General features: G+C 32.9%; 5 protein-coding genes, 2 long non-coding RNA genes and 2 pseudogenes across 11 annotated transcripts in view; 7 read left to right on the forward strand and 2 right to left on the reverse strand.

Moving 5' to 3' along the window:
- Positions 1–153, forward strand: part of LOC108872166 — a 4,051-nt gene extending 3,898 nt beyond the window's left edge. The window contains exon 2 of the long non-coding RNA XR_004450138.1: positions 1–153. This exon is cut by the window's left edge and continues 1,627 nt beyond it. This is a non-coding gene — a long non-coding RNA (uncharacterized LOC108872166).
- Positions 154–3,988: 3,835 nt separating this feature from the next.
- On the reverse strand, positions 3,989–11,641 carry LOC103833063 (uncharacterized protein At1g28695). Of its 3 annotated transcripts, none has more exons than XM_009109163.3 (3): positions 5,691–11,641; positions 5,214–5,582; positions 3,989–5,094 (listed from the first exon to the last, which is right to left on the reverse strand). In XM_009109163.3, exons 1-3 carry the CDS (start codon positions 5,835–5,837, stop codon positions 4,594–4,596), a joined length of 1,017 nt encoding a protein of 338 aa, XP_009107411.1. In that variant the 5' UTR covers positions 5,838–11,641; the 3' UTR covers positions 3,989–4,593. The 3 variants fall into 3 exon arrangements, with proteins under 3 accessions (XP_009107411.1, XP_009107410.1, XP_009107409.1); XM_009109162.3 differs by having other exon boundaries at positions 5,214–5,603; XM_009109161.3 differs by having other exon boundaries at positions 5,214–5,612.
- A 2,630-nt stretch (positions 11,642–14,271) lies between these two features.
- LOC103833065 (protein OSB1, mitochondrial) lies at positions 14,272–16,324 on the forward strand. 2 transcript variants are annotated; one of them, XM_009109164.3, is made up of 4 exons: positions 14,272–14,847; positions 14,922–15,066; positions 15,208–15,295; positions 15,475–16,324. In XM_009109164.3, the coding sequence occupies exons 1-4, from the start codon at positions 14,510–14,512 to the stop codon at positions 16,188–16,190; spliced, it is 1,287 nt and encodes a 428-aa protein (XP_009107412.1). In that variant the 5' UTR covers positions 14,272–14,509; the 3' UTR covers positions 16,191–16,324. The 2 variants fall into 2 exon arrangements, with proteins under 2 accessions (XP_009107412.1, XP_009107413.1); XM_009109165.3 differs by having other exon boundaries at positions 15,490–16,324.
- A 238-nt stretch (positions 16,325–16,562) lies between these two features.
- On the forward strand, positions 16,563–23,362 carry LOC103833254 (annotated as a pseudogene).
- LOC117127229 lies at positions 23,313–33,317 on the reverse strand (annotated as a pseudogene).
- A 1,311-nt stretch (positions 33,318–34,628) lies between these two features.
- Positions 34,629–37,551, forward strand: LOC103833066 (lysine histidine transporter-like 8). Of its 2 annotated transcripts, none has more exons than XM_009109166.3 (6): positions 34,629–34,857; positions 34,894–35,292; positions 35,868–36,001; positions 36,090–36,517; positions 36,610–36,741; positions 36,899–37,551. In XM_009109166.3, the coding sequence occupies exons 2-6, from the start codon at positions 34,916–34,918 to the stop codon at positions 37,382–37,384; spliced, it is 1,557 nt and encodes a 518-aa protein (XP_009107414.1). In that variant the 5' UTR covers positions 34,629–34,857; positions 34,894–34,915; the 3' UTR covers positions 37,385–37,551. The 2 variants fall into 2 exon arrangements, with proteins under 2 accessions (XP_009107414.1, XP_033132753.1); XM_033276862.1 differs by having other exon boundaries at positions 34,638–34,856; positions 34,891–35,292.
- Positions 37,552–44,280: 6,729 nt separating this feature from the next.
- On the forward strand, positions 44,281–47,089 carry LOC103833067 (transmembrane protein 147). The gene is made up of 6 exons (XM_009109167.3): positions 44,281–45,589; positions 45,730–45,799; positions 45,891–45,950; positions 46,193–46,307; positions 46,462–46,577; positions 46,665–47,089. The coding sequence occupies exons 1-6, from the start codon at positions 45,513–45,515 to the stop codon at positions 46,911–46,913; spliced, it is 687 nt and encodes a 228-aa protein (XP_009107415.1). The 5' UTR covers positions 44,281–45,512; the 3' UTR covers positions 46,914–47,089.
- Positions 47,090–48,938: 1,849 nt separating this feature from the next.
- Positions 48,939–50,698, forward strand: LOC103833069. Its single transcript, XR_626113.3, has 4 exons — positions 48,939–49,624; positions 49,800–49,942; positions 50,312–50,470; positions 50,555–50,698. It is a non-coding gene; the product is annotated as an uncharacterized LOC103833069 (long non-coding RNA).
- An 880-nt stretch (positions 50,699–51,578) lies between these two features.
- LOC103833070 lies at positions 51,579–52,960 on the forward strand. Its single transcript, XM_009109168.3, has one exon. The coding sequence runs from the start codon at positions 52,262–52,264 to the stop codon at positions 52,778–52,780; it is 519 nt and encodes a 172-aa protein (XP_009107416.1). The 5' UTR covers positions 51,579–52,261; the 3' UTR covers positions 52,781–52,960.
- Positions 52,961–60,169: the final 7,209 nt, after the last annotated feature.

Here is a 60,169-nt window from a genome sequence, read left to right on the forward strand (position 1 = left end):
GTAAACATGAAAATTTTCCATGTGAATAACACAAATATCAAAGTCATACAACATAATCACAAAACAAACACATCCTCTTTAACATATTTCAAAACAAACTAATACACTACTATCACTAATCAATTATCATATGGATCAAAAAAAAATTTAAATTCATTAGAAACTAAAACATACGAACCCGGCGCTGAACCCGGCGCGTAGCGCCGGAATGCCACTAGTTAAACATAAAGATAGAAGGATTTTTAATCCTCGTCACCAAATTTGTTCCAAATATGCTCGATTAAATCATTTTCAGATGGTCATATATTCTCCTATCTCGAACATCATTCCGACTGAGAAAAATATTGTTGAGAATTGTAGGAATCTTGGTTTCCACCTGTGAACTTCTCATGACGCCACCTTCTTCAAATTCAGATATATCATAACGAATGTATCCTTCCCGTTCATCTTTGACTATCATGTTGTGTAGTATGATACACGCTCTCATAATCTTCCCTATATTTTCTTTGTCCAACGTAAGAGCCGGGTTTCTCACAATCGCAAATCGCGCTTGTAATACTCCAAAAGCCCGCTCCACATCTTTTCGGGTTGCTTCTTGATGTTTAGCAAATAACTCTTGTTTTGGTGATTGAGGGAGTGAGATGGATTGGATAAAGGTTGACCATTTTGGATATATACCGTCTGTAAGGTAGTACGCCAACTTATACATGTGTCCGTTGACCATGTACTTTACCCGCGGAGCTCGACCTTCTAAAATGCCATCAAAAAGAGGAGATCGATCGAGGACATTAATATCGTTTAAGGTACCTGGAGGTCCAAAAAATGCGTGCCAGATCCAAAGATCTTGGGAAGCTACAGCCTCTAAGACAATTGTCGGTTTTCCTGATCCACGGGCGTACTGTTCTTTCCAAGCGGTCGGGTAATTTTTTCACTCCCAATGCATACAGTCAATGCTCCCGATCATCCCAGGAAACCCTCATTTCTCTCCAATGTCGAGTAGTCGTTGAAGATCATCCGGTGTGGGTCGTCGTAGATACTCGTCTCCGAATAACTGTATAATTGCGTCAGTGAAATTATGTAAACACAAAAGTGCTGAGGTCTCAGCAAGTCGGAGATATTCGTCAACCGTGTCAGCCCCAGTACCATAAGCAAGCAGTCGAATAGCCGCCGTAGAATCTTAGCTCTAGACACTTTTTCTTTGACTTCTAAAACCCCCTGAAGCTTTCCCAGCTCCTCCTCTCTACCACTTTTCTTCTTCTTGATACCAGCTTTGGCAGCCTTAACTCCGGGAGGTCGACCTTCTGGTTCTCCGACTTCCTCTTCTTCTCTATCAACATCAACCACTTGTTTACGCTTTTCCTTTCCACCCTCCTTCGGCCCATAGACAGAGCACCATTTTTGGTCATGCCTCAGCTCCCTCCAGCATTGATCCATGGTGAACTTGGACTCGGTAGTTTTGAAGAAAATTTCCAACGCAGCCTTCATCACATCATCGTCATTTTGGCCACTTCTCTGCTCCCTCAAAGCCGCATCATAACATCCTGTAAACTTGGATACATCAGTGTTGATCCTCCCCCACCTCTGCTTGCAGGAACATAGCTCTCTCGGTACGGTCCCAACCAGCTGCGGACTTGCATTGTAGTAATCTACAATCCGCCTCCAGAAAGAACCAGCTTTCTGCTAATTGCTGATGATAGGATCCTTACTGGTGTTAAGCCAAGCACCAATAACGATCTTATCCTCCATCGGAGACCACTTCCTCCTCGGACCAGACTCACCACCAGACTCGACAACAGGCTCGACTACAGGAGGGACAACAGGCTGGACAACAGACTCCCTAGGACCTTGGCTACCGAACCATAAAGGTTCGGGTGAATCAAGGTCCACCGGAGTCTGAGTTTGACTAAACAGTAGATTCATATAAGATGTATTATTTTCCATTTCAAATGATCGGTCTGTGTCACTCTAATAGCAACACAGAGACTTAAGTAGACGAGTTTAAATATTGAGCTAAACTAGTTGCATTTAAGGCCAATAAAAACGAGCAGTTAGTAAGGTATAAAGCTAACTAAAGGCGTAAAACATTAAAAACAATCAACTCAAAGTAACACCCATTTGCAAAGTACTAAAACATTTAAAACAATCATATCAGAGGCGGTAGGAAGGTAGAAACCAAACAAATTGCATTTATGCGCAAGCACAATCAATACTAACAGTAATATTTTAAAGCAAACAACTTGCATTCATTACTAAATCAAATCAATACTAAAGCATTTCAATACAAAGCATTTCATACAGAAGAGAGTAGGAATCGTACCTTAATTATACAGATACTCTTGAGCTTTACTAGTTGATCTGGTTTACTTCTTGGAAGCTCTTCCTGCATAAACATTAAATCAAACAGTCAAAAGTTTTTAAAAAATGTCATGAACAAGTATAAGCATAGCCGGAGAAGATCCAGACTAAGAAACGAGCAAATAGCACGAGAGAGATACTTACCACTCAGGTACATAGCAGCCAAACCTATGAATACTATTGCGGACACCATTACACAAACTGCCAATGCAAACACATTTGTATTCTCTGATTTCTTCTTTAGCTCACAGACCGTCTTCTGTAGCTTAAGCAGCTTCTGGTCACACTCAAAAGCTTGATCCTTGAGCTGGCTGACATGTCTCTGAACCTCACTCAGCTCATCCGTTAAAGCCACATCCTACCATTTCCATATGTGGCAGCCCCCATCATCGACATTGGGGCACGAGAAGTATCTTCGGTATGGATCCTTAGGTGTGTAAGAGCATTCGACAACAGGCTGAGCACCACAGTAGCAAGCCATAGGGATTCCATCATCAGCCTCTGGTTGAGGTGGGAACTGATCCGGCTCTGCATTGCAGTAGGGACTCTCAGCTTCATCCGCGTACATCTTAGCTTCAGCTTCAAGAAGGGAGCTCATGTCTATAGAGTTTGATGATGAAGAAGGCTGAGAATAGCTGTAATCTTGTCCCATTTGGTTAACCTGAGACAAATGATTAACGAACAGAGTTAAATACAACAATAACTTAAAACGATTACAAGTATTGGTTTCAATTACAACAACATAGTTAGAGCAACGAATTCAAAAAAGCAAACAACATTTGGAATTTAAAATATTACGAACCCAATGAAAGCGAACACATATCAAACCTAAAAGGTTGACAAACCCTTGAGAAAAAAAAAAAGAGAAAATCCTCTTCCGTTTAAAACACCTTTCATTTCGAAACCGTTTAAGAAATAAGATACAAATCCGCTTCAGATTGAAACCGAAATCTTGCCAAAACCCTTTCTACAAACCCCCATACTGGATCTAAACCCCAAATCGATTTAACCCAAAAAAAATTTTAAACCCTAATTTCAATCGAAACCAAAATCGATTCAAACCCATCCCCGAAACCCTAAAATGAGACGAAACTAGATGAAAACTAAGCTAAATCGAACAAAAATACAGGTTTAGGCTTCGATTTACCTTCGTGAAGACTATCGATTTCAATCGCCAAATATCGCCTCTCCTCGAGCTCTCCTTTTTTTTTCGGTCTCGGTCGAGAATGACCATTTTTCTTTTACCAAACCCAAAAACAAACCGATCCCATCCCACTCAGGAGTTGACACGTTGCTAAGGATCAATCTCTTAAAAGTCTTGGCGACGGACCAATCCTTACGTAAATTAACCTAAATAATATTATTATATTCGGTTTTACCTAAGTTTTCGTGCTAAAGATTCGTCGTGTACTCCCGTTGTGCATGGTCTTAGAACGCCGCGTCATCTCTTTTTCACATTAACTAAAGTCAAGATGGTCTTCCTCTTTTCTAGACATTAATATCATGTTACAATGTTTTATATTTATGATAAATTTTGTCCTGAGTTGGAATCCATTGTCGATAAACAAATCAAACGTTTTTTCTTCTCACTTCTCTACACTTCATAGATTTTTAACTAGAAATGTTTATTCACAAGCTCTTAATTTGTCTTTTTTTTTTTTGTCAAAGCTCTTAATTTATCTTTTTTTTTTTAAGTGCAACTTCCTTGTCAAATGTAGTCAAGGTAGTCTACCACCCTATATCCAATAACAGCCATGCAGATTTCCTTGTCAAACATGCTTGAACAAGGAACTGTGTTTTCTCCTATGTCAACATGTCTGTGCCCTACTTGATTGATATCAGCAACTCGCCATTGGCGAATTCGTACTTACATTTATCTTTGTATTTCGTGATAAAAAAAGTGCAACTTCAGTGGCGATAAGAATTTATTCACCATATTTGTGGGTTATATATGGAAAAGCTTTAGCCGTTAGGTGTTTAAAACGAACCAGCGAATATGATAAGGTAAATTCTTCAGAACCAAGTTTTCTAAATCTTAAATATGGTTGATGCTTTGTAAACATGGCACTTCTGAAAATAACACTGGTATATAAAAAAAAAAGTGAATAAGGGTATCTAAACTATATCACCAATATCCATGAACTTGCGATCTTGAGAGGCTTATGAGTATAATAAAACTCTAAATTAATTATGTTAGTATGTAAGATATATGGCAATCTCATTAGCATTACAAGAGGATCATGGCTTGGGGACATAGTCGTTGTCTTTCCATGAACCCCCACATTTATGATGAGGGCTCCACTTGTTGATGACATGGGAGGTCTTGTAGCTTTTCCAGTCGCTGAGAACAAGAGTGAGATCAAAGATCTTTGCGGGAATGTGGCGGCAGCAGTTGGCATGTACAGTGGTGACGACGCCCATGTCAGTGCTGTCTTGGCAGAAGCCGCTGAATTCAGTGGTGTTGAGGAAGTTAACGTTGAGACCGAGCTGATTGAAGAAACCCGTGTCGAGGAGCTTCTGGAGGACGTCTTGTTCCTTCATGCCCGGCGAATTGAGCCTCATATCGTACCATTTATTGAAGAGGGAGAAAGTCTTGTTGTTGGACCGGACGTGGAAGAATCCTGTGTTGATGGCGTGTCCAGCTTCCACGTTGTTTTGGTCAACGCTTATCTGCATATCCAAGCTCCCGTTGTTGCTTAGCCGGGAGAAGGGGGTCCTTAGCCACAACACGTCCGTGTCCTGACTAATGAAAAATAAAATCATTCAAAATATATAGTTCCAAAACCCTAGCAAAGAGTATTGGCACCTCTCATAGAATTTTGATTTTGAGCAGGGCCGAAAACGTCTAGAAACTTAACCGTGAAAAGAATATGGTAGCCGCGGCTGAGGACATCGAGGAGAAAGTGAGTCCTTCGCCACATCATCTCAATGAAATCAGCTGACATGTACACTTTCTCCCCCTCCAAGTCAACACCTTTAATATCCATCTTGTAGCAATGGAGCCTCTTGAAGCGGCAGCGATCATAGGCCGTATGATCTGTTGCCACCAGCACCAAATGGTCTAGAAGCGGCAAAGTCCCTTCTCCTTCCCAGAAACTCTCCAGGAACAGATCTAGCATCGTCCTCCCTTCTCCAACCTCCTCCACGTACGCTCTGTTCACAAGCGCTATTATCACCGTATTGTTGTTTCCTGCAGCCGCACTCTCCAATACTGCCTCAAGCTCGTCCTGTGGAAACTCTATAGTTTTCTGTGACCACTTCAATACCAGTATAATGATTTTCATCATCTCCTATAGTTACCCTAGACTTCAATATATTGTAATTAATAAACGTACCACTTGCTGAGGAGTGTTGGTATTGTGTAAGAGATCGGAGATATGATCGGAAATTGAATGTGTGGAGAAGCTGAAATATAGGACACCGGCAAAAAAGAGAGCAACGGCCACGGCAAGGTTGCGGGAGGAGTCATTGCAGAGAGGCATGCTTTTGGTTAACGGGTTATTAGGATTACGAAACTCACGTATATGTGACCTTTTTCTCTACTAAAGCCCCTTTTTTTAAGCGACTGTGATATATACCAATTTTTATTTTTGTTAATGGATATACACCAATCTTTGGTGATCCCAATTTATGAATATAGAATATACTTGATACAGATAATTGAGAAGTCACTCTACTAAGTTTCTGCTGACGTGTCACTCATACAGATAATTTGAGAAAAATTCTTATAATTTTATTGGTCAATAATTTTTAATTTTTATTTATTTTAATCAAATCTAAAAAAGGCAATCCATAACCAATTAATGTTAGTTTTCAAACTATTTATATATATTCTTATGCATAATCATTTATAGTATTTAATGGTAGCAATTATGAAAATTCTATTTAATACCCCATCATTTCTTTTTTTGCACTAATAGTCTATTTATAAATTATACTCTCTCCGTTTCAGAATAATACATGTTTTAGGATTTTCACTCTTATTAATAAAACATAATAAAACGTAGTTATTAATGCATAGTTTTTTGTAATTTTATGTTTCTTATATTTCTAAACCAGTCAAAACTTCAAGAAATGCAATTAATATTCTTGAAATTCACAATTTTTCATCATTAGTTGGCAAAAAAATACATTGAAAATACATCTTTTTGAAACAATTTTTTTCTAGAATATGTAACTTTTTGAAACGGAGGGAGTATGAATTATGTTGTTAAAAGTAGTTAATAAAAATAATATACTAGCTTTATTTTCTACTATAAACAGTTGTAAAAAGCTTTATTTTTCTATATAAGTCATAATACATATATTAAACATATAATCCTAATAAAAGATATTATAATAGCTATTAATGTATCAACTAGCGAGTTTATAAATTATTTGCATTAGTTTAAAATCATCTGTGATGGTTAATATATATTTCTTTAAGAAAAATTAAAGTCATTTTTATTGATTCATTTCTAATGGTTTATAAAATATACATAATAGTTTATAATTATATAAATATTCAAGAATCATTTTTAAGGTGTCAAATCATCAATAATGATTATTATATCATTAATAAGAGTCTACAAATAAATATATAAAGATCTATCAAAAATGTTATAAAGATTTATAAAACCATATATAAGGAAGAATTTCTCATCATTTATATGAATTTAGAAAATCTTTATGAAGGTTAACTTGTTTGTAAATTATTTAAAATTATTAAAATGATTTAATAATCTTATAAAATACTTTTATAAATATTTTATAAAATTAAAAACCATCGATAAGGTTAACAGGTTTGTAAAATATTTAAAATTTAAAAATGATAAGAATTTAATAAAATATTTTTCTAAATACTTATTGATGGTTTTTAATTTTAAATTAATATATATAGGACTATTTTATAAAATTCTTAAATCATATTTTAAGTTTATAGATTATTTCTTCATAGGTAACAAATTATTTTGTTGAGTCATAAAACCACTTATTAGGATTTATGAAACTATTTATACGGATTTTTAAATTTCTAAGAAATAATTTATAAAATATAAAATTTAGAAATATTTTATTAATTATTTATAATTGTATAGTTTTCTTTCTAAGAGGCTATAAAAATGTTGTCAAATCAGAATTAATCGCAAAATATAATTTTCTTCACATCTTCATCATTTTCAAAACCTTTTCCAAAGCAAAATAACCATAAACATTACACCAGTGTTAAAATAATCAAAAGAATATTATGAATAAAAGTATATTCATAAGTTTATGAAACTTTTATATTCTTACGTTTTTATTAAATTAATAGAATTCACATATATATATAGTTATGTTTCTTCTTAATAAGTTTTGTGTTTTATACTCTATTTTACGTATCTCGGGAGGATATTGCAGACATCCTTTAGACAGCTAATGGAGCAGGTAACCTCTTCGTGCAACAACAAAACATTCCAGAGCACCAATAGAAGGTTATAAAGGATTTCTATGACACAACTGGTGGCATAGATAAACGCGTTAAGCAGAAGTATCGACATCCTAACCGACCGTCGATCGACGTTGACGTCCCAACATAGGTCGACAGACGTCCATAATTTGGCAGAAGAGCCTTTGATTTCTTTGGAACTCTATTGATATCTATTTACTATTCTAATGAAGTTTTCTTACGTTATTGCTGTTATGAATTTTTTGGCCATGTCTGAGTAGTTCCATTGTAAGATTTTAGGGTTTAAATAGGTTATGAGAGATTAGCCCCAACTATAGATTGCTGAGTTGTGATAATCATCTTTAGGATTGTTCATTAATGTCTGTTTCTAGATTACCTACCTAGAACTTTCCCTAGGATTGTTAGATATAAGTGATAGCTTCAATCTCATCCTGAAACCATTCTAATTGAACTATGATCCTTGCTAGAGTAAGACGAGAGCTGATCTAGTGAGTTTAGTGAGCACATTCAACCTGTGCATTAACGCTTGACCAATAGTATCGATCGATATTCAAATAGAATAATCGATCGACGTTGCGAATAGTGTATCGATCGATATTCATATAGAATCATCAATCGACACTGGTCAATAGACGAACCTAGAAAACGAAAGCCTGGTTCGTTTATAAGTGTTGAGCTCTATTTTATCATGCATGCAACTCATTAGGCATCTGTAGGATTATAATTCCAAGTTTCCTGAATAAAAATCTTAAATCTAGCTATTTCCTTTTTAAGCACCAAAACGTCAACCAATCAATCGAGCAATTACTTGCTCAACAAACTACAATTTTACATTTAAATCATTAAACCACCTTACTTAACAAATCCAATTAGATTTATTAGGTTCTCTAGCTCCTTGTGAATTCGATCCATAAGTACTACAATTAAACCTCTTATTTGAGAAAGTAAATTCACTCCTTAGGGTAATTTGAGTGATATCAAAATGGCAGGTCAGAATCTAGTATTCTCTTAATATTGATCATATTACTTTGACTATGCTTTTAATTGTCATATTTTACACCTTTATATTTGCATATATTGTTGTTTTTTTTGTCCAAATGTTAAATTTTATATTAAAGTTTTAGAATTTTGACAGCAGTTACATTGAGCACTAGTAGCAGATAAAAAAACAAAAATCTAAACACCAAGGAGAAAGAACAAGCAATAATGGTGAGACAAGGGACTTAAACAATTAACACAAGCACACAAAACACTAGCAGAAGGAAAGCTAGGCCGAGACTGAAGCATTGCCAAATAGATTCGGAGTATTTGCATATATTGTTTTTTTTTTTTTTGGTATAAGGTCTTTACATTTCATTTGTATTCTTATGTAGAAGGCAGTGAAGAAGGATATGAGTATACGAGTAGATGCAATATTTATGGTAGTACATACCAATATTGTTATTTAAATATATTTATTATATCATCATTATACTAATGTGTTTGTTATCTAATGCATATGGATGAAAACTACATTGAAGGCCAAACAATTGAGAAGGAAACTGATCGTGAAGTGAGGCCAAACAATTGAGAAGGAGACTGATCGTGAAGTGAGTACTCATACCGTCAAATAAATTGGAGAAAATATTGATCATAATGTTGTGACCTTTCTTTATAATTGTCCAATTATTCAGCATTATATTTACCAATATTGTTATTTTATATGATATATATATATATATCAATCGAAATTAATGTAGATCAATATCAACGACATTGAGCACCAAACAAGTGAGAAGGCAGTGATTCATATGTGAGTAGACGAGCCGGTGCAATTTTTATGGAGGAAAAACCAGTTAAGATTTGTCCTAATATTCAGCTTCATTTAGTTGACAATACGAGCAAAAATAATCGGTCCATATGCTTTTAAATTTATAGAGAAACATATCACGTAATGTGTGATATCTTACAAGAAGATGGCGATATTCCAAAATTCTTGCAGCTTTACATATAATGTACTGTGAATTAAATTTCAAATTGTAGCAATGTTTTTTATTATATTTTCCTGTATTTTCTATCTTTTTAATGCATAGTCGTTCTAATTTAATTGATCCTAAAAATTTACTTGCTTTTACAAAATCTTCATCCGTCTTAATATTATGTGTATAAAATGTTACTCAATTCTACTTATCACAAGGCTATATAAACTTGCTGTCAAGGGTAATTAGGGTTTGTCTTAACTAAACCAATAGTAATTACCAAATTTTAAATTCTCGTTTTGCGTTCGTATATGGTGTGGTTTATGATCTATAATGGTATTAGTATACATATGTGGTATTATATTATTAAGTTTTTTTTTTGGTAAACATGTTAAGCTTGTATTACTATTTTCAAATTTATGACACAAACTAGTAGCAGAAACAACAACAAAAATGAACTACATATAACAACAACGAAAAAAACAATAAGGAAAACACGATTTAGGCTTAGAAAGCAAGAGTTAGAGGAAAGATCACTGGGGAAGCACTTAAAAAGATTGGCTGGAGAGCACAACACACAGGATCAGGAGTTTCAAGTGAAAGAACTAGTAAACATATGAGAACGAGCCGGTATATAATGGCTTGCCCAAGCACTCGCCTCCAAAAAATAGCCTCACTACAAAGCCCTACCACCTGCAGATGCAAAGACACCATCGGAACAAGGAGGTCACACTAGTAGCAGAAACAACAACAAAAATGAACTACATATAACAACAACGAAAAAAACAATAAGGAAAACATGATTTAGGCTTAGAAAGCAAGAGTTAGAGGAAAGATCACTGGGGAAGCACTTAAAAGGATTGGCTGGAGAGCTCAACACGCAGGATCAGAAGTTTCAAGTGAAAGAACTAGTAAACATATGAGAACGAGCCGGTATATAATGGCTTGCCCACGCACTCGCCTCCAAATAGGTCACAGTAGACGACAATGGGACTGCACTGAAGCGGCGAACCGACGAACCAGAGCCTGTCGAAGCTCCAGCCACCAAACACCGCAAACAGCCACCTCTACTCACCCACCTGAAGTTCAGAGGCACCACACTACTCCAATACCTAAGACCCCCACTGGATCCACCAATACCCAGACTTCAGCCTGAAACCGCTCTTATTTGGAAAGACTAATGGATGATAACCCGCCACATCTACCAGACTCTGCACGGGGAAAAGGACGCTAACACCAAAGGGCAAGGAACGGCGATACTACACCCTATCTGCAGAGGCGCTAGCAACACTCGCTGCCACCGGGATTGCAGACCAAGGACGACTACAACAACCTAGGCCAACAATAACCCGCGCGAGCGACTGATCCCGAGAACCGGAGCCTGACCCTTCACCGCATAAAGAAGCTCCAGCCACTCGCATCATCAGAACGCCACCTCTGATTTCGCGAAGAAAGAGAGCCCAGTCTTACGTCGAGATCCAGGCAGCAAAGCCTTCTAGCCACAAGGAGCTGCTGCAGCAATCTTCAAGGAGAAACTGCCGGCAGAGAATCATCACCACCACCAGAGCACCCAATTGAGATCCAAAATCGACTCCATGACCAGCCACCTCTCACTGGTGATGAGAGACAGAAGGATCTGGAGAGAGATCGCAAAGACGAGCACCCCCAACCGAGAACGAGGGTTCTTCTCATCGACCACAGCTAACTAACGCTGAAGGAAGCGTCGGAGACCCAGAGCACCACCACCGGAGCATCATCGCCCACCCTTGCTAGCAGATCTGGCCAGATCTAATGCAATGTCTCGAAGTCACTCTCGGAAGAGCCACCAAACCTCACTCTCGCAGCCGCGCCTCACCACCGCTCCAGAAACCTCACAACCGGACAGCAACGCCGGAGAGGAGAGGGAGACCACAACAGAGATCGGCGGAGCTAGAGAGAGGAAGAATGAGGCGAGACAGGGGAGAAGAGGGAAACAGAGAGAGGAGGAGAGACAGCCGGCAGCGGCGGCGGTAGAGAAACCACCGGAGGCCACCACCGGCTAAGAACGACAGTAAATTAGGGCTTTGAAACTTCTGGTAGAGAGAAGGGAGAGGGAAGGGAGAGAGAGCTGTGAAACTAATCATAAGTTAAACTGTAGAGGGTTAAACTTTTATAGTGACTGGCCCCATCCCGAAGGGCACCGCACAGAAATCCTTTAGGCGTGCCCGAGAAACCTTAGTAGGCCTTAGGCCCAGGCCATCTGGGAGCACATGATTTTTGTAAGGCACAGTACCACCCTACTATCCTCGAGTATCGAATCTGCGACCTCGAGTAGTCATGTGTGAGAAAAACATCCTTGTACTGCCATTAGGCCACCAAGGATACCTCATTATATTATTAAGTTTTCAGTGATTGTTAAAGTAAAAAGTAGAATAAATTTGAAAACGTATAATGTTCTGTTTGTAATTTGGTATTGATTATAGAAGACATGTTCGGTTTTTTTGTATAGATTTCATTTAAGGAGTTAGCTCAGTGTAAGATATATTATGGCTCTAAGTAGTAACCATTAAATGAATACAAAGAATACAAAGGAAATGAATGAAAGGGAAGAAATAAAAGAAAAATACATTTCCCTCCTAATTTGATAAGAAATGTGGAAGCACCCTACCCTATTGGCTAAGGTTTAAAGGCTTCTACACCTAGGTCTGGGGTTCGAATCCCAGACTATGCAACTTCTTGCAGATTATAGGATGCAAAGCTTTCGGAGGTTCCAGAGTACTGTAAGCAGAGCCGTTCGTTGTGGTCACCTGTTGCGGTGAGAGCCTGTCCATCGAGGATGTCGTACATGCAGAACTGTCCGTGTTTTCAAGTGTTTTGGAGAGAGCTTCATCGTGGAATCATTATTCGTGGAGCTGTTCATCAATATCGCATATGTTGCAGGTAGTTGATCATCATATGTAATAGATTTTGAGATTATATGATGATGTAATGTGTTACCCAGCGTTAAAAAAAAATTGATAAGAAATAATTGTTACGAGTCCGACTGGTGACCATTCTGAAAGTAAGAGAAATGAATAGGAAAGAAACGAATAGGAATAAAATTCTAGGAATGAAAAAGAATTATTGTTTCATCTCATATTTAACAAGGAATAAGGGTATGAATGGTGACCAAGGAATGACGAGGAACAATGCATTTCCTAACGTTCCTAAAAAAATCACAATTCACAAGGAATAATTTTTTCCTCTTATTTCCTCTTATTCATTTTTCTGTAGAGAAATAAAGAACAAAATCATTCCTTCTACAATTTGAGAAGGAACATCCGTTCTTTTCATTCCTGCTATTTTATTCATTTATATTTTTTTTCTATTCATTCTATTGTTTCCATAATGGTCATCAGTCAGACTTTTTGTTCTTTATTTATCTTAAAAAAGAAATGGTAAGGAATGAGAAGAAAAAAAATATATTTTTTATGATTTTTTTAGGAATGTTAGGAAATTCATTATTTCTCGTCGTTCTTTGGTTACCATTGATACCCGTAGTCTTTTATTTTTTAAATGGTAAAATATGTTAAGAAATCATAGATAATAAATATTTATTGTAAATGGTGTAAATTATAAGGAATGGTAAAGAATTTATTATTTTCACTCATTTTCGTGGTCACCATTCAGAGCTTATATATTTTTTGGTAGATTGAGTTATATTGTGATATCACTTTCACGTAGTTTTTTTTTTAACCAAACTTTCACATAGTTTCTATAATCAAAACCCTATATATGTGATATTGAGTTTAATATATTTGCAATAATATTAACCACTTTAAATGAGATATTCAGTTTCTATAGAATATTATAATTCATGCTCACAGATACAAATTTTTTAATCATCAAGTAAAAGTAGTTTCTTATTAAATTTGATATTGTTTCTTAACCACCACTAAAAGTTTGATTTTCTACTTACTGAAATTCTCTCACACAAATTTAAGAAGGAAAATCATCTAATAAATATTGAATACTGAAATAACTCGAAAAAAATATTTTGTTCCATTTAAGCATCGTTCAACACGAATATTCGTTTAACATATTCGAAATTTAAAAATCTTTTAATTGTATCGTCTCATGAAAATTTTACTCCCTGAACGTTTACAATAAATTAAATTAATATCTCTTCCTAACTCAAGTAAGCCCTTACACAATTAGCTGTGCGGTATAGTCTTTTGGCTCTTTATTATTCAAATTTTTTTTTATGTTATTATAATATAGTCTTTTGGTTCTTTACTCTTCAGTTTTGTTGTTTCTATTATATTCTTACGATACTATTTTTTTTAGTGTCTCACGCAGATAAATGTTAACAATTTTGAAAGTCAATTGACAAGGCAATGAACCACACGAATTACTTAGAATATAATATTGTCTGAAAAGATTGACGGGAAAAATTTATTGATTGGATAACAAGAGGTAAAACTAAATTTAGCACATTTGAAAAAAAAAAAAAATTGGATAAATACATTTTTTCATTAAAATGAATGATCGATAAGTACTTTATCGAGGACAAAACAGTTGATCATGTTGTTTTTGTGGGAAATAGATCATTTACACTACAGTAACAATACATTGTTAACCCATTATTAGTATAAACCAAAATGGGGCTGCTAAACTATTAATGGGCCTCTAGAAACTATTAATGGGCCAGCAATATTTATCACAGTTAAAACCCAAAATCCATTGACCCCCGACGATCAAACCGCACCGCCCCGCCCCGCCGTGTCGTCTTCGTCGTAGTTTCCCCCAGTAGATGAACACCTTCTTCAAACTCGGAAGCTTGATCAGAATCACTGCTTCCCATCTTTCTTCAAATCAACACCTTCGCGACGCCGGATCCTTCGCTTCTTCTGCTATTCCCAAACCTCGTTTCTTCTCCAATGGCACCGACGGCGAAAGCGCGCTTTTTCACCACGCGCGCATGTTCAGGAAACCACTATCCACAAGCTTCAAATTCAACCTTTCCAACTCCGTGAGCCTTGTGGGTTTCGTCGATCAACCTATTAGTGTCATCGATACGGAGCCTGATAGGTTCGGTGTTTCTACTTGGCTTAGAGTGAAAGACCCGCGTGATCCGAACCGGAGCTTTAGGTCAGGTTTGTTCGATTCTGCTCAATTAACGAAGATTCGTTTGAGGATTGATAGAGAGTTTGATTCAATGACAGGATACCTCTTAGTATCTGGGACGTGATGGCACGGAAGTGCGTTGCGCATTTGAAGCCAAATGATTTCGTTTTTGTCTCAGGCCGCCTTGTTTCTTACGACAAGAGCTCCGGTAATGAAAACAGCGGCTTTGGTGTGAATTACCAGGTTTGTGTCTGTTTCTTCTTGACCATAATGTCGTGATGAATGGTTTATATTAGTTGTGTAGCCAAAGCTATGTTTGGATTATATGTTATAAGCAACTTCATGTTCCGTGAGTCTTAGTATTGACGCTAAGTTATTTTGCAGGTTAAAGTGTCAGAGGTGAGTCACGTGATGGCTCCACCAAGTCACCTCTTAGATTCTGGGATACCCAAAAAGCCAAAATCGGAAACAGGTCTTTATATCTCCTAAGTATCATCCTCTCATCTACATTGGTAGTTAGTATGAAGCTTATTGAATCCACATTGATTAAAAGGATCTTGTAATTAGCTGAATGTACATTGAAACATATTTTTATTTTGAATGTTAGTTTCGTACATTTTACAAGGAAAGATGATAACTTTCTGTGTTTAGTTGTGTCTCTTGAAGTGGCGAGAGAAGATGCTACAGAAGAGTCCAAGAATGGTGATAGTGACTTGTGGGAAGCCTTCTTTGCGAATCCAGACGATTGGTGGGACAGGAGGAGAAGTAAGAAGAACCCGAGGCTGCCGGATTTTAAGCATAAAGATACAGATCAAGCTCTCTGGCTTAGCTCAGATACACCGGTTTGGGTTACTAGTCACCTCGAATTGTTAGATCAGAGAAGAGGAGATGATACAGAAGAATCTGAGCATGATGAGATTCACCTGTGGAAAGCCTTGTTTGCGAACCCTGACGAGTGGTGGGACAAGAGGAGAAACAAGAAGAGCCCAAAGCTGCCTGACTTCGTCCATAAAGATACAGATGAAGCTCTCTGGCTTAACTCAGATACACCGGTTTGGGTTACTAGACAACTTGAATTGTTCGACCAGAGTAAACCAGACGGTATAGAAGAATCCAACCATGATAAGGTTTACTTGTGGCAAGTCTTCTTTGCGAATCCACACGAGTGGTGGGACAAAAGGAAAAGTAAGACGAACCCGAGACAGCCTGACTTCAAGCATAAAGATACAGGTGAAGCTCTCTGGCTTGACTCAGATGTACCGGTTTGGGTCACTAGACAACTTGAATTGCACGACCAAAGTAATTCAAACAAGAGCTGCTACGATCAGAAACAAACAGGTCGTGGCCGTCTTGGCGACTGGGTTTAGGATTAGATGTTTCCTTAAATTTATTACAAAATGTGTTTCATCACTCTTATTTTGATCATCTTAAGACCGTTATGTATAAAAGAGAGTTGGATGAATTTTATTGTCTAAAAGAAAGTTCCATAGTTCCTGCAACATTTTCGCAATTTTACAATTTAAAACGACCAGTGTCTGTATACAATTCGTGTAAATGAAAATATATAATACATTTAATGAGCCACCATGTGTGCAGCTATTCTTACAGTTCAGTGGTGAGAAATGTCAGCGGTCAGTGGTTGGCCATCACAGTTCGAATAGCATGCACTGAAATTCGAAGAACATAACTGATCACATACATGCATACATATGTTTGTGACATAAATAGAGGTATTCCAAAATACCTCTTTTATTTTAAATAACTAGTATAATGTCTGTCTGCTGATTCTTCTAGAAGAACCTCAGTGATGAATAGAATATACCCTCTGTCACAGTAGGATTTTTAGGTTTATCACGGGAAGAGAAAAAAGAGGATCTTCAAACTGGAAGACTTCACTATCCAAACCGATCAATGACTCTGCATTGCCCCATGATATTCTAGAGGAGGCTATCCCAGAAAGAAAGAACTGTTAGCTTTGCATCATCGCATAGTTCTGTTACGACCGTATCTGGTCTCTCATTTATGTCAAGTTACCTGAGTTAGTGGGTTGATCGAGCCGCTGTCTAGGCCGGATTAATAGTCAGGATGTGGGTCCGCTCTGATACCATGTCAAGTTACATAAGTTTCTAACTTAAAATCAATTGGCCGTCTAAATCATTTATATATTATTTAAGTCACTTACCTATTTGCAATGTGAAATATTTTCTCCAACAATTTAACTCTTCAAATCATGGTCACAACATGAGTTCTTGCCTATCAAGAGTATGTGCAAATACATATATATATGTGACACTAATCAAGCTATTCTTTTTTTTTTAACACACAAATCTAACCAAGGTATTCTAAAATACCTTTTTCATTCGTTTTAAACTCTGACCCCAACAAATTGTTTGTACTGCAACATACATGGATTATGATTTGTAAATAACTTCGGTTTCCTTAATGGATACTTTTGATTTCATATCTTCTGTCAATAAACAATTAATTTGTCTTATTGTAAGATTAGGGTCTAAGATAAACCTCTTGAACGAAAAAGGTTAGAATCAGGTTTATTATAGGCTGCCAAATTAAAATCAATTGTCGATTAGTGGATTAGCCATAACCTTTTATATAATTTTATTTTAAAATTGTTGAAGTATAAATAAATTAAAATTTGTTAAAATTTAATTAAATTATAGTAAAATGTTTTTTATTAAAATAAAATAAAACAAATAGTTTTTATAGAGTATAAAAATAAATTTAATATAAAAAATTAAAAATTAAATTAATTTACTATATAAAATGAACTACAAATAATAAAGATGAAAAATAAATGCCAAAAAAATATCAATAGCCATTGAAAAACTGACACATATCATGTCTTTCTCCTCTTTCTATGTTTTAACATGTTGAATAAGTTCAAAACATTTGAATCCACTTCACTTTCAACAATCAATTCAACATTTTCATTATATAAATTCAACAGTTGAATGTTGTTTTCAACAACTCTATTGTAAGTGGTCTAAAACAATTAAGTTTTTTTTTATTTTAATTTTCAACAAGCTCATTGTAAGTGGTCTTATATTTTAAAATAGAAAGAGTAAGATATTTTAATATTTATAAATTAAAAGGAATATGAAGTGAGCATATCCGGTTGTTAGCTTCATTATTTATTCAAATTTTGAAGTTCTTCAAAAAATGAAGATACAAGTTCTTCAATGGTTTACGCCATTTAAAAAAAAATATTCTAAGTATATTGTATCATCAAATGATGTTCAAGTCCTCGTTTGTTCTCCTTTTTCTAGTGTTTGCTGGAATATGACTTGGTCTTGCAGTAATTTATTTAATTTATGAATGTTGTTGCACACAAAAAAAACATCAATTTTTTTGTTTCATCCAAAAAAATCATTAATTTATAATTAATTATTAATACCACTTTACAATTTTTCAAATTTACTAATTTACCTGACTATTTAATTTTAACAGAAACCCGAGATAATTACTATTTATTATAAGTTAATCATTATTATATGATACAACTATTACACATAACATAAATAAATAAACAAAGAATATTAAATTTTATAAAGAAACACCAAATATATATATATATATATATATGAATTTAATTAGATGAAAATAATACAAACTTTGAAATTAAATGGGTGACATCATTACTTATAATTTATTTAAGTACAAAATAACAACAAGTTAAAGCTAAGGATTAGTTTGTAAATAAAAAAGTTAATCTTTAAAAAAAATAAAGAACTGAAGAGTATTTCTTCAAATTTGAAGAAATGAATAAAAAAATGCTATTGGAACAAAAATGATGCAAAAAGAAAAAATGTAGCACCATTGGAGATGGTTATAAGGAACAATCTCTTTCTCTCTCACAAATTTTGAGAGAGAGAGAGAGTAAAGTTTTCGTTCAAAAAAAAGAGAGAGTAAGTTTCATATGTTTTTTTCTAGTAATTCAAATTAAACTTCCACTTAGTCGAATCTTTTCTTCCGATGTTTTGGATTTCCGTTTCCAATTTGTGGACAAATAATTTTGACTCGTTTGCAAATAATTTTGACTCGTTTGGATGATTTTAGTTTCAATCTCCCTATACTCTTCTAATTAATTAACTTTCCACTGAAAGTGAAATCCTGGCTGATATTGAGAGTTTGATTTTTCCCTTGGCTGGTTAAGTTTGAAGCTTAATCTTATGCGTGGGCAAAAAATTAAACTGGACCGAACCAAGTCAAACCGAACCAACCGAACTCAAACCGATTTAAACCAAACCACAGTCTATTATCAAATCATGCTGTTGATAAACCGAACTGAACCGAAAAACCAATGTGGTTTGCAATCATTTAAACTAAACATATTAGTATTACCAAGATACTAAAATCCCAAGACTAAACCCACACATTTTCTATCTTTGTATTCAATAGCATATAATTTTTAACCTAATATGTAACTAATCATTAAAAAAATTGATTAAAAAAGGAAAAAACTGATTTCTTATTTTCTTATATATAGATGGTATAAGAGAAATTACTAATGATGTTGTTCTTTATTTTATTTTATTTTATTTTATTTTTACTTTAGTTAACTCTTGTTTGATTGAATTCTTATGAACTCTTTTGTGATTTTTTCAAAGGCTTTTGTTCTAGTTTTATATTGATCTAGTTCACATAGTTTGTATTTCGAAACATGATTTCTCTTAAAAGAACTAAACTAAGATGAACCTGATTAAATCAAACCGAAAAACAAACCAAACCAAAAATAAACTGAACTGAACACAAGCCAAATCGAGCTAATTATGGTTTATTTCACCGAACTAAACCGAACCAAACTAATATTGATGGGAGCCAATCTTTCCGTTCTATGATATAAGAGCAAAGTTTCCTAATTAGATTAGGTTTAGAGTTGACTGATTAAATTTTTTCATTTAAGAAGAATTAGTAGAATGACGCTTCCATGTACTAAGTGTTTCAACAAATGCCTTGTTCCAAGTTTTGCCGAAGATTTCTTGTTGGTTTCAAATCAGGTGATTGGTGTGACACTCTTCAACTTTGACGGCTGAAGTAGAGAAGGGAACATGCAAGTGCTTCGAATGGAAGTTCCTGCCATCGCTTATAAATTATGTTCTTGTTCATCTGGCGGAGGAGCATACCAGTGGGACCTCCGATGAAGTAAACGGTGGCGCATCTTTTGGATTAAGCTTGAAAGAAAAGAAAATCGAGATGCAAGTCACAGATCTAATCTTACTGAGATATGGAAATTAGGATTTAGAATATGTTTAGGAGTTATCTAAATATGTTACCTAATAGGATTATGATTTATTAATCTCTATAAAACAAGATGTCAAGTTGTGACATAACTTACAAGAGTTTAGAGATTGAAAACATTAGTTTTGAGTCATTTTCTAAAGCAATAAGAAAAGTGTTCTTAATTCTTGATCTTTGAATTCTATATTTGATATCTGATATCTGATATCACTCAAATTACCCTAAAGATTGATTTATACTTTCTCAAATAAGAGGTTCAATTGCAATACTTAGGGATTGAATCCACAAGGATCTAGAGAACCAAATAGATCTAATAGTTATATGATTAAGCTAACCTAATAGATTATAAAGCAGTAAATATAGAAAAATATAGTAAATATAATAAATTGCAGGGGCGAACAAGGTAGTTGTTCTTATGTAACCGAGAGCTGTTTGATGGAAGGATGGCTACTAGACTTAGGGTTTCTATTCAGGTATCAGAAATTATAATCATATAGGTGCTTAACAGTTGCATGCATGATATTATAGAGCTTATGTAACCGAAAGTTGTTTGATGGAAGAATGGCTGCTAGACTTAGGGTTTCTATTCAGGTAACAGAGATTATAATCATATAGGTGCTTAACAGTTGCATGTATGATATTATAGAGCTTAACTACTTAACAACAAGTCAATCAGCTCTCGCGTTTCTGAACTTGTCTATTAACTAGATCTAATGACCCAAACAAGAGTGTTTGATCAATAGCAAGTGTCGATCGATTATCCTATAAAGATATCGATAAATACACCTTTCACTCTGTCGATCGATTGTCCAGTAGAAATATTGATCGACGCGCTTCTAGTTAAGCTTTATGCGCGGGTTGAATGATGCTCACTAAGACTCCTAGATCAGCTCTCACCTTACTCTAGCAATCTTAGCTCAATGACGATACAGAAGATGAACAAAACGAAGTAAATAGATCAGGACATTATTATTCAAGGATGCTCAAACATACAAGTGCCTAGGTTCTTTATTCTAGTTAGCAACTCTAGAACAAAGCATTAAGAACAATCTATCAATGAATATCACAACTAGCAATCCTATAGTTGGGGTTAATCCCCTTTAACCTATTTGAACCCTAAACCTAACAGGTGGATCTATTCAAGCATGAAGTTTGTCACATAATTCATAGATGAATAGATATAAAAAACAATAGATATAAAATGGAGAAACAATCTGATAAGAAAATTACATGGGTGATTAAAACTTTCTCTTCTTTGCATTCCGAAAAAGTCCATTCTGATATATTCGTGGTGGGTCGCTGTAGATGGTAAGAATTCATTAAGTTGTTTTTGGGCTAATCTCCTTCATTTTTTCTGACTGTTATCTTTTTTATTTGGACAACTGACTGGTTATCTTATGTTGTTACTTACAGGTGTCTAAAGGCCTACCCCAAGGGAAATAAGAAGGCTAATCATTTGTCTCTGTATCTAGCCGTTGCAAATTCTGAATATTTGCCTTTTGGATGGAGAAGGCACGCTAAATTTTCCTTTACTGTAGTAAATCAGTTTTCCTACAAACTGTCCCGACTTGGAGGTGATTGTTTCTTGGTTATGCATATAATAAGCAGAGAAGTTTCATATTTGTTGTCTGGGACCGTTGCGAGATTTTTGTTTATATTTTGTGCCTAGCTTGTTAAGTTGTCAACATATAAATCCGATGGAATCTATATAGTTTCATATTGTCATGCTTACTAAAAAAATTAAATCATTAAATATATTTTGAAATTTTGCAGAGGCACAACATTTGTTTGATAAGACAAATCATGACTAGGGGTTTTCAGGAATGATTTCCCTTTCCGAACTTCATGACAAAGAAGGATTTCTAGTTAATAGAGAAGTAAAGATTGTTTTGAAGGTTGATGTTCTTGAAGTTCAAGGTAAAGTAGATGTATCAGAGGAATCTTTACCAGTAATGGAAACAATAGATGTCAACGGGTTTCACGTCCTACCTTCACAGGTAAGATAATATAAGCAATACAAAACTTCTTGTGTTTTTACTTGAAGAAAGTCCAACCAATTTACAAAAGCCATCATCGGTTCTACAAGATGTGGTATTCTTTTCTATAAGTAATTATAGTAAAAATATTTTTGAACACATAGAAAGAAAAAATGACAAATCCAAGTCTCTCACTAGTAGTTTAGTTTCTTAATATAGTTACAAGCTGAAGATAGTCTATTGTGCTATGGCTTTACTTTATATATCTATTTTCCACTTGCAGGTAGAATCAGTGAACCGTTTGTTTGAAATATTGCATCAAAATTCATTCCAAAGAATCCATATCTAAAGACGGCATACATGAATATCCTCTTAAGCTTAACCCAGGCGCTATGCCAATCGCCTTGGGAAATCTCCAAGGATGATCTCCCAGAGGAATATGCTGCTCTGTCATACTTGGCAGCTGAGGGGTTTCAGTTGGATTGGTTGGGGAAGAAACTTGATGAAGTTAAGGAAAAGAAGAAGAAAGGAAAATCTTGTTTGGCTCAGTGATAGGTTCCATACCTTAGACGTTCCCGAAGAAGAAGTCAATATGGCCATTGACTATAAAGTGACGTGGCAGGGAGAGGCAAAGACTCGGTCTCTGTTGGAGGCTTTGCCGTTGAAGCTTTTCTCTTCTATATAACGTAGTCCTCCGTATTACGAGTTCTGGATGTCGAGTGATGTTGTGAAATCTAGCTCCGTCGCCATGAGACGTCTAGTACGATCGCTATGAGATCGTGATTGAATCATCAGACACGGATCGCATGAGATCATGATCTGAGATTCACCTTATCATTATCCTTTTATCTTGAAAACATTGGTTTGGGTTTCAATAAGATTGAGAGTTCTTTACGTAGTCGGTATTGATTGTGTTGATACGAGAGTTCCCAAGTACGAACTTATCACTCAGCTTCAAGAAATGGGGGAAGAACTAAAGCCATTGAAGCGGAAGTATTCAGAAATGGAAGCTCAAATGGACAAGTTGAAGGCTGAGTTGTCTGCAGCTAAATATCCTGTCTCCTTGTACGATGACAATGTCTGAAGAATTCAGTTCTTAGGGTACTTGGATTTAGGTTCTGGTAGGTGTTCCGGTTTGTTTATTTGACATTGAGATAGTCTCTTAAACTTTAAAGATTATTATTCCTTAATTTTATTTCTAATCCCCTTAACAAAACTAGCAGTTCAACTTATCGGAAGATTCAGTACGTAGTCATGTCAGGATCTGACTGCTTGTGTCTACATTCACAATAAAATGTTTGGTTTTATTGAGTTTCGACTACTAAATGATGTCTTAGAAGATGTAAGTACCTGTGGTAATAACTCACAGAGCCAAGATAGAGCATACAGCCTGTATGAAAGTGAGAAGGAGAAGAAGCAGAGCAGCCAAAACAGAAGCAACTGACCAAGGATTGTGGAAATAGTCGTGTCTCAGAATCGCCTTCCACCTGTTCCATGGTGTGTTGCAGTAAGATTGTAAGTTCTCAGAGAGGCTCTGAAAGTAAAACTTTCTGCCAAAGATAACCTCTGTGCAGATGCTATCGAACACATCTGAAATATCTTCTGCGACTCCAAGACTGTTCAAAAAGATCCCACTGCGGATGAGCAAGTCAGCATCCGTAGGGGATCTAATGAAGCAACTGAGAAGCCTGATGTAGTGGAGGAAGATCTTTTCTGAGCAATGACATTGTTCAAAAACGATGATATTCCTGAAGAGGGATTCCGTGAGATCATCGACCATAATAGTAGGAATCTCCAGCACTCCATCAGCAAATTTAAGATCAAGTAAACAACTACTGGTCTCTGATGGCTTGAACTTAACACCAGCATTGTGTAGCTCTGTTGCTTTCGGCGCGTTGTAAACCGTAGATATGCCTTCTTCCAATATGATTGGAGCTAGCGGCAGATAACAAGACCTCAGAAGATCAACAAAATGCTCTGGCTCTGAAGATTCAAACATTTTATCATCAATGTTGCTCAAGAAACAACTGAAGTGGCTTTTAACCATCTCCAGTATTGAAGGTGTTCCTTGTTGGTAGTAAGGAGTCAAGAGATTGAAAAAACCCTTCACAATGAAAAACGGTAACTGGTTTTCTATCAGAATCATGTCACGACACACGTCAGTGATCATTCACGGCTTCCCAAATATGCGATCGTTCTCGGTTACCAGATGAGGATAACGAGATCTCAGAATAAGTTCAACCAAGAAGCTTCCATCCACAACTAACATTTTCACAAATTCGTAGCTGTTGAGTTTCACATCTTCTGCGTAACAACTTCGAGCATCCTCTTCCCACGTTCTTGCTACTCTAACAAGATCCTCTAAACTAAAGGTTACTCTAGGGAGAAAGCTCTGCAAGTACCTGTATTTATGCTCTTCCATGGCTTGAAGATCTTCTTTACCCCGATGAAACGGGCCGAAGGATACAAGCCGAGGCGAGTAGACATCAGGGTTGAGCCTGCGGAGCGTATTGGGTACCTTGTAGATACAACACTGGTTTGAAAGAGAAGACAAGGATTCTAACTTTGCTTTGATGGAATCTGCCAGGGATTTACCTTGGCTCATATCCATACCTCGGTTCAGTGTTACTCAAACATCACTGTTTCATGAAAGAAACGAGAACACATGTAGAAAGAAAGAGATTGAAGAAACTTCGTAGGAGGAAAACTTTGAGAAGTTGGCTTTGTCTTCTTTGAACACAGTGGTAGACTTTTCAGAAATCAGCGTTTCACATGTACTCGCTTGGATGAAGAGAATCAGAAACGGACGCTTGACGAGATTTCAACAAAAGAATTATTGACACATCACCTTCTGACAAAATGTTAAATTAAACTTGAAAAATCTTATGAAATGTTTTGTTTGTATATGTTTTGATGGGTAGTGTTATCAATAAATCAGTTTGCTAATAATGCATCTTAGAAAAATAATTTAAAGTTATCCATCCTGAGAACAAAGAAATTTCTTTTTTTGCTTTCTGAATTTTTTGATAAATATAACTAAATAATATCAACAATTTCAGTTTATGTTAAGAAAGTTTATAGTTTAAAATTTATACTAGACGGGTATATTTTTTGTTTTATATTTTTTTTTAAAAATTAATTTTTATATTTATGTTTTATTAATATTTGTGTTTTACTTTGTATAATATATTTATTATATGATTAATAAGAAGTTTTAATAATTGTACCACACTTATGTCAATAGATCTTGATGTTGTTTTAATATAATAGATTAAAATAAAATATATCAATTATAACCCATTTTGATTAAAATCATTTTTATGCTTTAAAACTTTTTGATACAATTTGTTAAATTTACTTATATAATTTGATTCTGTTATTTAAACTGGAATTAATATTTATAAATATATAATATGAATAGGGAATATAATATGATTATTCAGTTGTAGTCGTTACAAAGTTGAGTGAAATGCAAAAGTTGATTTTAATATTAAAAGGTTGTCTACAGTTTTTTAGTACGCTAGGAAGAAGTGGGTTCCTATTAATTTGGAATCAAAGAAGTGGTTATAAAATATGTATAAGATAGTTATTGTTGGACTAAACTTCACTCAATTGGTCATGATTCTGATTTAATAGTATTGATTTACATAGTTAGTTTGATTACTCACCCTATTATTTATTTTGTTTATGGTTTTAGTTAAGACTTTTTAATGTTAAAACTCTTCAACTGTGAACATTTAAAGAATTGTGAGACAATCTATTGAGTGTTTTCTTTTTTTTGTCATTGAAATAACTTCCAAAAGTTTGATCTCCAAAGCCAATGCTCTGAGCGAAACAAAGAGAAAAAAAATATAAAACATACACTAGTAGGTGTTTAAACGAAAGAAGAAAAAAAATCCTACAGAGGGAAATGATTTTTTGAAGATATAAATGGCTTCATACTCCATTAGGTGAAGCCATTGCAGGCTCATCTTGAGTATGTAGACGGAGAGGAGACAGCATCAACAAGAATGATATCATGAGTAAGCCAACTTGGACCTCCACGAGCTACATAGGATTGAACTTGGCCATTCTTACACTACAGCGATCTCAATTGATACTCTATTTGCAGCCACGGTCACTACTTCATCACAGCAGTGTTGGAAGCAGTTAAGTGCTTTCCAAGTACGCTTAATAGTATTTGACAGCCCTAGGAGCCAATGCAGATTGTTCAGGACAGCCCACCGAACCGTTTACCATGAAAGTATGGACGAACACAATAGATTAGAAACTAAAGATTCCACACACACCAATAGGGGCAATGGTAAATATACATTTCCAAAGAAAATAAGCACACCAATAAGAACACCGTCGATCTTCCGCTCCGGTATAAGTTTAACCACGCACCTGACCGTTGAACTTCCAATCCGGAACACAACCAGATCCGTTGCAAAACACACACACCAAAAAATCACTGAAAAGGAGGTTGAGTTCACACAACAACCACAACTAATACCACTCCTGTAACTGTTATCACCACCACCACTGCTCCTTTATATGAAGTGCAACTCCAATACAGAAACGTATGGGAGAGTGAATAAGAGCCACCGGAACCATCAAAAACCCACGGTAGAACAACTCGTCACAACTGACGAAAAGATCTAAAAAACCCATAAAACTAAGCGACAAAAAAGAGCAAATTGATGAAAAAGCTGAAAGAGAAAAGAGAGATCTCCCCCGGCATAAGCGACAAGCGCCACCGGGGGAAAAAACGAAGATCAGATCAGAGGGATTTGGGTGTGACGGCTGGAGAGAATTGGTAAATTAGAGCTGAAAGAGAAAAGAGAGATCTATTGAGTGTTTATAGAATCATTTCTAACATCAGAAAAATCATTGAGGTGAAGAAAGCACTGAACAACCTTCAACATAAGGTGTGGTTATTCAAGAATTTCTTTGGAGAGTTTATGAGTCTATGGGCAGAACTGGAGCGGTTCAGACCACCAACAACTGATGTGAAGGATCTGAATGAGAAGCGTGAGCAAGATCAAGTGTTTGGATTGCTGCTTTCTCTCAATGGATCACAGAAATGATTCATCGTATCTTAAGTTTTGACAAGTTTCCTAGTATTAATAAAGTTTATTTGTTGATCCAGAAGGAGGAGGGTTCAAGAAGTCTCTTCCATGGTACCAATCAGACTTGCCTATGTGAGTAGAGGAAGCGCTTTTCAACCAACTGTAAGGAGAAACTACAATATGATCTGTGACCATTGCAAGCGCATGGTACCTAGGAGAAGTGTTGAATGTTTAGACCTGAATTTAGACCACAAAAAGAGATGAACTACCCAGTTAGGAACAATACAACCACATGGAAGAGAAGATCTGGTGAGGAAGTCAGACTTGGATGCTGAACCAAACCAAAAAACAAAATAACCCAACTGAAACCAAACCAAACTTCGTAAATACATGAACGGTTCTTAAATATCTAGAACCAAAACACCAAAAATCAAAATATCCAATCCAAAATCGAATGCTGAAGACTAATAGTGCATCTACATTTAAATGGTTGGAAGAAAATATTATATTTTTACAAATTATTTAACTCTTTTTAGTGGGTACATATGTGGTTTATAAACAAATTAAGATATAAGCAGTGTTTTTGTATCTGATTCGGACCCACACGGTTGAATCGGTAAACTTGGTTGCTATATATAATCCGGACTGGCTTTCTTCATGTGACATTCTACTGAGGTTCTAACAATTGATATATTTTCACAAAATTCAGATTTAATGAAAACACTAAATTTTGAAGGGCGGGTATATTTTAATTTCAATTTTTTTAGAAATTTAATTTTCATATTTATGTTTTTTTTTATAATTATATTTGTGTTTTTCTTTGTAATAATATATGTGTATAAATCTTAATCAAAATCTATTTTATAAAATACTGGTCATTTAAAAGTTGACGGCATACACTTAATTTTTTGTAATCTTATTGTATATATGCCCGTTTCTTTGTAATCATATTTGTCGGTTATAGATCTTGATCCGCATGTATAATGTTGGTTTGTACTTTTTTATCACGTCAGTTACCAAAGAAACATTTATGCCAATAAATGTTTTTTAATAGTAAGTGACTATAAATCAAGATACCAAAGAAACAAAAACATTAAAAAATCATCTTTTTTTAATTAAATTTATGCCAATATATATTGAAATTCCAAACACTTATTCCAATATATATTGACATTCCAAACACATATCAATTGTAACTATAACTTTATTTTTTTAATGTAAATATGTAACATTTTTATATGTTAAAGAAATTTAATTTATATGTTTGTGTATAATTTTTTAAAGATTATTAGTAAGAGTTTTTGATAATTGTATTGAATTTGTGATGTTACATAACTATACAATTGTGTCATGGTCATTTCACACATTAATTTTGTACTTTATTTTTAAAGAATGATTAATTTAGAAAAATAACAAAGTTATAGTTACAATTGATATGTGTTTGGAATGTCAATATATATTGGAATATGTGTTTGGAATTTCAATATATATTGGCATAAATTTAATTAAAACAAAATTGATTTTTCTAATGTTTTTGTTTCTTTGGTATCTTGATTTATAGTCACTTACTATTAAAAAAAAATATATTGGCATAAATGTTTCTTTGGTAACTGACGTGATATATTAATTGATGTTTGTATGAATAACTGCATCAATGTATTTGTTAATCAAACTGGTCATGGTGGTTAATGTGGTGGTTACCCGATTATTAGGTATGTGGTGGTTAGATTCAGAAATTAAATTTAATTTCAGTTATATTTAAAAGGTATATTTTGTTGAAATAATAGTTGGACACAACATTTTATCAATAGGTCATGTTTCTAATTTAATAGTATTGATATATTTAAAATGTATGTTTTGTTAAATAATAGTTGGACACAACTTTTTAACAATAGGTCATGTTTCTAATTTAATAGTATTGACTAGATTCTGACCCGCCCCTTGAAAGGGCATGTATTTTTTTTGTTTTATTATTTTTAAAATCTAACTTTTATATTTGTGCTTTTTTTTGTAATCATATTTGTGTTTAATGTTAATCTAATTTAATATAATTTTTGGTAACTATATTAAATATGCCAAGTTGCATAACTATACATTTGTGTCATACGCATTTCAAAAATTATTTTTAAACTTTATTCCTAAAATTTGCAACATATCATATTTTTAATAGATACCTAACATAATTAGTATAAAATATTTGTACCCCAAAAACTCGATTCAGAATCGACCCGAAAATCAAAATCTCATACTCTTTTAGACATGGTCTATATACTCAAACGGTTCTTAAAGTATTATATCCGAAAGCCAATATCAAACCCAACCCGCACCAAAAACGAACAAATTTTTTGAAAAATATTTGAAAAAATAAATTTAATATATTCTGTAAATATATATATGGGTTAATATGGTCTTCATTAACTTTAAGTAAAATCAAATAATCTATTTAAAACCCGTTAAACTAAATGAGTTTATTTAAAACCCGTTAAACTAATTGAAACTACTATAAGTGTTTTATTTTGTATTTCGTAAAGAATATAAAGTGTCTATAATGTAATAATTACATTTTATACTCCTAAACCGATATTATGAGGAATAATTAACATATCACTGTAGAAAGATATGTCAATAATGTAACTGTATATATTATTATATAAAATAATGTGTTATATTAATCAAATAAAATGTTAAATATCTAAAAAGAAAATGGTTGAGATTATTGAATAACACAAAAAAAATGTCGATGGAATACTGTCGAAAGGAGTAAACGTAATTTTTGTATAAACCCAGAAGGAAGAAATAAATGCTATATAATATATAACTGTTGGCTAATATAAATATTAGAAAGAAGTGGCTACCGATAATTTTAAATCATAATTGAATTAATAGTTAATTGGTAAATATTTGTATGTTCTTATTATATAAATCATAATTGAATAAATTGTTAGTTGGTAAATATTTTCATGTTTTTGGTTCAAAAACTATTGATGGAACTTTTTAATGAAATTTTAAATTTGTTACAAAATATCAGTGATATAACTTGTATTATATTACGTTGAAGTAATGTTAATTTTCAACATTTTTGGATCTATACTGGAATAACCTGAGAATTTTTCCAAATTTATTCAAAGGGTATTTGTTAATCTAAATTTTAAAGATGAGTAGTCTTTACAAAAAAAAAAACTGTATAGTAATAAATTAAACTTATATCAAATGTTTGGTAAGTATTATAAATAACCTATTTAATATGATGATAACGTATTGAAATTGGCATTAGGAATCTAAATGTTTTCCATTTATATTTTCTGAACTTAAACACATTTAATGAAACATGTTAAAGTGATCGCACTTTTTAAAACTTGTTTATGAAATTCTCACATAAACCATATTATCTGATTCATAGAGGTGATTCATTGAGAGGGATGTATTGATATAGTTAACATTATACTGTGAGTGATAATGCGATGAATTTTGTATATGATAAATGATGACTTGATGTTTGACCGTAACAACAAAAGTGTGGGTTCCGCAAAAATTGTTTAATGGGATGTCAACCGTAACATGCAGAATAATTAATTGGTTACTAAAATATTGGACATAACTTTATCAATTGGTCACACTAGTGTTTTAATAGAATAGATAGTAAACCAAAACTTTCAACAATGTAGTATTATGCGGGTATTAAGATTCATCTCACTTTTATTCACACCACAATAGTTAAACAATAATATTATGGTTGATGTTACTATTGAGCACGTAAACAGCAAAAAGAGAATAAATGTCATATTGGGTTTAACAAATTTAGAAAATGCGGGTATAATATAGTTATAAATGTAGTATTACGTGGGTATTAACCGTAATAAAACTATATATCAATGTTTGGGAACGCGCTAGGCGCTAGTCGGGCGGCTAGATTGGGCCTAGCGCTTAGAGGTTAGTCTTCAATAATGCTCTTATTTTAATACTAAACAAAATAAGTTGGAAAAACTAAATGTTATTTTATAAGTGTACTTCTGTTTTAATAAAGTAGATGAGCATAAGGTTAGTCTCTAATAATGCTCTTATTTTAATACTAAGTGGATTGTTTATATTCAAATATTGAATTACTTTTATTAGCTTTTGTCCTTTACAAAAATTATAACCTAAAATGATGTTATTAGTATTATACATCCTACAAACAATAGTTATTTCCTATAAAATAATATAAATTCTAATTCTAATTTCTTTTCATAGTATATAAATCTTAATTAAAATACCAGTGAAAAAAATTGTATGATATATTTTCTTTTAATTATTTATTTAAGTTAATATATAGTTAGTTTCAGTTTAGTTGATTTATGTTTACTGAAATATATATATATATATATATAATTAAAATTGTAACCAAAACAATTTTTAGAGAAATAAAATTGTAACAATTTATACATAGAAGGGATATTCTTATAAAAAATGTGCATAACATATCAAAAATAATCAATTAAGCAATTAAGTGAAAGAGAATTTTTAAACAGGGTGAAAGGTTAGGATTTGAACCTTGATATGTTCAATCATCAACCAAAATTTTCATTTTGCTATATATAATAAGCTTAACATGTAATCAATTTTTTTAATAAGCTTGATATAATAAGCTTAACATGTAATAAATTACCATTTACTGCATACTCGGTCCTTTCCGGATAAATGCGTGAAAACTCTCCACCTGGATATCGATTAAAAATTAGGCTTCAAGTTGTTTTCAAAAACAAGTTAAAAACTCTTATTAAAACATCTTTTTTTATAACGTTGATTTATTATGATATTACACTTATGAGAAATATTTCATAGACGATTCGACAACCAACAATACTATCTGTCTTATGAAGATCTACGCCTACCTGCATCATCTGAGCTGTCCTATGAAGATCTATTTCTGACCAGATTTACTTGCACCATGTTGAAGATTCCTTGTAAACCTTTCTTCTGTAACCTGCATTAATAAATCGTTCTTTCCAGGACTTGAAACCTGGATTTCCTGTAATTTGCAAGAAATTGCATAGTCTGGAGTTCGAACCCCAGACCTAGGTGTAGAAGCCTTTAAACCTTAACCACTAGACTACAGTGCTTCTACTATTAAAACATCTTAAAAAGTTAATTACGATGACAACTGATGCATGATTTAAGCACAATTGCCAATAGATGGAAACATAGCAAACCGGTAATAACTTAGACTAAAACACGTTAACAAACACGTTATATATTCATGTGAACAAAAATTATGCTAAGCTACAATTAATGACTAATGGAAAAGAGTGTAATCTTTTTTATATTAAAAGATAAGTATTGTAATAAATGCATTCACACTATAATAGATACATGACAGCCTCACAATAATTTGATAATAAGTATGCTAACGCGTTTATACAATATTCATAAATGTGTTCACACTATGTACTTTGCATTTTTTTTACTATAAAACTTACATACATGATTCTAATAAAACTCTGGATTTTTCTGTTCCAATAAAAATTGATAACGAATCAAAAGCCAAACTATATATATATTATTTTTATTGTTTACGGATAAAGTTGAGCAAAATATTCATAAATTTTGATTCGATTCGTTATCCGTTTTGATTGGAACCAAAAACTCTAGATATCCGCACTCTACGAAACAAATCAAATACTAAAATACAATATCCAAAAAAGAAGCAAATCACAAATACCAATAATTTTAGAAACACATATCTAATTTGACATGTTATATGCATATATATACATATATGTAAAAAATTATATATATATATATACATTATATATATTATACTTTATATCAGTTTCACAATATTTTTATGAATTAAATTTTTTATATTAGATACTAAAATTTAAAAAGTTAAATACTGTTTTATTTTTGTAATAAAATTTTATTATTGCAATTTTCAATTATTTTTAAAATTTTATTTTATTTACGGATCAAATAGGATATTCTTTAAAATTCTAAAACATTTCAAATATCCGAGTCACCGAATATCTAGGTGGCTAAGGATCGAATCGACACGAATGCTTCCAAATATCTAGATATTTGATATGTGTCCACCCTATTTACGGATACAATTTTATTTTATTTATATGAAAATTGACTAATGTCAAAGCTTTTTTATTTTAAATTAATTTTAATTTTATCTTTCATGTATTATTTTGAACAAAAATATCATTTAATATTAATTAACAATATCTTTATATATTTTTTAACTATTTTTATATAATTTTTACATACACATACATGTGCACCTTGATGTGATCACCTTGTAACTAAGTATTCACCACAACTGTAGTATCTAATTTGTTTTTAAAGTTGAAATATTTTTTCTTAATGCGCCGACCAAATAGTAGTGAAATGATTTGTCTTAATAATTTTCTTTTCTTTTTCTTAAACTATTATCTGTTTAGAAATTATAATACGAAACTATTGTTTCGACATGACGACTATCTAAAATTTATAACAGGAAAATAAATAAATAATATTAATTTTTGGTTTTTACCAGAAAAAAACCAAAAAATCAAATATTTTAACCGAATAAACTAAAATGAATATTAATTTAAAATAATAGTTATATTTTAGAAGATTAAAAACCAAAAAAAAAACTTAATACCGAACCAATATCCAGATTAAATAGATTTAATGTCTTTTTATTAAAAATAACGAAACTAATAATTACATTCCGCGCAAGGTGCGGATTATTACCCAGTAATTCTAGTAAAAAGAATGCAATTAATTAGAGAGGGTGAGAATGAATATAATGACATTCTCGTTAATAATACATGAACATAAGGTTAGTCTCCAATAATGCTCTTATTTTAAAACTAAGTGGATTGTTTATATTCAAATATTGAATTAATTTTAGTAGCTTTTGTCCTTTACAAAAATTATAACCTAAAATGATGTTATTAGTATTATACATCCTACAAACAATAGTTATTTCCTATAAATAATATAAATTCTAATTCTAATTGCTTTTCATAATATATAAATCTTAATTAAAATACCAGTGAAAAACATTGTATGATATATTTTCTTTAAATTATTTATTTACATTAATATATAGTTAGTTTCAGTTTAGTTGATTTATGTTTACTGATATATATATATATATATAATTAAAATTGTAACCAAAACAATTTTTAGAGAAATAAAATTGTAACAATTTATACATAGAAGGGATATTCTTATAAAAAATGTGCATAATATATCAAAAATAATCAATTAAGCAATTAAGTGAAAGAGAATTATTAAACAGGGTGAAAGGTTAGGATTTGAACCTTGATATGTTCAATCATCAACCAAATTTTCCATTTTGCTATATATAATAAGCTTAACATGTAATCAAATTTTTTAAAAGTTATGGGATCACTAATGTTATGATTTGCAAGTTAATTTTGCACAACATGAAACGTGCCATACTGTTAGTACTTAGATGTGACTAGTAAGGATAAGTACAAGTTACAACAAGCTTGTAACATGCCATATTTCTCGACTTACTAACTTTGTGTTAGCTAATCTGTTATTTATTGTAGTTAAATAAAATGTTTTAATACCAACAAAGTAGTCCTAACTTTTTCTTGTTTTGTCGGAATCCTAAAGAATAAAAAAAGACAGAGACCTCACAACTCGCAATATATCCCCAAGCCCAATGAAGGCTAGAAAATAGAGTTAGAGTGTGATAGTGAGAAAAGGCAAACTAAAACATCACCTGCTCAGATAATAGAAAGAGAGAGAAGTTTTGTTCAAAAAAAAAAAAAAGAAAGAGAGAGAAGCTTAAAATCAAACAAACTCTCAATGGACGAGAGACCCGAGACAGAGTTAATATCAATACCAGCAACGCCGCGAGTCTCCACTCCGGAGATTCTAACTCCATCCGGTCAAAGATCTCCTCGTCCCGCCACCAAGCCGTCGTCGGCGGCATGGACTCCGACCTCTTTCATATCGCCAAGGTTCTTGAGTCCTATTGGGACGCCTATGAAACGCGTTCTTGTCAACATGAAAGGTTATCTCGAAGAAATGGGTCACCTCACCAAGCTCAACCCACAAGACGCTTGGCTTCCTATCACCGAGTCTCGCAACGGAAATGCTCACTACGCTGCGTTTCATAACCTCAACGCCGGTGTTGGGTTTCAAGCCCTCGTTCTTCCCGTCGCGTTTGCATTTCTTGGCTGGTGCGTTTGCGTTTTGCTCTGTTCTTTTTCTATTTCCAATAATCGTTTTACTATTTCCAATAATCTTTTTTTTCTTCTGTTCAAACCATCTATTGTTCAGATCCACTTATGAATTTAAAAAAAAAATCGTCAGAGATAAAAAAAATATATGTACTATTTTACTTTTCAACTTTCGAAATAAATCAATCTTTTTAGTAGATATTTTTTGAGATTCACTTTAATTTGTCATGCTTCCATCATTACACTGGCCACTCTCAGACATACTTTTGGGTTTAGTTTGGATTAAGACAGGACCGTCTTTATCGTCGATTTTGTTTCTTGTTGAGTTCCAGCAAAATATACATTTATTTATTTAATATATTTATATATTCTCCCTTTATTTTGTATAATAACTAGTTTTTATATGAAAAATATAAAATGTAAGATCAAACATTTGAATCATTTTATAACTTGGGTTCGAGTATTTGGGTAGTTAATTGGCTTAGTAGTGGATCAATATTTGTGATTAAGATTTTAGTGACAATAGCCTATTGTTGTTGTTAAGGATAAACTATATTTGAATTATTGTTGTGTAGGAGTTGGGGGATACTATCATTGACAATAGCCTATTGTTGGCAACTCTACACACTGTGGATTTTAGTTCAGTTACACGAAGCTGTCCCAGGGAAACGTTACAATCGATATGTCGAGCTTGCACAGGCTGCATTTGGTAATTGAATTTAAGTTATTTTCAATGGAAATTAACTTAATTGGTGGATCATTATTACTAAAATCTTGGATTCTTGATTTTGAAACAGGAGAAAGATTGGGAGTTTGGCTTGCGTTGTTTCCTACGGTTTACTTATCAGCAGGAACAGCAACAGCTCTGATTCTGATCGGTGGAGAAACAATGAAACTCTTCTTTCAGATAGTTTGTGGTCCGTTATGCACCTCGAACCCGTTAACTACGGTCGAGTGGTATCTGGTGTTTACTTGTCTATGTGTCGTTCTGTCTCAGCTTCCGAACCTCAACTCTATTGCGGGACTTTCCTTGATAGGAGCAGTCACTGCAATAACTTACTCTACAATGGTTTGGGTTCTCTCTGTGAGCCAACCAAGACCAGCTACAATATCCTACGAGCCGCTTTCTATGCCTTCAGTTTCTGGTTCGCTTTTCTCTGTCTTGAATGCTCTTGGCATTGTAGCTTTTGCCTTCAGAGGTCACAACTTGGTTCTTGAAATTCAGGTAAAGAAAATGAAAAATGTTTATGTTTATGTAAATAAATAAATAATGCAATACTGGACTTGTGAACTACTGAGTATTGAAATAATTTGCAGTCGACGATGCCATCAACGTTTAAGCATCCAGCTCATGTACCAATGTGGAGAGGAGCCAAAGTTGCTTACTTCTTCATTGCTCTCTGCATCTTTCCAATCTCCATTGGAGGCTTTTGGGCTTATGGGAAACTCGTAAGTTCCATTTACTGTGGTTTATCTTATCAAAGCTATGATCTATATTTTTTCATTGGTTGGGCTTCGGTTTAAACCGGTTTATTCCTTTGATGGCATCGTCGACTGCAAATTATTATCAATGCTAAAATACTGTATATTTTCTTTGGTCTAATAGATGCCTCCAGGAGGTATGCTCGCTGCTCTATATGAATTCCACATTAACGACATTCCGCGAGGCTTGTTAGCGACGGCATTTCTCCTAGTAGTCTTCAACTGCCTGAGCAGCTTTCAGATATACTCCATGCCTGCCTTTGACAGCTTTGAGGCTGGCTACACTAGCCGAACCAACAAACCATGTTCGGTCTGGGTCAGATCAGGTTTCAGAGTCTTTTTTGGTTTTGTCTCGTTTTTCATCGGAGTTGCTCTCCCTTTCTTGTCTAGTCTCGCGGGTTTGCTAGGGGGACTCACGCTCCCGGTCACGTTTGCTTATCCTTGCTTCATGTGGGTTTTGATCAAGAAACCGGCCAAGTGCAGTTTTAGTTGGTATTTCCATTGGGGGTTGGGTTGGTTAGGAGTTGCATTCAGCTTGGCCTTCTCCATTGGTGGGATATCGAGTATGGTTACGCAAGGACTTAAGCTTAAGTTCTTCAGTCCTAACTAAGTATTATCCGATGTAAGTCAGTGGTTTTTGTTTGGGTGAATTTTTTTTTTTTAAATTATGTGTTGTCTGTGTTTTGATTACGAGTGCCTTGTTTTTGAATTGGAACAAATGTATTTTAACAATATTTAGCATTTTGAATTTTGAAGGTAAGTGTGGGTTGGCCAAAATAATGACACAATATTTAGTGAATTTGTTGACAATCCTTAGTTGAAAATTGAAGTTCTCCCAACGTAGCTTTCCCTTTTTCAACTTATTCTCAGAAATACATGTAATCATATTTCTTTAGCATTTATTATACCCCAAATTATTTATGTATATCCAAATAGTTAAACATCAAAAATATGTAAATTAAAAATGCTGGAATTATATTTTTATTAATTTATAAATATTAATTAAATAATATTAAAATATTAATAAAATATTTAAAATGTTAAAAATGTTGGAATTATGTAAATACTAATTTATAAAATAATAATTTTGTGTTAATAAAAATATTAGTTTAAAAATAAAATTTAAATATTTATATAATAATATTCATGGTTCTTATATTATTTAAACTTTAAAATTATGATTTTATTAGTTATTTGTTATATAAGGATATTTTTATAATATAAATACAGTTTAAATTTATTACAAAATAGTATAAAAATATATAAAAATTAAGTTAATTTTATTTTAAAAGCAAAGATTATATTATTTATGTTTTTAAAAGACAATTTTAAAGTTTTAAAATTTATTACTATATCAAATTATATTATATTTTGAATTGATCTAGCTTTTGATAAAATGTTATTTTAAAAAACATTATTGATTTATCAAATATTAAGTTATGGACTTTATACGTTTTAACTTTCACATATGGACACCCATATTTATAACTGAAAATGAAATTTTATCCGATATCAGTTACTTAGGTATTTTTAGAAATATGAAAAATTGAAAAAAGACACTTTGAACTTTTGTATGTCTCATTAAGACTTTTGATATTTTTGGAAATGTTTTATTCTTTTATAATGAAAAAATAGTAAATAAAATTTTTAAAATATAAAAAATATGAAAATTTTTAGAAACATTAGTATGACTTTTTATATGTTTGATTTTCTTAAAAAAGTAGTGAAAATATATTTTATTTTATGTAAAATACTCATTCTGACCATCTAGTTAATCTAGAAATCAGATACTAAGTATTATACACAAATCTATCGTTGGTATCTAACACAAACAAAGCTTTCTTTTATATTCTACATTTGATATAATCCGTTCGGTTTTATTCTGGCAAGATGTCATTAATCTACCAGAAGCTTGATTACAAGTTATAGAATTAACTCTACGATTTTTCTTATCTTGTCTATGTATTTTAATTTGTCCTACCTATTACCTAATGCTACGCTAAGGGAAGGACATGTTTCCCATTTACTATGCAGTGTTCTGATAATTTTTGCCTGGAAATAACTCTACTGATGGTGGTTCATCTCATAAAAATCTGGAGATTTTTTCCTGACAATTATAGTTCCTATACTATTGGTTCATCTCATAAAAATCTGGAGAATTAACTTTCATATTTTCATTTTAGTTGAGGAAAAAAAGAGAATAAAATTAATAATTGATGTAGCGAGAAGCCGAGAGCAGTCACAATACACATGCTAAGAGGCAATGATGTGAGAAGCCACGAATTAGGGAACGCCATCATACTTCTGTAATTATGGATATATTTAAAAAAACGGTGGGTGGTTGATCACACTACATATAGACAACTTTTGGATCAATATAAACATTCTTTTAAGGATTTATGTCTCTTTTTGTTTTTGCAAATGATTCAAATCTTATGATGACATCAATTTTATTTGACAGTTAAAGATCAGTGACACCCACTTCCAGGGCCGGCCCTAGGGGACTAGGCGGGTTTTAAAAAATTTCAGCTAAATATTTGTTTTGGTAAATTTGGAGATCTAAAAAAAAAATTTTAGAAGCTTTTTTCTATGTAATTTTTTTAAAAAATTGGGGTCTAAAGCCAATGTTTCGTTAGGCTTTGCCAAGACCGGCCCTGTCCACTTCTTAAGTGTATTAAACATATCTTCTTAGAATAACTTCCTCGGAAACTATATAGTACTTAATATGCTTAACATTTTAAATTTTCTAAAGTTCTTATGATAGCATGTTACAAGATCCGTAATATATGTTTTCGTATACAATAATTATTGATCATGAATGCTTAAAAGGTATGAGCAGTAATTAGAGGATTAAAAATAATAGTATATTACTTCAAGCAGTAATTCTGCGGTTAGGCTATTTTATTACTTCTAGGCTTCTAGCAGTAAGTCGAAAACCATTTTACTTCTAGCAGTAAGTCGAAAACTATATTACTTCTAGCAGTTAAAATAATATATAACTTCTAGCAGTAAGTCAAAAACCCATTTTTATAAACGACCTAGTTAAATAGTAATTATAAATAACAATTAAAATAAAACGTATATAAGAAAATCTTCACAACCTTCTTGAGAAAGCAAGCTAGGTTTTACAGCATTATACAGAGAAAACATGAATACCAATTATTATAAATATTTATCTATCTTATTAAAACAGAAACACTGTGTTGGACCTAACTTTTATTTTGTAAGTTTTTAAACTAAATACACATTTCTACTTTATAGTTATACTTACATTAAATCACTAATATTTTTTACTTTATACTACTATTCATGTTTTCAAACGATATACTCATTTCTTTATACTACTATCTATGTTTCTAAACAACATTATAATTAATTTTGTGTCCAAACAATATAAAGTATTAGATCTCGTCTTTTTAGTAATTTCTAGCAATTATATTTTAAAATATTTAGATAAATTAAATAATTGAAAACTTCAAACAATTTATTAAACAACAAAAATAAATAAAACTTAATTTTACAGGTTTAAATACTACAAAACATTTCAATCAATAATAAATCAATTAAATTAAAGGATTATTTTACTTATATTTCCTAAACAATGGTTATATCATTTATTTAAGCAACATAATAATTCAATAATAGCCATTACATAAAATATATATAAATGTTATACATTGTATAATAAATATAATAACAAAAAAATTATGGAAAATGTTCAAAATATATGTTATCTAAAGAAAAATGTTTAACACTAACTGTTAACAACACATTTAAACCGGTTATAATATAAACCAAATTATAACAAGATAAATTACACAAAATAATTATAATAAAATTAATTAAGATATGTAAAAGAGAGTAATATGATCAAGACATATATATATATATATATGTATATAGTTCTTAATTATTTTATTATATCTATCATTTCTCTATCAAAATTTTGTGTAAATGTCATAATTTCATAAGATATCAAAACACTGACCTTTAAAATTTGGATTAAAAGGAGATAAATTATGAAACTAAAACAATTTAAATCAAATTAGATTACATATAGATCATCCATCGGTTCAATCGGGTAGTCTCGGGTTTTAATGATTTTTAAATATGGATATTTTTAAAAATCTAATCAAATTATCATATCACCGGATTAACCGGTTTGATCACAGGTTTATGTCGAATTTAAAAGTACTGATTTAAATGCAAAAATATTTTAGATGCACAAAATACTTACAAATTAACAAAATATTTGTTAAGTTTTTAATAAAAAAAATTCATAAAAATATTGGCGTTTTGAAAACGCGGGTGAAGATTTAGTTAATATGTTACATAAGCCAGGCTAGCTATTTCATATCGGGAGAAGTGAGACTACATGCAAAGTTCGAACGTTACATAAAAAACCCGCATCATGGGTGGTGTTGCAGTTTTGGCTATTATATGATTGTATTTTTAATCTTTGTAAACACAAATTAACCTTTTTAAAAAGAAACAAGCCAGAAAGTATCTTGGAGAGCAAGGGAGTATATTGGAGAAAAGGCAAGAGCAGGTCACCTAAGTCATTAGTGAAGATCCCGAAGGCAAGAGGAAAGAAATGAAGAGAGAGTAGAGTAGGAAGCAACAGGAAGCATAGTGGCTGAGTTTATGCTTGATCCTAAACAATATGGGCATTGAAAAGTGAAGATGAAAGCAAGCTTACAAAGTATTGATATGGATGTTTGGACATCAGTGGAAGATGGCTATGAAGTTCCCAAAACAGTAGATAAAGATGGTGTTGTGGTCAACAAACCATTAGCTAAATGGACAAAGCGTGAGAAGGAGATGTCAAGTTATAATGCAAAATTTTATGTGGTATTTTTACATCCATCAAAAATAAGCATCTCGATCTGATTCAAGGATGCAAGAATGCAAAATAGGCGTGGGATATTCTGCAATTCCCCTTTGAAGGAACTGAGAAGGTTAAGAATTCAAGCATGGATTTTTTTTAAATTGAAATTTGAGAACTTGAAGATGGAAGAACATGAATATGTATCAGATTTTAGTTCTCAACTCAGTGCGTTAGCACAAGAGACTCGTGTTCTGGGCATGGAATACAAGGACAAGAAACATGTGAAGAAGTTTTTAAGGTGTCTACCAGAAAGATTTATAGCTTATAAGACAACAACGTTTGTGTGTATGCCAGATAAATTCAACTTTCACAAAGTAGTGGGTATGTTAAAAGCTCATGAGATGGAGCTTGATGGCGTGGGCAATCATACTGAAGTCAACCTGGCAGTTGCTGAAACGACAAGTCAAAAATCAGAGAATGAAGATGAGATGGTTAAGATGATTCGCGTGCTTCACCAAGTACTACGGAAAGTGATACTGTGGCAAGGACATGAGAATGTTGATGTGAGGAAACAAAGGCAAGAAACTGACAAGCCATGCGATAACAAAGAGGTGTAATGTTATAAATGCAGAGGATATGGAAATTTCAAAAGGGAGTGTTCAATGGCCAAGAGAAGAAGATTCAAAAGCTTAGGTGCAGAGAAATTGGAGGCGATGAGATGCAGAAGAAAGAGAGATCATTCATAAGGACATATGAAAATGACAACATACGACATGTCATGAAGTTCAGTTATGAATAAGTTTTGTTCTAAAGTTTAAACAATATTGTTCTTTTTTAATTTAAATAGAGTTTCTTAAATTTATGTAGTTGCTAGTTGTTAATTTTAATTTGTTTATGTTTCATTTTGTATGATTTTTTGTTCGTACAAGACTTTTGTTTGTCATGACATGTCGTATGTTGTCATGTATAGTTAGTTTCGTATGGTTGATAGACGAGACTCCATTTGAAGGACAACAATATGGTTTAAGGAAGTCACGTACACAATTTCTTTTGAAAAGACTGGAAATACAGAGTTTAATCAAGTACAAATCATTATTTTGGAACTGATAACCCAATTACTATCCGTAACCGAAACTATTTCGAATTTAACATGATCTTAGACATGTAACTAACCGCAAACCGAACCTGACTAAACCTGAACCAAATCCGACCTGAACTATTATAATATTTGAATGGGACTGAAATTAATTATTCGAAAAAAACCAAAACCCAAACCGAAACTTGATTGGGATCCGATTACCCAGCCCTAATAGCAGCAGCATCTATTCTATTAAAAGGGAAGCAGTCTTGATAAATCTATTTATAAAAGTTGTTTGGACCCTTTCATTAGACTTAATTTTTATTGGTCTTACTTTATATATTTGTACAATATATTAGTCAATACCATATATTTAACCGATTTTTATTCCTTCCTCTAACAAGATGCGTGATATTAATTATTAATATCATTAGTTTGTTACCGAAATTAGAGGGAATCAAGTTATGGAGATTTTTCTAAAATGTTAGAGTCAAAAGGAATCGAATTATGAGAATCAAATTACTATCGTGAGTTTGTTACACCCTTCTGTGCATTCCCATCTATGCAGCATGTCCATATGTGTTATTTTATTGTTTATAATTCTTGATTAAAATAAACTACATATTTAATTTAGTACTATATATATACAGTAGAACTTCTATAAACTAAAACTCGATAGATTAATAATTTTTATAAATTAATAAATTTCGTCGGTTCCAACTTGAATCGGTTCAAAATTTAACGTAAATCGATAAAATAATAAAATAATATTTTTTTTGAATATTCTATTTAAATATAAGATCCCATTTAAATTATAAATTAATAATTTATATGTATACATATTTTATATAAGTAAAACCCAATTATTATATTATTTGTTTTATATTCACAATGAAATTATCTTTATATTTTCTTAACACTTAATATATTTTTGATGAGATTTAGTAATATTATATTTAAAATCACATTTAAGTTCTATGCAATATATATTATTATACACACTAAATAATATAATAAAGTTAATATTTTTATCTGTAACACAATAATAAAGTTAATATAAATGTCAAATTTCAAAAAACAAAATTAATGTCTATACACTTAAATCAAATATTTTTCTTTTCTTAGAATAAATATATCTTAAAATAAAAAATCTAAATAAGAAAACATTTATAAATTAATAAAATTTCAAAGTCCCAACATTATTAATTTATAGAGGTTTTACTGTTTATATATATAATCTTTCCATGATGAGGAAAGATGGACCTCTAATAATACAATCATCCATCAACTAAAAACATGGTTCAAAATCTTATTTTAAAATTATTATTATTATTATTATTCGTTTTATATAAAACAGTTATTCTATAAATTAACTTTATGCTCAGGATCTACAATATTTATATATATTGTATCATTAAACATATTGTACTATATCATTTTACATTATATAGTTTCAAATATTTACAAACTCAAATTTAATAAAAATAGTTTGGCAAATCATATGTTAAAACAAAATTATATATATATATATATATATATATATATATATATAAATAGTTTGGCAAATCATATATTAAAACAAAATTATATATTACCTCAACTTAATTTTTATAAAAATTATTATAATAAAAATAATTATTAAGAAAGTTTAAAAACTATTGAAAACATACAAATATGTTCTATTGAATTAGCTAAAAAAATCTACTAAGTAAATCTTAATCCATATCAATTTAACAAATGTAACTCTTATAAAATAAAAAAGATATAGTGAGAGAGTAGGTCTGGATATTCAGATATTCGGGTCAACTGCTTTTTATCTGGATTCTTTGGATCATAAACATTTAGACACAATAAATATTTGAATTCTTTTAATTAGGGTTTAGGTTGGTTCCATGTCCGGGTCGGTTCGGAATAATAATTCAAATACATGTAACATACATTTAATATTTGGGTATATATCAGATTTAGGTTGGTTCAGATATTAAGATCTGAAAAGATTAGAAATACCTGAAAACCTTAAAATAATCTGAAACTTGAAAAATAACCAAAAACTCAACAAATACCCAAAATATATTCAGATACTCGAAAAAGATCTGAAATGCTTTCCGAAGTATAACCCATAAAACCAAAAATATATTTTAAATTTTTACATGAAATCTGAAAGTATAACTGAAAACTTAACTAAAAAAAAAGAATATCTGTAATATCGAAAACATATCCAAAATACACAAATATACCTAATATACATACAACATTTCATGTACGTTGGGTATCAGACCGGGTTTTGGGTAGGATCCGTCCAAACCAAGATCCAGTGGTCCAAAAAATATCCAATATGTACATTTTCCTGGACTCGGACACGATCGTTTTTTTTTTAGATTCGAGTAAATGTCTAGGTTTAAGAAAGATAATTATATAAAAATATACATAAAAAAATCTCAAATAAACTAATTCATAAATTATATAATTTTAAACAAATTCACTTCTTCAATATTATACAATTTTGTTACATAATAATGTACAACAGCCATAAAATATTAATTCATGTCAAATTTTGTCCATAATTAAAAAAATCACGCTTCGAGTATAATTCAAAAAACTCCGCGTTTCGAAAGCGCGGGTCAAAATCTAGTTAAACCATTATAATCAGTTAAATTTTCGTAAATAATATTGCTATTAGTGGGCTTACCGTAGTGCTTATAGGGCCCATAAATGAATGAACCATTAAGATATCAATTCAATTTTGTGTCTTTCAGATTGCAGCAATACACCCACCAAAGCCTTCTTCCTCAGTTTTCATAGCTTCACGTCTTCCTCTACATTTGGTGGACGATGACGCTTTTCCACTTCTTCAACTGTGCGATTCTCACATTTGGACCCCACGCCGTCTACTACTCCGCCACTCCCTTGTATGCCTTCTTCCTCTTCTCGAATCTGTGATTTCAAACTTTGCTATGGTTTTTGGTTTAGTCATTGATTGCATCGGTTGCCTCGTGATCTAGAATAGTTGATGAGAAATCCCCATTTTTCTTGATATGTGAATCCGCAGATCTGAATATGACACTCTTGGAACCTCCGTGAAGGCTGCTCTTGTCTACCTTGCCACAGCTTTGGTTAAGGTCATTCTTGCTCAACTCTCTTGATTTGTATCTGAAACTCTTAGACATGTCTTTTTTTTAGCTAAGCTCGTTGCTCGCTTTTTCATCGCAGCTTATTTGTTTGGCAACTTTGCTGCAAGTATCTGAGACTCAAGTATTCGACCCATACCAGGTATCTTCTTGAAGCTAAAGATCACTCTTTAACCCACACTTGTTTTTATTATTCTATACTTGAAAGGCGATGCAAATGATGAACAATGTTAGATGTTTTGTAACTTATCTTTTCTTGGTCACCTGTTGCATTTCCTTCTTCTTCTTTTTTGACTCATTAGTATAGATGGATACTGTTGACTTTCTTTATTTATGCTAGTTCGTTTTGTTATGTTATGATGGATCCGATCTCCCTTGTATCAGGAAGCACTGAAAGCAATGATTGGCTTCATCGATGTTGCTGGTCTTTATTTTGCTCTGGCTCAGCTAACACACAGGAACATCTCCCAGAACCACAAGTTTCAAGCTGTTGGCCTTGGTAAGTGTATCACTCTGCGGCTACAAAAAATATTGCTAGATTTGAAAACGTGTTCCCTATCTCCAGGATATAACTGTTGATTTTTTTCTGTTAATTAAAAAAAACTCCTTTTGGCGCTTTAACTGTGATTTAAAAATTTTGTTTTTTTTCTCAGGATGGGCATTTGCAGATGCTGTTTTACACAGGTTGGCACCTCTTTGGGTTGGTGCTCGAGGACTGGAGTTCACTTGGGATTATGTTTTGCAAGGGCTTGAAGCCAATGCGAATTTGGTGTGTATATATATACATACAAGTCTTTACTTCTAGAAAGATCCATCTGTAATTGTTTCTTACTTCTGTCGGAACGTTTGTGTTCAGGTGTTCACGATATCTTTAGCTGCTCTAGGTTCGTTGATGTGGCTACGCAAGAACAAGCCAAAGACAATGATCCCCATCATATACACGTGTGCACTGATCATCGCCACTATGCCTTCAATCACAAGCTATCTAAAGAGAGTCATGGGATGGCATTTCCCAAAAATTGTTGGGTTTGAGATGTTAACTTCTCTGGTGATGGCTTTCATTAGTTGTCAGCTCTTCATCCTCTGTCAGAGACGGTCTTTGTGATTCCACACATGGTCGAAAGACCAAACAAATTTGGACTGCTCTTAGCCATAGAACTTTTTGTTTATGGGTAACTCTTGGGACGTACTAGCCTTGTTTTTAGTTCCTTGAAAAGTTGATCTTTAATTTGTAGAAGAATACTGAACACTTTTGAAAAAAAAAGAATATTGATCTGGTCAGTAGCGGTCCCACGAAGGAAGTAGGGAAATTATATAAATTGTAAGGATATTGCAGCAATATTATCCATGTGATCAAGTGGCTAGAAGATTAGTGATGAAGTACGCTCCACCTTCCTCCTCATGATATTGCAACGTCTCTGAAACAAGTTGAAACCTCCTCATAAATCTGATAACTGATAGCCGCTAGAACTTCCACTAAATCTTTTTTTTACCTCCCACTAAATCTAATTTAAGTATCCTCCATCTCCTCTGTAATCAATTTTTCTCTGTACATGGACTTTTGACAATTTCCTTTAGGAAGGAGCAAGAAAGATAAGAAGACAACAATAAACCAAATCTAGGCATTTCTCACTATTATAGATTTCTTTCTTTTCAGTTTCTGAGAGTTTTGTATTTTTTGTTTAGAATATCTTTTCAACCCAGCTGTACATTTCTTATGGATTTTGCTTCTTCTTTTTTTCCTTTCGTCTTTTTATGAGCTGTAGTGGATCATATCTTTAGTTTTGGCGAGCTATTTTGAGCTTCAATTCAATATATCTGAGAATAAAGAAAATTAACATTGCTTAAACTTTGGACAGAATTGAGAGCTTCATACACAGACCCTAAATTGTTATGTTACTTTTCCTGCATTTGCTTAAGTTTATGAAGAATTTGATATGCCTATCAAGTCTAAGTTGTTCATCAGTTATGCTTTTTTTGTAGGTTTCTAACTTGCTACAATCAGGGAAAATATAGCTCAAGGAACTTAGTAACCAAATTAAAAAACTCTTGATCATGTGAGAAAGCTATAACCTATCATGTTTATGTGTTTGATTTTACTATAAACTGAAATGTTTATACACTCACATGAATATAAAATTGTACACATGAGGCAGATACACAATAACGTATTTGGGAAAATCGCATAAAAAACCTTGAAAGTGTCACTTACTAGCACTTTAAACCTTGAAGTTTTTTCACTAACACTTTTAACCTTCAAAGTGACATTTTTATCATAAAAAACTTCCAAAGAAGAAAAATGACCTGCTGAACAGGTTAAAAACATGTTTTTTTCAAAAAATAATTATTTAATTAATAAATAAACAAAAATAATAATAAAATCGAAATTTTTTTTAAAAAACTCATAAATTAAAAAAAGTGAGAAAAATAAATAAAGATTTAGAAAATTAAATAAAAATAACTAAAAATTAAAAAATAAATAAGATCAAATTAAAATACATAAAAAATAATAATAAATTTCAAAAAATTGAAAATTCAAAAAAAAAAAATTTCATTTTCAAATATAATGTTGGAAATTATCATTGGAGATATGTGTTGATAAAAAAAAAAGACTAAGATAACACCAAACCAAGTTTTTGTTCTCAAACTAGTATTCAAGGCTCAAAGTCACAAAAACAAGTTTCATTAAAGAGGTAAATATACACTTATACCTCTTGCGTTAATTAATCCAAACTTTAGGGTTTAGAGTTAAGGGGTGAGGTTTTGGAATTAGGGTTTAAAATTATATAAAATAAAAAATAAATACTAAAAAATTTTAAATAAAAATTTAAAAAACAGTTTCAAAAAATTTCACTTTTTTTAAAAATTTATGATTTTTTTATTTTTCTCCATTTTAATTTGATCTTATTTATTTTTTTGAATTTTTTGTTATTTTTTATTTAATTTTTAAATATTTATTTATTTTTCTCATTTTTTAATTTGTGAGTTTTTTGTTAAATTTTTCGATTTTTATTAATTTTTTGTTTATTTTATTCATTAAATAATTATTTTTTAAAAAAAAACTGTTTTTAACCTGTTCAACCGGTCATTTTTCTTGTTTGGAGGTTTTTTATGATAAAATGTCACTTTGAAGGTTAAAAGTGCTAGCGAAAAAACTTCAAGGTTTAAAGTGCTAGTAAGTGACACTTTCAAGGTTTTTTATGCGATTTTCCCTAACATATTTGATAAGAGAAAGCCCGTTTCAACTCAAAAATGGGCCATGTGCTATAAAAGAATTTGAAATTTATTTCCTCGTACAAAAATAGCTTATAAAAAGCTGGACCATAATCTAAGCTAAAAAAACCCAAAATTTACAATGGATCATGTGCAAATGTACTTCCAGCATATGATTAGAGCATCAAGAATTTGTGTTTTTGGTCGTTTTTTGTAAATCAGATATATCCAACACACAAAGAGCTATAGCACTACAAAATCCTTCCCAAAACAAATGATACACTGAGGTATATGCTCATCAAAAAAAGAACTTTTATGTAAATTGATATCTGTATTAGAGATTTATCTTAAACTAAAGTTTCTTTCGCTTCACATGAATTGCCTTCACTGAGAGGATTTAATTTTCATTACCTTACTTTGATGATTCTCAGTAAATGCAGTGGACACTAAATTCCAACGTCACTGTGATTTTCTCTTATCATTTGGTTTGTAAGGAAGGATTTCTGAAACCAAGCCTATGAATTATATTGCTAGATCAAGGACGATTTTCTGGCTGCAGGATTGAATACAGTCAAGAACAGGGCTCAAGTTAACAAATATTTGGTATGGAAATGTATCATTTGCGCTACTAAACTAAGTTGAGCTCCTCTTGATCGATACAAAGGTACATGCTCATATTATAAGATCCCACTTGCCTACCCTTATTTTAAAACCTAGCTAACATATATCACATCTAAGTTCAACATTTTTGATATTTGTAAACAGATATGTTATGCAGTTCAAACAAGAGCAAGACAAGGTCGTCTCATTAACGAAAACTATATATCAGAGATTATGTAGTCAAGCATCATGTTTTCATTCTCATTTCTGAAGGCCCAAAGGGATCTAGAGAGTATTCGTGAAGTCTACACTCTGTTAAAGGTAATGATTTGATTTTTGTAAATATATGTATTTATCATTTGTAGCTCTTTCTCTTCTTTAAATCTCACTAGGTAGGGTATAACTGCTAATAATATTTGTACTCATATCTCAACTTAGCCATCTGCATTATTTGGATTTCTTCATCCATTTGTTAAAGAAACATGTATAAATTCTTGGACAGGAGTTCTCTTTCTTTTACATCAAAGCAAATAAGTATGGATGCTTACAAGATGCTCACTTTTGTTGTTGCATATACTTCTCAGTATTCTGCTCAACTATCCCCCGTAAGAAGAATAAGAAATAAAAATGTTGGAGACAATAATATCTTATAAAAATGCTGGAAGCCTAAATGCTTTTTTATTTCTCCAGATTGACCTCTCAGCTTTTCTTTGATATCAACTTTTCCAAGCTGGTGTATTGACTCTTTTCAGTCCCTTTGCAAGCAAAATGTGGTACATCTTCTGCAATACTATACGTTGACAACAAATATAAGAAATTTATAGCTTTGTGTTAACCATTCGGAGATATGTAAGTTGTTTTTCTTGAAACCTTTCTCATACTCACCTCCAGTCCCCTCACTATGCAGCCATTTATCATTTTGTGTATGAACAGAGAAATGGAGGTTCATTTTGAGTGGAGATCACAAAAGGGACATAGTCTCAAAGGTTGTTGAGTTCTTCCTTGAGATCAACACTGTGAGGATTCACCAGATCGATATTTATGGCTCTTGCAGAGCTCCTAAAACTTTGGGGATCATCACAACCGTGTATCTAAGATGCCTTGCGCCAAGCTGAACTCACGGTGGGCGAAGGAGTTCTGAGAGGTTCTTGAGTAGAACAAGGCTCTCAGAGAAGTGAGGCGCTAAATTAATGGGCTAAAGACGAAGCAGTTATGCATGTTCCAGCTGGACTTTCAAGAACAAGAGCCAACATAGTTTGTGTGTTGATGGAAACCGGTTTGAGAGCATTGTCGTAGAGGTTCCTTTGCCGGATTGGAAAACCCATCGGTGTAGACATACTGCTGTCATATGGCTTCTTCGTTTCATGGAAGAGAACAAGAAGTCACTCCAAGACATCACCAACACACTATCTTCTGGCGAGAAATACACTAGCGATTAAGACACATATGTTTTTATGATTTAAGTAACATTAGATCTCGATCTGCGCAACCGGATTTTATTTTCATTTATTTTTATATAAACATTTTGTTTTCAATTCTAAATTGGTATATATTATAATATATATTTCTATCAATTTTTTAAAAATAATAAGTTTACGGTATATTTTTTTCATTGAATAGATTGTTTCAAACTTTCATATGTATTTGTATCTTTTTCTATATATATATTTTCGGATTATTATTTCATCATTAAAATCGTAACTATATATATAAAGATTAGTAAAATGTAAAATATTGTTTTATTTTCATATTCAAAAATATTGTAACATTTCACAAATTTGGAAAGTTTTTACAAAATTAAACTTTTCGTTTCACAGATTTATATTATCGAGTAAATAATTAAACATTTAGTTTTTGTTTAATTTTTAAAATAAACTATATAGTTTTAAAAAAATTTCATTGGTTTAAGGTAGTAAAGATTAATCTTTGTTAGATAATATAATTTTTGTTATTTAAAAAAAAATCTTCATAATTTTAAAATTTAACATCGACAAATATTTAAATAATTAACATATAGAGGTATAGTATTACAACATTAAATTATATCTATTTAATTTATAATATCTATAAATCCAATGGATCATCTATTGTTTAAATCAAATTATTGATATCCCAATAAAAATTTCTGGTATGCCCAAAATTTAAATGGGAAAATCGCATTTTAAACCCTGAAGGTGACACATTCTAGCAGTTTAAACACTCAACCTTTTTCACTAGCATTTTAATACCTCAAACTAGAAAAATTGTCGAAACAAACCCTGAAGTCGTATCTCCGCGTTTTTCTCGTGACCTTACTTGACGGCCCTGTTCACGACGTTTACTGTTTAAAACGCTGTGCCGTTTTGTTGATTAAAAGACGGGAACCGTGAAAAGTGAAAGACGATTCTTATAATACAAATCGAATTGGGGATCTAGGGTTTCATAAATTTACGAAACTAGAAGAAGTGAAAGAAGATTCTCTGCCTCGATTCAGTCTCAACTCCAAAACAGTAAGTCGTTTCTGTAATCTTGTAAAGTATCTACATTCTAGAACTTTTGATTTCATAAATTCTTAAGATGGCTCGAAGTGTGTTTGTGAAGCTAATGTTAGCGGTATTAGTTAGAGATTCATGTTTGTACTTGGTGTTATATATCTTGTAGATGACTCAAAGTTCAAGTTCCTCTACCATTGACAAAAAAAAGGAAAAAGTTGTGGTTTGTAACTGTAACATTGAAGCAAAGGTGCTTCAAGCTTGGACTGTTGACAACCCTGGAAGGAGGTTTTATACCTGCGAAGGGCGTAGAGTTTCTAATGGATACCAAACCTGCAACTTCTTTCGATGGTATGATGTTGAGAAGCCACACGGGTGGCAACATACTGCGTTGTTGGGTGCTAGAGATGTTATGCGCCAACAGAGAGAAGAGATTAGTAACCTGCAAAACCAAGTAAGAGAACTTATCCTTGAGAATGTAAGAAATGGCGGAGCAGTTAGGCTTGAGAATGAAAGCAGTGGCCAAACTCCACCTGATTCAGACCTCAACTGTGAAGCATGTGAAGCGCTTAGAGGAGAAATATTGGTTCTAAACGAGAGGAGCATGGTGTATCGTAATGTTCTTATCACGTTGGCAGTTGGATTTACTGTGGTTGTTTGTGTGTTCATGGGTATCATGAAGTGGTAGAAGACTATTGTTGTTATTGTTAAGACTGATTAAGCTTCTTTCATGTTGTTAAGACTTTATGTAAGCTTGCTAAGACAGTTTAGGTTATGTATCTGATATTGTTAAGACTTTTCTAGTTTATGTATTGTCTATGTAAGCTTCTTTCATGTTTTCTTATTAAGGATTAAAACTATTTAGCTTTGTCTCATGATCTAATACCCATATATGACACTGAAGAATGCTAGAAAAACAAAAGACAAAGTTCAAAGGTGCTGAAGAAACTCCAAATCAAATTTTGAAACAACAAAAGACAAGACAAAAGACAAGCTCCATAACGTTTTGAAGAAATAAAGACAAACTACAACAAGTCATTGAACCAACGAAAACAAAACAAAGACATGAGATCACTCTTGCGGAGGCTGTGGATTAAGATCAGACCTATCATACACTCGATCTCCAAACACTTCAAAAGGACGATTTGTGAATGGAATCCATAAAGTCCCAACACCATGAGGAATGTTGGCTGTCTTCCTTACCTTCAAAGGTCCTCGTGAAGGTTTCTTAGCATGAGGCTTGGGGTCAGATGAGGATCCAGTGGCTTCTACAGGATGAGATGATGATCCAGTGGCGTGAACAGGCTGAGATGATGATCCAGTGGCGTGAACAGGCTGAGAAGAAGACCCAGTGGCGTGAACAGGCTGAGAAGAAGACCCAGTATTTTGAGTTTTTCTTCTTCTTGTAGATGGAGGCTTAGGAGTGCCCTGTGTAAAGAAATGTGTTAGACACAATTAAGAAAGAAACATTGTATAGTTATAATTCAAAAATTACCTCTTCTAGATTTTTACGAGGTCGACCACGCTTATTTTTTGGTCCCTCGTAAACCACAGTTTGGTTTTTGCATCCAGTTTTAATGTGTCCAGACTGATGACAGTTGCTACATGTGGGTATGCGTCCATGTCTTGACGATTTTCCAGCAGCTTCAAGCGCTTCAAATGGCTCTTTCTTCCTCTCTCGTGTCCTTGGTCTCCCTCTTGGTTTCCTTATCTCTGGTATCCCAATAGGTGGCTTGCCTGTCATCTTCCACAAGTTTTCGCCATTCACAGGTTTGATGTTGTCAGAGTAAGTTCTTTTCATCACATGTGTGTAGTAATATTCTGCAGTATACTTCACAGGATCCTCCTGGTTGTCATCAAGCACACACACAGCATGTTTACAAGGAATACCTGTGAGATCCCATCGCCTGCAAGCACACTGATGTGTAGCCATGTCCACCCTGTAACCACAGTCGAACTCATTCACCTCGTACAAGCTGAAACCGCTGCGTATAGTTGAACAATGTTTTTTTGCACATCTCGCTTTCTCCAACAAAGCCATTGTAATAGGTGTTACAATGGTGTCCCACTTATCTGCCATAAAGAACCGCCTTGATATCCTTTTCATTGCTTGTCTGCGTATGTCCTCCAGCATGTTGATCACTGGTTTTGCCCTCGCCATCTTTATGGTTCTGTTGAAACTTTCTGATAAATTGTTGTGCACATCAGGACAATGAGACTCCACATTGAAGAATGCTCTACACCAGCGCTCTGGGTCTGTTTTGAGTAGTTCATTGTGTGCCACGACATCGTAAGCCTCTACCAAACGCATCTTCTCTTTGTACTCTCCCTCGGTGTAGCTGTATGCGACTCCCCAAAACAATGACTTAAACTCTGACCTTGAGAAACCAAGCTTCTTCCAATTAGCATAAATGTGCCTAGCACACATGCGATGTTCTGCCTCAGGAAGTTCTAACTCGATAGCGTGAACAAGTCCTTTTTGCTTATCCGAGATTACAGTAAGATCCTTCCCAAATTCCAAGCCGAGATCATGCTTCAGATTTCTCACAAACCATCCCCAAGTATCTTTGTTTTCTCCTCTCACAACTGCCCAAGCAATAGGGTACATCCTGTTATCGGCATCTCTCCCAACTGCTGCAAGCAAATCTCCGTTTAAATCCCACTTCAAAAAGCATCCATCAAGTCCGATAACAGGTCTACAACAACTTTTCCAAGCAGTCCGCAATTCTTTAAAGCAAATGTAGAAGCAGTCAAACATCTGAGCACCATTAACCTCTCTTGTGCATAAATCAGTGCTTATACCCTGGTTTGATCTACGCAACTCTTCTTCATAATCCCATAGCTTCCCAAACTGTGTTGTTTGAGCTTCGAGAATCGTCCCCAAAGCAATGTGTCTTCCTCTGTAGCACTTAGATATAGGTACAACAATGTCATACCTTACCTTTATAGCATCTTTGATCGCTGAAGCTTGTAGGTTAACATTTCTGCGTAATTCTTCTCTAAAAAGGCCAGCAATCACACCTTGCTTCAACATTGAGATCCTGCTTGATTTACCATGGTTGTGCTTCATGTGACACACTTTCACCATCAACTTGTTAATCGGCTTCTCCACTGAACAATAAACCCGGAAAGGACATTTCGCTTTGCAACAAATCACACCAATCCTGAATGACTCCGACCTTGCCATCTTCACATCATATTGAGTATTCATAGAATACTTCAAGAGCTGATCTTTAAACTCTAACCCACTGTTAAACTTTTGAAATAACCAAATGTAAGGTGGTTTTTCATAGTCACCATGGTATTTATCACTCCCTTTGACCTTTCCTTTTCCTTTACGCTCTCGATTCCATTCTTCCCATTCATCTTCTGACTCTACTGGTGTGTCTGGATATTCAACATCTACTGGGGCCCTCTCATCTTCACTGTCATCGTCTTTGTCTTCTTCCTCTATACCATTTCCATATGCTTCTTTATCTGGTAAAGCTTTTTCTCCTTCCTCAAAGACAGACTGAAACCTTACATCGCTAGTACCATCTGTTACATCAGCGACAACTTCATCACCACCATCTTCATTGTCTTCCTTTTCAGCCGGATTCACAGTCGAGTTATCTTCCTTTTCAGCCGGATTCTCATCTTCTGATCCTTCTGGCTCATCATCTTCTTTAGGTCTATCGACCTCATCATTCTCACTCTGTTCTTCGTCTTCAATGTGTTCTCCATCTGGAAGCTGAATCACACCGGGTATGTGTTCTGAGCACTCGTGTTCAACAAACACTTCTACAACATCTATCCCTAGCTTGCTGACAGATCGTAGCATCAACATCTCCTCATCGTACCTATCATATACATACCGCAGTTGCTTCATCTCCTCTTTTTCTGATTTAAACCAAATCAAGCCAACGGGTGCTATAATTAGCGCTTCTTCTTTGCAAAAATCGACAAACCTATCCCACACTATCTCATCGATCTTCCATTCCACATTTTTGCTCCCTAATTCACCTAAGTACTCATAATCTCCCTTTCCAATCTTCTTCACTGAACCACCAAAATGAATCTTCAATTCGATTTCCTGCGATTCACTGTTATAAAAATTGAGTCTTTTGAAGTTTCTAAGAGACAAGAACGAAGTAGAAGAAGTGAAAAATCGATACAAACTTACGTCATTTTTGGGTTTTTCTTGACGAGAATCGTCTTTCTCGTTTTAGTTAGAACCCTAATCCCCAAATCGATTTGGAAATAAAATTAATGTTGTGTTTTTTTAAAGGTGTAGTTTTTAATCAACAAAACAACATGCAATTAGCCCAGGTCAACGTCGTTAATTAAGCCGTTAAGTAGGGTTACGAGCAAAACGCGGGATACGACTTCGGGGTTTGTTTCGACAATTTTTCTAGTTTGAGATATTAAAATGCTAGTGAAAAAGGTTGAGTGTTTAAACTGCTAGAATGTGTCACCTTCAGAGTTTAAAATGCGATTTTCCCAAATTTAAATGATAAGATCTCTTATATATTAATTGAGAAACATTACAACTTTTAAGTGTAGCCACGTGTCATCACCAGAATGAAATTCAGAGTCCTAAGAAAATATGTTGGTTCAATTAAGTATATATTATACTTTTCATTAAACTAATCATAAAATTAATTAAAGTGTACAATTAATATTTTTTTTTCTTTCCTTAAATAAAAGCTACAAAATTACCAAATATTACTAATATATATATGAGAATTAATGATTCTAATAATAAAGATTTGATAACAATTTATATCTCATCCATCATTTTTGTTTAATTTTATATTATTAAAATATATTAAAAAATCAAATAAGCTATAAAATTAAAATATAATTTTTTCGTATATGTTATATTTTGAATTTTAAAAAACGATAAAAGTACTAAAACTGTTAAAATTATTATGTTAAAAATTAATGATCAATGGTTTAACATTCCCTATATATTAATAGATAAACATTTAAAACGTTTTAAACATGTAGTTTGTACTAATTAAAAAAATGTAATGTTAAGTTGTGCATGTTTCCTAGAACTCAGAAAAGATTAGAGTTGACACAGCCTCTCCATCTTGAGGGGAATGTAAGAGATATAACAAGGAAACACTATATTTTGTACATATATCCTTCTCCACTTATGGAATGCTTCATAAAATGCTTGGACCTAGAACCTTCATCTGTATCAATGTACAAACCTATGTATAGTCACTCTCTCAATGAGGTAGATCCATCTTCTATAGAGAGAACTTATATTTATACAATGTCACTTAATGTGACTGATTACTATTTACTTCGATCTATACAAAAGAATATTTCAAATTACTTGTATTACCAAGTGGATGGTAGTCTATACTTTTTGTCAAAAAGATGATAAGCAAAATCTAAGAGCGTACGTGTTCGTATTTATCACTAGTAATTATATTTAGCATGAGCGATTTAAGCATTAAACATGATCAACGGTTATCTTAAACACTGCAAGAGATTATGGACCAAAACTTATACAAAATCGGTATTTCCTTGTTTCTCAACAATATACAAATATATTTTGATCTCAAAACCAATCAACAAAAGGTTCAAAATGTATCAAACGATGGTGGCACAAAAGAAGATGGAAAACAATGGAGGAACTAAAAGAAACGATGTGCTTATCATCCAAAAAATAACACGGCAAGCCATACATCGTTTTTGTAATTTTTTAGTTTGTAAATGTTTTATTGTTGTTTCATTTATTTGTTAGATTTTTTTCTAATGAGAGAGCATCCAAGAACCAGATGGAGCTTTGATCCTCTCTTATTATTTTAAAGTTTTTTTTTTTTTGAACAACCTCTTATTTTAAAGTCCACTAGATTTTGACCCGCCCTTCAAAGGGCGGGTATATTTTTTGTTTTAATTTTTTTTTTGAATAATTTTATACTTATATTTTTATGTAATCATATTTGTGATTTATCTATTCTATTAAATTGACGTCAAAAAAAAAAATTTATTCTATTAAATTAGAAACATGACCTATTGATATATGTTTAGTACAACTATTATTTTTACTTGATCTACTTAAATTTTCTTTTGATTTATTTTTTTTGAGAAATTTAATTTTTATATATGTGTTTTTCTTGTAATCATATATTATAAGTGTTTTTTTAAAAGAAAAAGTGAAACTACTATAAGTGTTACTATAAGTGTTTTATTTTGTATTTCTTAACAAATATAAAGTATCTATAATATAATAACTACATTTTATACTTCTTAACCAATATTATGAGGAATAATTAATATATCATTATAGAAATATATGTCAATAATGTAACTGTGTACATAATTATATAAAATAACATGTTATATTAATTAAATAAAAGGTTAAAATTCTAAAAAGAAACAGATTGAGATTATTTAATAACACAAAAAGATAAAAATTGGGTGAAATACTGTCGAAAAGAGTAAACTTAATTTTGGAATAAACCCAAGAGAAATGACAAAAAAGAAGGTATAAACCCAAAAGGAAGGAATAATTTTTTTTTTGAACTTTTTTTTTTTTTTTTTTTTTTTTTTGTCGTCAACTTTACAGACTCATATAGACTCTGTAAACCAAGCCGGAAGATATTGATCCATGTGAACGACGAAAGACGGCTGAATCCTAACACTGCGTGCTAGGCTATCCGCCTTTGTATTCTGCGCTCTTGGTACATGGACGATCTCTGATTGTAGGAAACTTGCTCTCAGACTTTTGATGTCTTCCAAATAACTTGCAAACGCTGGCCACTCTTCTGGTTCCGAAACCATCTTCACCAATTGAGAACAATCCGTTGCAAACGTAACCTGAGATTGACGTAAATTCCTCATACATTCCATAGCCCATAGTAGTGCTTCCATCTCCGCATGTAGAGGAGAAAGGCTAGCCCGAACATTCCTCGCCCCCAGCAACCCAGCGAAGCCTTCTAAAGTGCTGTGCCAACCCTGGCCGGAGAAAGTATCTTTCTCTTTCCAGGAACCATCTGTGAAACACCATCGTCCTGGATTTAACAGTGAAGACCTAATCTCTTCCTGTGGGACCATTCTCTGTTCATTCACTAGTTGGGCTTCAGCCCAAAGGGTTGATTCTGTTTCCGCCAATTTGAGCGTATCCCTAGGATCAATATCCAGATTACTAAAAACCTTACTATTCCTTCCTTTCCAGATATACCATAGTATCCATGCGAACTGATGATCATCTAACTGCGGAAAGACTCTCCAGAAAAGATGATCCATATTTGCAAAAAGGGATTGTGTGGGAAATGTAGTTGGATTTGATGGTATCTTTGAGAGAGCCCAAACCTGAAGTGCTGGAGGACATTCGAAAAACACATGATTTATCGATTCCTCCTCAGCTCCGCATCTTGTACAACATATATCGCCAGTTATCCCTCTCGCTTGTAAATTTTTCTTAACCGCTATACACCCTGTCACCAACTGCCAGAGAAAATGTTTAAGCTTTGGTGGACACCTGACTTTCCAGCAGAATGATTTCAAACCATCGACCGTAGGTCCAAAAAATGCTGGTGGTTTTGCTCTATCCGGGTAAACTCGTTCTACCTGATATCCCGATTTAACCGTGTATTTCCCAGTTGTTGTGAAATGCCATCCATCTTTGTCCTCCAACTGATATCTACTCAGTCGTATACTCTCGATAATTTTCACATCCTGAATTTTTTTTTTGAACTAAAAATGCCATTTCTGAATTAGTTTAAAAGAGTTTTTATATCTTAGGTACAAAAATATAATAAAAATGGCCAAAATTTGGAAACATACTATTAAGAGGAAAACTTTTGCTGCAGCAATAAGGATGATCACCTATAATTGTTGCTATATTTTCGTTTGAATAATTGTTACATAATATATAATTGTTGGCTAATATAATATTGAAAAGAGGTGGCCACCGATAATTTTGGTGAGGAGGTTACAAAAATATGTATTGACCAATAGAAGGTAGTTACTGAGATAGAGTTTGTTTAATTTTCATGCAGTTATAAAATATTTGTTTTTTTAAGTAGATCATGTGAAAAATAATAGTTGGACTAAACATATATCAATAGGTCATGTT

This window comes from Brassica rapa, chromosome A08 (genome assembly GCF_000309985.2).
Source record: "Brassica rapa cultivar Chiifu-401-42 chromosome A08, CAAS_Brap_v3.01, whole genome shotgun sequence".
In the NCBI taxonomy this organism is placed as follows: Eukaryota; Viridiplantae; Streptophyta; class Magnoliopsida; order Brassicales; family Brassicaceae; genus Brassica; species Brassica rapa.

What these genes read in the sequence shown, in the direction of transcription:
- LOC103833063 (XM_009109161.3), bottom strand. Translation starts at nt 5,837, where the DNA reads ATGCCTCTCTGCAATGACTCCTCCCGCAACCTTGCCGTGGCCGTTGCT. An exon ending in CCAACACTCCTCAGCAAGTG is followed by an intron (nt 5,613 to 5,690) that starts GTACGTTTATTA and finishes CTGGTATTGAAG; the next exon opens with TGGTCACAGAAAACTATAGA. An exon ending in GCTACCATATTCTTTTCACG is followed by an intron (nt 5,095 to 5,213) that starts GTTAAGTTTCTA and finishes TTCATTAGTCAG; the next exon opens with GACACGGACGTGTTGTGGCT.
- LOC103833065 (XM_009109164.3), top strand. Translation starts at nt 14,510, where the DNA reads ATGAACACCTTCTTCAAACTCGGAAGCTTGATCAGAATCACTGCTTCC. An exon ending in GATCCGAACCGGAGCTTTAG is followed by an intron (nt 14,848 to 14,921) that starts GTCAGGTTTGTT and finishes ATTCAATGACAG; the next exon opens with GATACCTCTTAGTATCTGGG. An exon ending in GCTTTGGTGTGAATTACCAG is followed by an intron (nt 15,067 to 15,207) that starts GTTTGTGTCTGT and finishes GTTATTTTGCAG; the next exon opens with GTTAAAGTGTCAGAGGTGAG.
- LOC103833066 (XM_009109166.3), top strand. Translation starts at nt 34,916, where the DNA reads ATGGACGAGAGACCCGAGACAGAGTTAATATCAATACCAGCAACGCCG. An exon ending in GCGTTTGCATTTCTTGGCTG is followed by an intron (nt 35,293 to 35,867) that starts GTGCGTTTGCGT and finishes ATTGTTGTGTAG; the next exon opens with GAGTTGGGGGATACTATCAT. An exon ending in ACTTGGTTCTTGAAATTCAG is followed by an intron (nt 36,518 to 36,609) that starts GTAAAGAAAATG and finishes AATAATTTGCAG; the next exon opens with TCGACGATGCCATCAACGTT.
- LOC103833067 (XM_009109167.3), top strand. Translation starts at nt 45,513, where the DNA reads ATGACGCTTTTCCACTTCTTCAACTGTGCGATTCTCACATTTGGACCC. An exon ending in GTTTCAAGCTGTTGGCCTTG is followed by an intron (nt 46,308 to 46,461) that starts GTAAGTGTATCA and finishes TTTTTTTCTCAG; the next exon opens with GATGGGCATTTGCAGATGCT. An exon ending in TTGAAGCCAATGCGAATTTG is followed by an intron (nt 46,578 to 46,664) that starts GTGTGTATATAT and finishes GTTTGTGTTCAG; the next exon opens with GTGTTCACGATATCTTTAGC.
- LOC103833070 (XM_009109168.3), top strand. Translation starts at nt 52,262, where the DNA reads ATGACTCAAAGTTCAAGTTCCTCTACCATTGACAAAAAAAAGGAAAAA.